The following is a 72,089-nucleotide window of genomic DNA, read 5'->3' as shown; positions in this document are numbered from 1 at the left end:
ATCCAAGTGTCTCACGTTGGCCATGACCCCTCATCTATTTTAGTCTAGAAACTACTGCTGTTAACATGTTCTTGCTCTTTGAACAGTTTGATCCCCTACTCTACTCTTATTTTGTTTTTGTTTGTTTGTCTTAGTATCTTTTAGTGCAGAAAGCTTCTGCCTGTGCTATATCACCACACAGCGATGACAGAACATTGATTATACTTCTAGTTCCTAGAGAATAGTTTTCACCTTAAATTTTTAATAAATTTTAATGAAATCGCTCTAAAAATGAGGAAGAATAACTGAGTGCTTATTTTAAAATTAAGCAATAATGATTTTGTTTTCTTTTGTTATTGTTTTTCATGTGGTGAGAAAGCAGGAAGAAATGGGGTTTTGTTTACCTATTACTCATACTTGTCTTTATTGATCTACCATGTTTCTATTTTAGGCACTATGTTTAAATAAGATATTTTATCTTTTTTTAAATATGGAATAATTTCTTGACTATCAATGTGATTAAAACATTAGAATTAAGAGAAAAGAAATAGTGTCTAAGTTATGGTCATTTTCAAGAAGGGATGATAAACTAGAAACACATTAGGAGATTAATTAAATATATTTTGGCCCAACCATATATTAGAATATAAGGTGTTATCAATGTGCTTTAAGAGTAAGACTCCAGAGGGATTATGAGAAAGCAACTTTTTATTTTTCGTCTGTGTAAAATGAAATCCAAGGGTGACCCATGAGTTTTATAGTCATGTTCTGATAATAAAAAGTCTTTAGTTACTTTTAGTTTGAATCTAATTTTAATAATTGGAATGACCATTTCCACAATCAAAATCTGAACTACATTTAAAGAGCCTTCCCTTCTCCTGCTAAGTTTAGAGACTTCTGGCAGGAAATAGGTGTGGCCAGCTCTCTCCTTCCCCGATTTTCTCTTCTCGTTCTTCCATCTCTTTAGCCCAGACTTCTCAACCCCTTCCAGGAGAGCAGAGAAGAGAGGAGTAAGGAGCAGGGAAGTTGTTACTTTACAAGTATTTTTATCACATAGCATTGACGTACTATGGGATTAGTGGATATTCAAAGCAGTCTCTTTTTTTGGAATTTGTTTGATGCTCTTTGGATGTTGAACATGGTAGATCTCTGGGTAGTGTAGTTGTCTGACATGGGCACAGTACCACCGCCCACATTCCTGCCACTGAGGGTATATCCGAAGCCTCCTATTGCTGAGAATCCTTCTTGAGATCTCCAGCCCAGCTCCCTTCTGCAGTGTCTGCCTGGGCCACAGAGGGCCCTGCGCATCCTGGCCATACTAAATAGAGGAGCAGAATTACTCTTTTCACCTCCTGCTGCAGACTTCTGCAGTTAGTCTTAGGTGGGGTCCAAACACGAGTCCCCATGCCCATTCATGTTCCAGGAAATACACATCAAAAGCTACAGGTCTTTTGAAGGCCCTCTCACTTCTTGAAATAGAAGGGAAGCACTTCTTTCCTTTACCAGGGAAGTAACCTAGAACTCAGTAGCTTTCTCCAGTGAAATATTCTGTTCTGGACTCTTTAACCTAATTCTTTTTATATTCTTATATAAAGTCCATATTAATCTCTGAGTGGAGTTGATGGATAATTTATAGTTGTCCTCTGGGGGAAAAATATTTTCTATGTTTCCCAAGATTTCTGCAATAAAATGCCTATCTTTAAATGTTTCAAGATAAAGATTAATTGCCATGGGTGCTGCATATTTTAAACATGCACCTGCAAAAGGACAGATAATAGCAGTTCCTCATTACAAGATAGGTGATAATTTTACCCATTCATCCAACAAAATTATTTTTAATTTTGTAGTGCTTTTTTTGGGGTAAAGTTTTTATCTGATCCCAACTTGGCATGTTATTTGATCAATGAAGTGTTATTATTAGTAATTGAAAAATAAATGTGATTTATCTATTTTATGGCAAAATGAAAGACATTCTGGTTGAAATTTTCCCTTTGCAAATGACTGATCTCACCAAAGTTTAAAGTATTTAAAACTTCCATTTCTACTTTCCTTTGGTTAATGGAGGGGTAACTCTAGCAATGACTTTATGAGTTCTGAGGATTGCATTTGGGTGGTGTGATATTATGAACGTTGGCATAAGAATTTTGCAAAACATTAAGAAGACATTGAATTGATAAGTAAAAGTGAGCACTGCCTTTTGAGAAATGCATGAGAGGAAAGTATCTGGAATGTATAATTTCAGAGTTGGATGGGGGTATGCAAGGAAGAGTAACTGATTGCCCAATTGCTTTCAGTCTCTTTCCCTTTTAGGGGCCTGTGTTATCTTAAGAATATTACAGTTGACAGCTAGGATAAAAACAGGTCATCATTCCAAATGATTTCACAATCACCCATGTAACCATAATTCTTTATATGGAAAAAAATAAAAAAAGCTTATGCTGGCAAATTCAGACAGAACAGAGGCATTTAAAAATAAAATGTTCATTATATAGAGAATATTCTAAAGAGCAATATGAAGAAATCGCTGATGATTTTCCTGTAATCTTGCACACAGAGTTCTAAGACTACCTCCAAAATTTATAATTTAGTTAACAATGAAATTTAAATCTAATATGTGGTTTATGTTTGTCAGTACAGTAAATCACTAAGTTATGCAAAATTTATCATGGTTGTTGTTGGAATTTGCACATACCAAATATAATACTACTAAATTCTTTCCTTTAACCCTTTTTTGCTTATATACTTGGCCAGTGGTTCTCAAACTGTGAACTTTGGACCAGCGTCACTATCACTTGCAAGCCTGTTAAAATTGTAAATTCTAGAGTCCTACTGGAGTCCCCAGTCCTGCTGAATTAGTAACTCTTGGAATAAAACCCAGAAATCTGTGTTTTAACAAGCTTCCTAGGTGAGTCTGATGAATACTAAATTTGAGACTCATTGAACTAGAAGAAACAGAGTTTAAAATACCTATTATAATTCGGTCTGTCTTGGTTAAAGTCTATGTCTGAAACTAAGTGAATTGTAGCTTCATTATATTTTGATGGATTAACCCAATGCATGGATTTTCGTGCCATGGAGTTGAAAGAAATTTATGGAAGATAAAAACAAATATGAATTAATTATGCATCAGAGCAGGTATTAGTAGATTCATATATTGTATAATTCAGAGTTCGAAGAAACTACCTCAACTTTAAGTCTGACCAATGTTCATCCATAGTAATAGATGCTGATATTCACTTCAAAGATAGACTCCTTTGAGAAATTTTTTGATGGAGCTAGGTATATTTTATACATTAAAGAACTTTTGGTTAGAAAACTATGAAGGGATGAGTTGGTGTATTGAGCTTATGATCGCAACATGAGAATGAGACATCATTACAGTTCAATGCTAAAAAGAGTAGAGAAAAAATGTCTAGAACTTGTCTTCTGCAGGGTCTCTTTCTATTTCTGGGGCAGGGCATTGATTCTGGCCAGTAACTGAATTCTGAGGAATGAAGGGACACATGGAGAATGTGACCATTCCATATTGCAATATGATTCATGTGTTGTAATGTGTCTCAGCATAAATTCCAAACATAGCATTAAACATCAGAGGAAGGAGAAAAAAGGGAACTGAAATAATATAAAATAGGAAATATGAAAGAATACAAAGTTCCTTATGTGAAGTGTGCAACACTCTGATTGTTCTGCGACAGTGTAAAAAAATCACAAATTCCTGGAGAAATCACACCATGAAAGGTCGTATTCCCCTGCCATCTTTCTTCTTTCTGCTTTATGACTTGTGGTGTTTGAATGTTTATATGAAATGCATAGTACCTGAGAGATATATAGTACGTTACCTATGGTTGATTGAGCTGCTTGGGAGAATGAAGGTGCTTCACGTCCCTGGGAAGGATCAAGGTCGTCTCTAGGCCCTTGGCGCCCATAGGCTAAAGCTAAAAGAGATGCATGTTTTCAGGATGGTTCTGTTGGGTCCTCTCCACATCCCATAGCCTTTAGTGGGGCTACTCGGCAAAGTAGAACACTGCAAAATGGTTACACTGGTCAAATCCAAGGGAATCTCATAATAGTCTCGCCCTTCCCCAATGTCACCAGTGGTGAAGACAAAGACAAGGAATACAGGACAAGGAATACTGAGAATTTTCTACGATTCCCAATGGTCAGGGAGGGGTGTTACTGTTGCGCTTGGGGAAATTCTAGGTTTTATCCACAGGACTGTACCACTATATGGCAGACCCTTTCCAATTTATTTGTTTAACTTTAAAAGATCTTGGACTGCAGGAGGAGATCATGTTTTAGCAGTGAACAGGAGAGAGTTAGGCAGCATAGAAACTCTGCGTACAAGATAGTTTGGAGAATGCAGGGAAGTATAAAGTTTATTTGCAAGGAGAAAGTTCAGAATGAGGTGAACAAACCAACCTTGGAGATTATATACCTAACAATTTATAGCAAAATGCAAAAAGCTGGATGAGGTAACAATGACATTTTTAATCCAGAGTTATCTAAATTCAGAAATTTAAAACTACACTCTGGTCTGCAGAAGCTGGTAAATATATTCAGTCCCCAGATAACTTGGTGAATTAGACCACCTGTAAAAATAGTGGATTTTGTTCAGTGTGTCCAAAAATTGCTGCTTGGCACAGTTATTCTGTGGAGCCAAGAGGAAAAAAAAACTCTTTTATTATTATTTTTTACTTTCCCACATAGAATCAATTTGTGAATTACATAAATCACAGGATATAATTCCACTGTTTCAGCCAGAAACTTTCCCATCTGACCAAGACAATTGCAAATATGCTAAACTTGCTTTAATGAAAAGTCATTCTTTACATAGCTTACATCGACATAAGATGACAAGTCACTCACCAGATAAAGGGTTCTTTGTCTGAATCAAACAATAAGCCAGCTCTTCCACAAAAAATGCCATTCTATTCTGAACTGAAAGCATTTTCAACTAATGCTGTGTTCAGGACCAAACCAAAGGAGGCCCATCTGCTGGGAAGTCCAAAAGCCCATTGTGTGGTGTGTCAGTCCAGTCGCTCATGAAAATGGTCACGCTAAACTGTTTGTAGTTTAAAAGTGCATGCTGAGAATTATGTTAACCTGTATTGACTGACTTCTGTTAAATGCACCATTAAGAATCCAATTTACCTTGGCTTCCTCTAAAATGTTCTCAGGGCATTCGGGTAGGTACATTATGATGGTCAATTGTCATAGGCTAAAAGTCAGTACCTCATTAGCTCAAACACACCGAGCATTTGTTTCCAATCTTAATAGGAGCACTCTTGCCCTGGGATTATGGGAGCATGGGTAAAATATAAGTTTATATGATGATTTGAGGGGTGTCAAGCTGAGCCCAGGAGTAAATGCTGATTGAACAAGGCTGAGAGAGTCCCTAGATGGTAAACTCTGACATCATTCTTTATAAGCCTGCTTAGAGTAAAAATTGACAGAGATTAGAACCTGAAAGTCAAGTCAAAGTGAGATGATGAATTAGGTCAATTACTACATAGTGCATACAGAAGTCACATTAATGCTTAATAAAGATAGCACACTTTTAATTATGATTACTAACACACGTTATTTTCTATGATTACTGACACTCATTTATTTTCTTTTGTCCTTTAAATCATTGCAGGATTGTTAATAAAGTTATCCATTCACTGGTTAACTAACTTAATTTTTTTGTTTTTAAATAAATGTTTCCTTAACATATTATTAAATAAAATATTCTAAAGGGATCTTTATTTAATAGTTTCAGTTCCTTTCCCTAACCTTTTCAAAGATTGCAGCAATGGGATAAAATTATACCTCCTAATATTATTCATTAAGCTAATTTTAGTTAATTTATTTTTTTAAAAAAGATACTTTTTTATTTTTTAAAAAGGACAAATAAATCTACATAAACCAAAGTAAGTTGTGGTAACTCATCATATTCTATGAATTCAAAATTTCAATTGAACTAATGAATTTAACCTGAAGTAAAATATATTGATCATATCTGTTTTCCTCACGAGTAACTTGAGCCACTGTTCAAACTCTCCTTCTTCAATTTTATTGCTTTATTCCCGAAACAATTGGAAAAGTGTTGCTCACACCTTAGATCAACCTTCACATCCCAAAGTACTTCTCTTTCTTAGGGGCAACCAAAATCTATTTGGAAATTTCTGATAGGCACCATTTTGCAAGTTTTTAGTCATTTTGGTTCCTTTGTTAGCTAGAAGGCAAACTAAAGTCTTAGGGAAAATATTACTTTTGAAATACACAACTTTAGTTTGGATTTTAATTCTGGCTCTGATTGGCTTTACTTTCAACAAGGCATGAAGGAAGCTATAGGGTCTCTAGCTGAGTTTTGGGAAAATAACAATCAATACCACTACCAATAATAATATCGTTCTAATGTGAAAATATCTGTGTCCAGTAAAGAGCAATTCAATTTAGTAGGGGTTACTGAACACTCATTATTTGTAAAACCTGTAGCTGGGTGGGCAAATACACCTAAGATGAATGGTCGCTTGCCATTCAGAGCTTACCATGCAAATATGGGGGCTGAACTCGGTCATGGGTTCTGTTCTTTGGAAACTGGTTGCATTCTGTGGCACCCTGGAATGCACATCAGGTATCTTGGTCTTCTGTGAGAACACTAACCAATCAAGAAGGAATAAGGAAATCTCTGGAAGAAAAAAGAATACACCACTTGTTATAGAATTATTTGTAATGAAATAATTCCTGGTTTGAGTACTGAAGCATACAAGGGAAACATCTGATAAGGTTATGAAAACAAATATGTCAGGTTTCAAATTTACTGTCTCTTAACCCCACATCTATACTTCTTTGCCGGCTCTGTGATCATGGAGGTAGACGTTGTAAATATTTCTCCTTTGTCAGCTGGCATGACATTAAACCTTGTCAGTTGTAGGGGTGGGTGGGGCCCTGGAGAAGGAAGGGATTTTTTTTCCCTTCCTGGTTCCAGTGTTCCTTACTCGTCAGTTTCCTGCAGCATACAACTTTCTCCAATGTTCTGGTCCTGCATAGTGCATTTTCATTAGTGCTCGTCTCCGGCCAGGTGTGGCTTTCTCCAGGATGCAGCCCATGCAGAGCACTCTTTCTCCAGTCCTGGCTCCTGCAGAGGACAGTGTCTCTAGATCTTGGTCCCTGCAGTATGGGGTGAGCAGCAGATCCCACTGGCCAGCAGCTTTCCCTTGCCCTCCTCCTGTGCCTTCTTAATGGGGTGCTCCTGGTGAGGCACCTCCCCTTGAATGATCTCTCATGGTGTCTCTTACATGACTTCACATCAAGTTCTGAAGGGTAGCATCTCCTTAAGGATGGCTTCTCCTATCACTCAGAGGGCTGATTTCCAACAATGCCCACCAGCAGAGTTCCTCAGCAAATTACCCACCACCCAGACATCTCTGGCTGTGCCCATTCCAATGTGGTCTCCATCTCAGCCCTGGTTAGGCAGGGTAGGGTGCATGACCCTTCTTTGGTCATTCTGTCTCATCGCTAGGGGTGGTGGCTATTTCTTAAATCTTCTATTTCCCTATTCTTCATATTTCTCTTTATCTCTTCGCCGCCAATTCTTTATTACTCTAGCCTCCTATTAATAACTCTTTATTTTAAATTTTCCTGTTCAAATTACTGTGTGATTTCTATTTCCTGATTGGACTCAGGCAGATACAATAAACCTCCTACTTTACCTTATCTCTGATAGAAACCACTACTGGGCATCAATAGGCCTCCTGAAATTTTAGAAGGATAGTAAAAAATTAATAAGAATAAAAAAAATTTAAGTATTTTTCCATTCACTGATACTTATTAAAAATGATTGAGAACTAATTTGAACTTGTTTCAGAAAGTTCATCAGAATTTTAAAAGTCAGCATAGCCATTGAAGTTATTATTTTCTAGAGCTATTATATTACTATACAGACTGACTTTGACTGTAGTTAGGGCAGTTTGATAAATGAATCTATTGTTATTTTATCAGTTGAAGGTTACCCACAACCATAAATCACCATTGAAAAAAATATATATGTGGACTTAAAACTTTGTGTTATGTCTTCTCTGAGTTCCAAAGTATGAGTTGTTCCATAAATAAAAGGAGTCATAAAATACCTCTAGTTAAAAATATGAAATACTATTTCCCCATCCTACTTTTCTAAATAAAACTAATCCATGCTCAGTCTATGCTGTTAACAAAATGATTTTAGTTCATCAGTGTGTAGCTCTGTAATATTGTGGTTAGTTCGAACTACTTTAGATTTGTCTTCTAATTCATCTTTGCTACTTCATTGTGTACTTTCTAAAGCCAATCTCTTTGACTTTGTTATACTTCAGTTTTTCTGTCTTTGAAATACAACTAATAATTTGTTAAATAACAAACATATGACAATCAGGGGATATCCAAGATGGCAGAGTAGATAAACACTGGCTGCTTCTTTTTGTGAACACATTAAAATTACAACTAAATTATACAACAATCAACCTGGTTCGCTGCATGGCCTCTGCCACGCACCTCTAGGTATTGCACAGGCGGCGAACAACTGTGCATTTCTTTTTAGCTCCTACCAGGTAGTCCCCAGCCAGTCAGAGACAGTGGGTGACTTGGGCCTGCACTGAAGCCGCTTCCAAGAGTCCCCAGAATCAACATACTTAGAGGTTGGATTCGGATCACAGCAGAACACTGCCCAATTAACCCTATAAATGGTGCACACAACGGGTGGTCTCAATAGGCAGCAGAGCCTGCTGGGGCGAATCCCACTCAGTGGGGTAAGGCCCCCCCCCCCCGCACAGCAGCCCATAAACTGTGGATGTGGCCAAACATAGATGAAAAATAAAAGATGGAGAAATATCTTTCATAAAAATGGAAATGAAAAAAAAAAAACAAACAAAAAGCTGGGGTAGCAATACTTAGATCAGACAGAATCAACTTTAAAACAACGGCTGTAACAAGAGACAAGGACCTAGTAATCCCACTTCTGGGCATTTATCCAAAGAAACCCAGAATGCTACTTTGAGAGGACATGTACATCTGTATGTTTACTGCAGCATTGCATACAATGGCCAAGATGTGGAGGCAGCCTGGGTGTCTGTCGATGGAAGAATGGATAAAGAGTAGGTGGTACATGTATACAGTGGAATATTGCTCGGCCATGGAAGGGAATGGGTTCTTGCCATCTGCAGCAGCATGGATGGACATGGAGGGCATTGTACTGAGTAGAATGTCAGACAGAGAAAGACAGATGCAATGTGATTTTGCTTATATGTGGAATCAAAAGAACAAAACAAACAAACAAAACAGAAACAAAGTCATAGATACAGAGAACATTTTGGTGGTTGCCAGATGGGAGGGGCGCTGGGGTGGAGGGATGAGTGAAAAAAGAGAAGGGATTAAGGAGTATAAATTGATTGTTACAAAGTAGTCATGGGGATGTAGGGTATAGCATAAGAAATATAGTCAGTAATATTGTAATAACTATGTATGGTGTCAGATGGGTACTAGATTTGTTGGGGTGATAGATAAGAGGGGGTTGGGGGTCGGGTGAAAAAGGTGAAGGCATTAAGAAGTACAAATTTGTAGTTACATAGTAGTCATGGGGGTACAAAGTAAATCATAGGTAATATAGTCAGTGATGTGGTAATAACTATTTATAGTGCTGGGTGGGTACTAGTCGGTGGGATTACTTCTTAAATTATATAAATGTCTAATGACTATGCTGTACACCTGAAATTATATTAAAATAATGCTGAATGTCAACTGTAATTAAATTTTTTTGTAATTTAAAGATATACAAATTTCCAGTTATAAAAACAGTCACAGGGATGTGAAGTATAGCATAAGGAATATAGTCAATAATATTGCAGTAATTATGTATGGTGTCAGTGTGCACTAGACTTATCAGAGTGATCACTTTATAAGTTATATAAATCTCTAGTCACTATGTTGTACACCTGAAACTAATATAATATTTTATGTCAACTGTAATTGAAAAAAATAAAGAAAATAAAAAGAGATATATTTAACTAAATGTAAAAAAATCCCAAAATATGATAATCTTATTAAGAACATTTGCGAGCGAGTGTTAGAGTGAAAAATCTTTAAATGACCGAAAAAAGAGTATTAGTCTATCTGAGATTCTATAAATAGTAATAAACAATCAGCGCTTCTATCGTTTCTAATTCAATAATTGATGAATACAATAAAGTTACTGTTGAAGAACAAAATTCAACTGAGTAAATTTGAAGAGCTAATTGGCATTATTCAGCATTTCATGAATAACGCAACATGCCATCTAACAACTAGAAGCGTGCTCTGATGAGTTGTCCAAAATGGAAGGTTTTTATAGGTAAAAAGAGGATGGGACTAAGAAGTTAAAAGCGTGGTTTATTTCAGGCAAGGACACCTTCCCTTAGAGGAAGGTAGGGGACTCTTGTCAAGCAAACTACCCTACCAGTGTTAACCAGAAAATTCCAGATTGATTGGTTCAAAAGCCCATGCCTGGGAGTGAATAAAACTGCAATTAGGTTAAGTATTAAATTTTGGTTTGGTGACTTAGCTTAGCAAATGTGACTCCATTTTGGATCTGTTATTTCTTTTTTTAACATTACTGAGCCAGTGGGAGTTTCACAATTTGACTATTTGCAACATAGTTTCAGTGTTTGCATTTATTTTAATTCTTTCATCATTTATATTATCAAAAGTAGTATACATAGTGTGTGCTAGAAATTTGTTGAAATATTAACTATTCTATTTCTGTTTTTTTTGTTTTTTTGCATAGCATTACATTCTACAACTAACAGCTTAATCTTTTTTTTTTATTGGACTTTTTTTTTTTTTTTTATTGGAGAAGGGGAACAGGACTTTATTGGGGAACAGTGTGTACTTCCAGGACTTTTTTCCAAGTAAAGTTGTTGTCTTTTCAATCTTAGTTGTGGAGGGCACAGCTCAGCTCCAGGTCCAGTTGCTGTTGCTAGTTGCAGGGGGCGCTGCCCACCATCCCTCACGGGCGTCGAACTGGCAACCTTGTGGTTGAGAGCCCACTGGCTCATGTGGGAATCGAACCGGCAGCCTTTGGAGTTAGGAGCACGGAGCTCCAACTGCCTGAGCCACCGGGCCGGCCCCTAACAGCTTAATCTTGTGCACTAAATAAGGTTTCAAAAAATAAATCTTTGATCTCTCAAAATATATTTTATGTTATTATCTTTTGAAGTAAAAAAAAAATGAAATGGAAATGGTGAAGCTATATGTCTGCTTAAACTACCAAATAGGATTTGCATTATTGCATAAATGAAAATGGCAGCTAAAGAAATATAAAACTTAGATCTCAGGGCATCTGAAGTCCACTGACCACCCTCCCAAGAATCATTTTTCATTAACATAAAGGTAAGGTAGATAAATGCGAATTCCTCCATGATTGTTGAATAGGGAAAACTGTGGGCCATTAAAATAGTGATGAGGGACAATGAGAATTTCCTCTTCACTGCTAATTTCATCCTGTCACTCACTGTACTATGAGAACTTTATCTACTTTTTGTAATATTGTTTTTGGGTAACATATCACACTGAATCACTTTGTCCAAGCTGTTGCTTTTTAACAGCTGACAAGTAAGATTAGCATTTGTTTCTTTGTTGGAGTCTAAATAATGGAAGTCACATTTATGTGGCAGTTGTGGCTGTTGCATTTCAGTAACATAATTGCTTATGTGTGAGAGATACATAGACCAGTGTTACAAGTGAATGCTTTAAATAGGAGCCCTTCTACAATCTCTTTTCTGAGTTTTTAATTATGGTGCTTATATAATTCTGCTTTCAATTACTGTATGTTCGTCGTTTAAGAAACAAGGCAATGTTTAATTCACTATAATCTGACTTCTTACTCCCACTGTGCCATGAAAATTTCACTCAATAAGGCCTCCCTTGAATTTCATGTTGCCAATTTGAAAGGGAGATTTTTTTAGCCCTTACCTCAATTACACTCTACTTGTTTTGAGAAGTTACAAGTTATTTTAATCATTGTTCCTCTGTATGTAATACGTCATCATTTCTCTATGGCTGACATATATATATATATAGTTGGTTTTCAGAAATTGGACTGTTATGTGCCTAGAGATACTTTCTTCAAGTTTATTTTGTTTGGCTTTAGAATTTGTAAGTTTTACTTTTTCACCAAGTTTGGGGCCTTTATTTATTCTAATACTTTTCTGTCATTTTTTTTCTCTCTTTCTTCATATATATATATATATATATATATATATATGAAGAGAGATATTGAATATATATTATATATATATATATATATATATATATATATATATATATATATATATGCAATTTTTTTTTTTTGAGGACTCCAATTTCCTATATGTTAGACTGTTTGTTTTTAGGCAACTAGGCAACTAGGCTCTGTTCATTAAATTTACATATAGTCTCTTCTTCAGATCAGAAATCTATTGATCTGCATTCAAGTTCATTGACTTGTTTTCTCCAATCTGTTATTAAGCCCATTAATTGTGTTTTTTATTTCAGTTGTTGTATTTTTTGGCTCTAAGTTTTCCATTTGGTTTTAAAAAAATATTTTCTATTACTTTGAAGTATTTCTTATCTTTTTACTCATTTCAAGCATATTTTCCTTTACTTCATTAACATAGTTGTGCCACTTTGAAGAATTTGTTGGATAATTTCAACACCTGGGTCATCTGAGGGTTCATTCAACTGTTCTCTTCTTTAGGAACACTTCCTCAAGTATTAATAGATTGAGTTAGATTCCTCTCTGTTCTCTAAATGTTCAGGATAATCTCTTTCTTATTATTCATTCTATCAAATTAAAATAATGTATTCATGTGCCTGCATTCTCAACTAGATTGTAAACTTTTCATGGAAAATGACCATGTCTTTCTTATTTATGTTCTTCTCATTTTCCAGTATAGTAATTGGAAAATAGTATATATTCAATATGTGTTTGCTTAATTAAATTAAATGGAGTTCAGGGAGACACTGGTTCATCATTCAAGTAGAACATACTGGAAAGCAAAACTTGGGTTTGGGCCTCAGTTCTATAGATCAGAAACTAAATTTGATTAATATACTTAAAGTTGGTCATGTTTTTGGAACTGATTCATGCTATCCAAAATCATAATAAATTGATGTATAAATTAGAGTTGCTATTGTTGAAATCTAGTAGTAAATATTTTTCTAATGACTAATCCATGACTTCCCTTCAGTATATAATATTTCTGGTGTTGTGGGTCTCAGAAATAAACTTAGTAATCAAAATATTGTTTACTATAGTAAAATAAATTTAGTTATACTAATGGATAATTCATTTAAGGTGAAAAGCCTTGTAAATCATCCATACCCCTTGACCTCGTGTGATCTGAGTACGAGTCTGCTCTCAATATGATCTTTCCTGGACAATTCTGGGTGAATACAAATATCTTTCCTTTTAAACTAACTCATTTTTTCCTTCTAAAGTTTTTGGAGACCATCTTTTATAAGATTCACACTTCCTCAGATAGGATACAGGTTTTAAAAATCTGCACTGTATTTGTAAACTTCTCTGAGTTTATATATTAGTCACCTCACTGGAATTTTAATAAAACTCAATTTTTATACAGGGTTCCCCTTTTTCTAAGTTAATTTCGAGAGAGTTAATTACCCTCATCCATTTCTATTTCATTAATTATAATTAATTTAGCCCTAAAGCTAATATTTTTTCATAGTTCTGCAGACATTTTCCTTTCATCGTTAAACAACTATATAAGTTCTTAACTAAGTGATAAACAACTTAAGGGTACACATTCATCCATCCTTTCATCCATAACTCACCCCATTATTTATTAAGATCCAGGAAATTTCTGGAGAGATACAGAAGCAAAGTGATACAGGCCCTGCTGTCACAGTGCTTCTTATAGTCTACTAGAAAAAAACTGTTGTTAAACAAATGGTGAGATAGAAGTATAGTGGCTAGTATAAGAAAAAAGTTTACGGAGTTTTGTAAAATTTATGTTCCGTAAACAACCTAAATTAGAAATCAGGAAAGGTGTCTGTGAAGAAGTGGTGTTAACTTGAAAACAAGAGGATGAGCTGCAGTTAGCTGAAGAAGGGACTGGCAGGAGGAAATAGAGACATGTTTTAGGAACTAAAAGGAGTCCCATTTTGTTGGAGCAGAATACAAGAAGGAGAGTATGGGAGATAAAATAAGAGAGAACACCAAGTCAAGGATCTCTTTGAAAAAGTCCAAAATATGTGTTTTAGAACTTTATATTAATTGTGTTTAAATAGTAGTTACTAATTTTTGATGCAGATGATTTAAAAAATAAAGGAAAAGGAGATATAACCCAACTATCCAAATAACTTTGGTTGATATTAAAACAAAGTAGCGAAGCTACATGTACAAATTGGGAACATTTCACATGATAAAGAAATCAATTGAATATAAATAAAAGTCTCCATCCATAAGCCTAATTAAATGCCCTAAATTTAATTACTACTTAAAGTTTTGTTGAGTTCCTTCTGGGATGAGGAATAAGAATATTTATCTACCTAATTAACTATCTACCTACATTTATTTTTATGTATTATGCTATTCTACTAAATACTATTTGGCATCTAAATTTAATGCCACAGTATATTTTAGATGTTATTTATATTAACACATACAGATCATCTAATTCTTGTTAACAGCTGTATATTATTCTGGTATATGGATGTGCCAGTAATTAAATTACTGTCTTCCAGTTTCAGACTTACCCTTCTATACTTCTTTATGAAGCTGGGGATGGAAATCTGTAAACCATGTTCTTCTTTTCTTATTCCCCATTAATCCCTGTAGTAGGAGAATGGAAGGCTAGAGGACAAAGAGTGTCCTCCCTAGTTTCTTTGTATTCCTGTTTTTTTTCTATTTCTGTTCCTATTTGCTTTGTGTCTCATCTCTCACTCCAGCATCACTTCTCTCTCCTGAAAGTGGCAGTTCATTTTAGTAGCAGCAGTTGATTCCAATTTTTGTTTCTCTAGAACCCACTCTGTTGTACCTACTCAGAGACCCATTACCACCTCAGGCAGACACTTAGAAATCTTGACTTTCATTGGCTCTGGGCACTTAGGCCTTCGTAGGCTCCTTCTTCCATAAGAAATTTTTAAAACTCTCTTTTATGACATTAGTGTAAAGATGAGTATATTCATGTTGTATGGGGAAACGTTTTTTTTGACCCCAAAGTTCATTTTTCTTCTGATTTGAAAACAAATCAAAACATTCTCATGGAGCTGTAACAGTGTTCTGGGCTTAGGCACTGTGTCTACATTGCTGAATGGATAATTTGGCCCCCATTCTGGGTCTCAGATCCATAGGACCCCTCCTTTAGCTCGGAAGCACCAGTATCATCCCAGAGGTGCTTCTGCCACAGAGCTCTAAGCCCCAGCTCTGTGGGTGCCTTTCCTCCAGTTTTGTTTGGTAAGTCTGTTCTCTGTTGACCGAGGTTGCTCTGTGTCTCTCCTTGCCTTATGGATGTGTGTCACTTATTGCTGTGTCCTCACGTGGTCCTTCTTCGTCTGTGTCTTAATCTTTTTTTACAAGAATACCAGTCGTACTGGATTAGAGCCCACTCTAAGGATCCTGTTTAACTGAATTACCTCGTTAAAGGTCCTATGGTCATATTCTGAGAGGTACTAGAAGTCAGGACTTCAATGTGAATTTTAGGGAAGGACACAATTTAGCATAGAACAAGTGGACTTGCCAATACTCATTTAACCAGAATTATATTCATAGGCACTTTTTGTTATTTTCCGTTTTTTTTTTAATTTATTTTTATTTATTTATTTATTTATTTATTTATTTATTTATTTATTTATTTATTTAATTTATTGGGGTGACAATTGTTAGTGAAATTACATAGATTTAAGGAGTAAAATTCTGTATTACATCATCTATAAATCCCATTGTGTCTTCACCACCCAGAGTCAGTTCTCCTTCCATCACCATATATTTGATCCCTCTTATGCTCATCTCCCACCCCCCACCCCGCTTACCCTCTGGTAACCATTAAGCTATTGTCTGTGACTATGAGTTTTTGTTTCTCATTTGTTTGTCTGGTTCTTTTGTTGTTTTTGGTTTATATACCACCTATCAGTGAAATCATATGATTCTCTGCTTTTTCTGTCTGACTTATTTCACTTAGCATTGTACTCTCATGATCCATCCACATTGTCACAAATGCTCCTATATCATCTTTTCTTACCGCCAAATACTATTCCATTGCGTATATATACCACCACTTCTTTATCCACTCATCTATCGAAGGACATTTTGGTTGTTTCCATGTCTTGGCCACCGTAAACAAAGCTGCAATGAACATTGGAGCACACGTATCTATGTATAAATGTTTTCAGATATTTTGGGTAGATACCCAGGAGAGGGATTGCTGGGTTATATGGTAATTCTATTCGTAATTTTTTCAAGAACCTCCAGACTGCCTTCCATAACGGCTGCACCAGTCTGCATTCCCACCAACAGTGTATGAGTATTCTTTTTTCTCCACAGCCCCTCCAACACTTGTTACTATTTGCCTTGTTAATGGTAGCCATTCTGACTGGGGTGAGGAGATATCTCATTGTGGGTTTTATTTGCATTTCTCTGATGATTAGTGATGTTGAGCATTTCTTCATATGTCTATTTGCCATTTGTATGTCCTCTTTGGAGAAATATCTCTTCAGGTCGTCTGCCCATTTTTCAGTTGGGTTGTTAGTTTTTTTGTTGTTGAGTTTCATAAGTTCCTTGTATATTTTGGATATTAGCCCCTTATTAGAGGCACTGTTTGCAAACATTTTCTCCCATACTGTTGGTTGCCTCTTTATTTTGTCGATGGTTTTTTTTGCTGTGCAGAAGATTTTAAGTTTCATATAGTCCCATTTGTTTATTTTAGCTTTTACTTCCATTGACTTTGGAGTCAAATTCATAAAATGCTCTTTGAACCCAAGGTCCATAAGTTTAGTACTTATGTTTTCTTCGATGCAGTTTATAGTGTCAGGTCTTATGCTTAAGTCTTTGATCCATTTTGAATTAATTTTGGTACATGGTGACAGATAACAGTCCAGTTTCATTCTTTCGCACGTGGCTATCCAATTCTCCCAGCACCATTTATTGAAGAGGCTGTCTTTCCTCCATTGTATGTTTTTAGCTTCTTTGTCAAAAATTATCTGTCCGTATTTATGTGGTTTTATTTCTGGGTTCTCAATTCTATTCCATTGGTCTATGTGTCTGTTTTTCTGCCACTACCATGCTGTTTTGATTATTGTAGCCCTGTAGTACAAGCAAAAATCAGGGACTGTGATACCTGCATTATTGTTCTTTTTTTCTTAAGATTGCTTTGGCTATTCGAGGTCGTTTGTGCTTCCAAACAAATGTGGTGATTTTTTTGTTCTATTTCTTTAAAAAATGCCATTGGGATTTTGATGGGGATTGCATTAAATTTGTATATTGCTTTGGGTAATATGGCCATTTTAACTATATTCATTCTTCCAATCCATGGGCACAGAATATCTTTCCATTTCTTGTATCTTCTTCAATTTCTTTCAAAAATGTCTTATAGTTTTCAGCATATAGGTCCTTCACATCCTTGGTTAAGTTTATTCCTAGGTATTTTATTCTTTTTGCTGCAATTGCAAAAGGACTTGTTTTTTGTATTTCTTTTTCTGAGATTTCATTGTTAGTATATAGGAATGCAATGGACTTTTGTATGTTGATTTTGTAGCCAGCAACTTTACTATATTCATTGATTGTTTCTAATAGCTTTTTGATAGAGTCTTTAGGGTTTTCTATATATTGCATCATGTCATCTGCAAAGAGTGACAATTTAACTTCTTCATTCCCAACTTGGATGCCTTTTATTTCTTTCTCTTGCCTGATTGCTCTGTCAAGGACTTCCAACACTATGTCGAAAAGCAGAGGTGATAGGGGACAGCCCTGTCGTGTTCCTGAACGTAGAGCAAAGGGCTTGAGTTTTTCACCATTAATTATGAGATGAGCTGAGAGCTTGTCATATATGGCCTTTATTATGTTAAGGTATTTTCCTTCTATACCTATTTTATTAAGTGTTTTAATCATAAATGGATGTTGTATCTTGTCAAATCCTTTTTCCTGCATCAATTGATATAATCATATAATTTTTGTCCTTTATTTTGTTTATGTGATGTGTCACATTAATGGATTTGCGATGTTGAACGATCCTTCTGCCCCAGGAATTAATACTACTTGGTCATGATGAATAATCTTTCTAATGCATTGTTGTATTTGATTTGCTAGAATTTTGTTTAGGATTTTTGCATCTGTATTCATCAGAGACAGTTTTCTTTTTTGTGTTGTCCTTGCCAGGTTTTGGTATCAGGGTAATGTTAGCCTCATAAAATGAGTTAGGGAGTACTGTCTCTTCTTCAATTTTTTGGAAGAGTTTGAGCAGGATTGGTATTAGATCCTGTTTGAAGGTTTGGTAGAATTCACTAGTGAAGCCATCTGGTCCAGGACTTGTGCTTTTGGGAAGGTTTTGGATGACTGATTCAATTTCGATACTGGTGATCAGTCTGTTTATATTTTCCAGTTCTTCATGGTTCAGCCGTGGAAGGCTGTATGTTTCTAAGAACTTGTCCATTTCTTCTAGATTGGTGGCATATAGTCCCTTCACCGTATTCTTGGATGATCCTTTGTATTTCTGTGGTGTCCCTGATAACTTCCCCTTTTTCATTTCTGATTTTGTTAATTAGTGTCTTCTCTCTTTTCATCTTAGTGAGTCTAGACAAGGTTTTGTCAATTTTGTTAATCTTTTCAAAGAACAAGCTCAATGCCACATTAATTTTTTTATTGTCTTTTTATTCTCTATTTCATTTAGTTCTGCTCTAATTTTTGTTATTTCCTTTCTTCTGCTGAACTTGGGTTTCACTTGTTCTTCTTTTTCTAGTTCTTTAAGGTGTAACATGAGGTTATTTATTTGGGATTTTTCTTGTTTCTTGAAATAGGCCTGTAATGATATAAATGTCCCTCTTAAAACTGCTTTCGCTGCATCCCCAAAATTTTGGTATGATGCATTTTCATTCTCATTTGTTTCCATGTATCTTTTGATCTCTTCTTTAATATTTTCTTTGACCTGGTCGTTCTTTAAAGGAATGTTGTTTAATCTCCGTGTATTTGTGTTTTTTCCTACTTTTTTTTACAGTTAATATCCAATTTCAAAGTCTTGTGATCAGAGAATATGCTTGGTATGATTTCAATCTTCCTAAATTTGCTGAGGCTGATTTTATGTCCCAATATATTGTCTATTCTTGAGAAGGTTCTATGTACACTAGGAAAAAATGTATAGTCTGATGTTTTAGGATGAAGTACTCTATATATATATATCAATTATTTCCATTTCATCTAATGTGTCATTTAGGGCTGCTATTTTGTTATTTATTTTCTGTTTGGATGATCTATCCACAGCTGTCAATAATGTATTTAAGTCCCCTAGTATAATTGTATTTTGGTCAATTTCTCCCTTTAGTTCTGTTAGTAGTTGCTTGGTATATTTTGGTGCTCCTTGATTGGGGGCATAAATATTGATGACTGTTATGTCTTCTTGTTATATAGTCCCCTTTACCATTATGAAATGTCCATCTTTATTTCTTGTTATCTTTTTCACCCTGAAGTCTGTTTCATCTGATATCATTATGGCTACACCTGATTTTCTATGGGTACCATTTGCTTGGAGTGTCAATTTCCACCCTTTCACTTTGAGTTTATGCTTGTCCTTGTAGCTGAGATGTGTCTCTTGGAGACACATGGTTGGGTTTAGTTTTTTGATCCAATCTGCTACTCTGTGCCTTTTTATTGGTGAGTTCAGTCCATTTACATTTATGGTGATTATTGATACGTGAGGATTTCCTGTCATTTTATCTTTAGTTTTCTGGTAAGGCTGTGTCTCCATTGTTTCTTTGTCTTTTTTTTGTTGTTGTTTATTATTTCTGTGTTTGTATTCTATGATGTTTCTCTATGTTTCTTCTTTTATTACAGTATATATTTCAGTTCTGGATTTTTTTTTTTTTTGAGTTTTGCCCTTATGTTTATGTAAAAGAAAGTTTGATATTTAGAGTGTTCCATTTTCTTCAGCACACTTACTTTCTCCATCCCCATATTCCGGTTCAGGCATTTACTCTCCCCCTTTTTATGTTTTGGTTTCCACAAATTGTCCCTGTTGATGGTGGTTGTATGGACTCCTTTAGTATTTCTTGTAGTGCAGGTCATGTATTAGAAAATTCCCTCAGCTTCTGTATGTCTGGAAAGGTCTTTATTCCTTCTTCATATCTAAAGGATATCTTTGCTGGATATATTATTCTTGGCTCATAATTTCTTTCTTTCAATAGTTTGAATATTTGGTTCCACTCCCTCCTGGCTTATAGAGTTTCTGCTGAAAATTCTGATGATAATGTAATGGGCTTTCCTTTGTAGGTTACCGTCTTCTTTTCTCTGGCTGCCTTGAGAATTCTTTCTTTGTTGTTTATTTTAGACAGCTTCAATATAATGTGACTTGGGGAAAGCCTGTTGGGATTGAGGTAATTAGGTGTTCTATTTGCTTCTTGGGTTCGAGGATCCAGTTCTGTCCACAGTTTGGGAAGTTCTCATCGACGATTTGTTTGAATATACTCTCTGTTCCCTTCTCTCTTTCTTCTCCTTCTGATATGCCCATTATTCTCATATTGCTGTTTCTGATGGAGTCAAAAAGTTCTTGTAGAGTTCTTTCATTTCTTTTAAGTCTCAAGTCTCTTTCTTCTTTTATCCTTGTCATTTCCAGGTTTCTATCTTTGATGTCACTGATTCTTTCCTCCATCTGGTCAACTCTACCACCTAAGCTGGTTATTTCATTCTTAATTTCTTCTATTGAGTTCTTAATCTCCAGAAATTCTGTTTGGTTCTTTTAAAAATGTCAGTCTCTTTGGTAAAATGTTCATGTTGTTCTTTGATTGTGTTGCTGAGTTCATTAAATTTCCTTTCTATGTTTTCTTGCATGTCGTTGAGTTTTTTCAGAACTGCAATCTTGAATTTTCCGTCATTTGAGTCACATATTTCCATATATTTAAGTTCCTTTTCTGGACACTTTTCACTTTCTTTCTGAGCTGTCTTGTTGCCTTGTTTATTCATGGCATTTAATGATTTATTATTCCTAGACATCTACAGGAGTGGGTTCTGCAACAGGTTGATAGGAAGAAGTCTTTTTTTTTTTTCTAGTTCATATTTATACAATGTTTTATTTTCTCTCCGGCAGCAGTCTTTTTTTCTCTCTCACATTGTAGTGTTATGTTTTCTCTGCACTATTCCAGTTTCTCACACAATGGGGGATTCCCTGGAAGGCGGGCTTTTTTTCTGTTAACAGTTCATCTTGGTCATAAGGCGCTGTGTCTCTTTAGGGATGCGGAGAGCTTTTGAAGTTCCAAAGCTCTTTCTGCACCAGATTCAGAGCCCGTATGTTTCAGCAGTTCTGTTTACTCCTGCAGGGATCCTCCCAGATAGGTGGGACCAGGGGCCGGATGAGTTGTGAGAGGTGGACCAGAGCAATGGCGGAGACCACCACCACAACCTGTCCTGCTTCCACACCTCCCTCTCCTTTGCCGGAACTAGTTGGGCTGTGAATCTGTGTCTGCGGTCCACAGTTCTCAGAACAGCAAATATTCTGTTCTTTTGATCTGACACTGCTCCTGTTCCGTTTCTAGCACCGGGCAGGTGGGGGCGGGGCGAACTCTGGGACGGTAGGGAGGGGGCGGCTAATCTCAGTGCCTAAGGCTTCCGTTCTCTGCTCGGCAGTGAGGGCTTAAACCACCGTTTTCACCCTTCTTCCCACAGTCTTTTCTCCGAGGTCTCTGCCATGACTGTTAGGTTTAGCCGTGTTATATGCTTCCCCCTCAGCCCTGTGGGCCATAAGCCGAGCTCTAGCAATCCGAGTTCTTGCTTCTCCTGCAGCTGTGGTAGACCTGGGATGCAGCGAGCTCCGAGCACTAAGCTAGGTCTGCGTCCTGCACCCCGTGGCTCCGTCTCTGCACTTCTCCCTTCCCTTCTCCGCTGCTCGTGAGATTCGCCCTCCTTTAGTTGAATTCAGTAGTGGCTCTCTTCGTCTTGTCTGTCTGCTGTGCAGGGAGGTCTTTGTAGAGCCATTGTTGTTCGATTAGTTGTAAATTCCAGGGTTGCTTTACAGAGGCTCACCTCATGCTGCCATTTTGATGATGTCCGATTTTTTTCAACCTTTACGGTTACAAACGTATTTCAATGAACATTTTTAAATATGTATCTGAACAAATTCTTGTGGATGTATCCATGGATTAATTTGTTAAGAGTGAGACTGCAGGGTACTTTCTTTTTTAATTTATGGTTTTCATAAATATTGCCTGTTGTACCCCTGAAATTTTTATGTTCTTGCTCAAAATATGTGAGCTTGTTAGCATTATCATCAAACTCTACATTTTGCTATCTGATGAGTGAAATATGGGTACAAACTTGTTTTGATTTGTGTTTCTTTAATTATGAGGAAGTTTAAGCATTTTATATGTTTATTTCCTATTTATATTTCTTTTTCTGTAGACTGCCTGCTCATATACTTAGCTGGTTTTCTGTTGAGTGTTTGCTTTTCCTAATTCATTTTCATGTGGCAACTATCATCTGTGATTTCTTTAGCTGTCCTTACATTTTCATATCAACTAGTTAACTTTTTATTATTTTTTAAGTCCGAGGTTAGAAGGAATCTCCAACATAAATTTTTCTATGATATTTCCCACCAAAAGCTTGGATCAAGAACCCCTCTAAATATCTGGCTTATGTATCCATATTTAGCATCTATCATGTTATTATATAAAACTGAAGTTTCTTTTTCCTTTCTTATATTCCCCAGTAGACTATAATCTTGAGTGCTGAATACTTGATTTGTTTTTTGAAGAAGACTGAGTAATCAACAATGTCTGACTTTAAAAGGTATTCAATATTTTTTTGGCTGACTGAATGAAGGAAGAAAGGAAACAGTGAAAGTTTATATTGAACCATATCTCTTAAGATTTTGAGTTTGAAACTGTTTACTCAAAAGTACCACATTTGCCATGTATAATGTGCACTTTTTTGCCCAAATGTGTGAAGGGAAAATAAGGGTATGATTATATATATGGGTAGTACTATTTTTGTATCTATATAAATGTTTTTTTAATTCTTTTATTTATGCTTATGAGTTAAAAGTGTAACTCTAGAAATCAATAACGATATCTATATGCAAAATAGTACCCTGGAATATGATAATTGGTTTTGCTGAACTTAGATGAACTTGAAGAATTCTTGGCCTTCTCTGATGCATAAATTTCGTAAATTTGTTACCAGTACTAAAATTTCTTGTACCTTGTACCTGTTCTTGTGTTTTGTAATTATTTGTTACATAAAATTTCTTATACCATAATATGTTAAAAAATGCTAATATTCCTTTATAATACAAACAAGAACCTAAATGTAATCAAATAAAAATTTGAATTAAGGAATTAAAACCAAAGAGATTTTCCCCCCGAAAGTTTGGGCCAAAAACGTGGGTGCATATATTACATGGAAGCACATTATACACAGCAAAATATGGTATTTAGAGATCTAGTTGGCTAGCATATTTCTTATACATAGCTCTAGTTCCTGAATTTCATCAACAAAGGAAATACATTGGTTGTGAACAAAATATAGTACTTTCCTTCACAGCAGAGGTAGTTTTGTTTATTTTTTTTTTCAGATTTTAAAAGAATTTTGAATATTTTTCAGTAGAGGCCCTCTTTGTTGCTCAAGGACAGTTCTTCATAGAGATTTGCTTGCCTTTTCTTCTCAACAGTCACAACTCTGCATACTAGTTAAGAACTTGGGCTTGGGAACTCATGAGGATCAATCTTAGTTCCAGCACATGTAGCTTTGTGACCTTGTTTTTGTTACTTGAATGGTCTAACATCTATAAATTAAGGATGATAATATTATCTGTCACATAGAGTTGCTGGGAGGGTTAAAATAAGTAACACGTATTAAACACTTAGCACAGTGCAATTGAGACAGCAACTATCATTATTATTAATGACGTCTTCCTTTCTTAGGGGGTTTGAGTTTCCTGAGAGTGTGGTGAATTGGGAACATTTTTCACTGGCCAATTGCTTTTTAAAGATGATGTGGAAATATAGACTTAGATTGCTATACAAAGTAAGTTAACAATAGGCAGTCACGGTGTAAAAAGAGACCAGTCTATCAGTTTGTGATAGAACAGAGATTAAGCTATTGTGTATAAGGGGATGGATACCGGCACTTATACATCTACATGCATTCTTACATATATATATGGACAATCAGCTCATGAACCTCATTAGGGAATCATGGTAGTTGGCCTTGTTCGCTCCTCTAAATATTCCTACATTTTAAAAATTTTGTTTATTCCCTTTCTAGGATGCCTCTGGTATTCATTTTAATTTTATTTATATAAAAAAATTTGTAAAATGTGACACCCGTGGTACTATGCATTGAGTCACTATAGGATTGATTTTGGTCAAATGTAAAAATGAAAGCAGGATTCTTAATTGGTTCTAGAGCGGCCTGATTATTCTGGAGTCTGTCAGAAATGGAATGCATTTTTTTTATTTGTACTTTTTGTGTGGTCAGTTTTGTAGTTGAAAGAAGAGGCAGCTCCTTGAATAGTGAGATTTCAGAAGGTCCCAGAAGTTTCTCAATATCTCTTCATCATACTTGACGTTAGAGGACCATTTTGGGTGGGTAAATCTTTGCATTTTTCACAGGTGATTTCAGGAAATTCAAACACTGAGAAAAGAATAAGCCATTCTTATTTATTACCTTTTGAGGTAGCTTCTGATTGTTTTCTAATATAAAGGCTAATGTGGATGTACCTCTCAAAAAGAAATAGGTAAAGACCTGAGGACTTCAGATGCTGACGTTCTTGTAGAAGGACTGAAGGAAGTGAGTGTGTGTGTGTGTGTGTGTGTGTGTGTGTGTGTGTGTGTAGGAATTATTGTCTACTCCTACCAACTATACAGAGGCTTCCAAAAAATGTATACACATTTTAAGAAAGGAAAAAAATCTGTGTTAAAATTGTAACAATATATACCAATAACAAAAGATGAATACAAGTCATGTTTGACTTCTGCAATTACAAGAGGTATTCACATTGGTTACTATCAGCATCCAGACATTTTTTTAAAATTAAACTTTATTGGGGTGACAATGATTAGTAAAGTTATATAGGTTTCAGGTGTACAATTCTGTAATACATCATCTATATATCTACTGCTTGAGCAACATTGATCAAAGTGTCCACTTGTATACATTTTGTTGGCACCTCCGGTATATATATCTGAATGTCAGTTATGAAAATAATTTATTTTGACCTAATGCCTTAATTTTTAACCCACTGACCACATTACTACTGCCTTAAGAGGAAAACATCTTTCACAGTGTGTGTCAATCTATACTTTTTTTAAGTGTATAATGTGTTTTATTCTACTTATGTCTGTTAATATGGTTATCTTTGGGTTCTGTGATTATACATTATTTGAACTTTTTTTTCAAAAAATTTTAACTAATGTTCATTTAATTAGAAGTAAGAAAAAATAAGCAAATGCCCATTAACTTTCTATGCATGCAAGGAATTGACTTGTAGCTACCTAATTTCCCTGATCAATCATGAAGCAACCTGTGCTTTAGAGAAATTTAACTGGAACAATATATAGTGATTCAAAGTCAATACAAGTGACTGGATTTCAACCACAGCATCAATACAATCAGAAAGAGAACTGATAAAATACAAAGTTGATGTTACTTCTGATGATTTTAGTACAGCAAAATAAACCCTAAGGGAAAAAATCAAATTATTTCCGACAGTTCAATTTTAAAGCGAGGAAAATCAAAACATTTTACCAAACTTCATACAGAAATGAGTTAGAAAGCTTCAATTCAGTTCAGTAAATATTTATTCTGTGTCTACTGTCTACCTACTAGATATCAGAACATGCTCAAGACACATACAAAATAATTTACGATTATTAAGAGATGGTGTTTTAAACACTATAAAACATTTTCCTATATTTAGTATATGGAAAACAGAAGGATTAAGTGACATGCATAAATTTCTAAGGAGCCAAGATGAAGAATACAGGGTTTCTGACTCTTGATATAATTTTATTTCCAGCATACAGGTTACACTTAGCTGACTTTTGTTCACGAAACTTTTATCAGTCTGACTAAACTGTTAACAAACTCTGTGAGCTCAGGGACTCTATAGCACTTAAGAGTATTGCTTACAACAGGTGCTCTATAAAATTGTTCATTGTTTAATATTTTGACAAAGCTCTGTGGCAAATAAACTTGTCAATCAAAGCAACTTTTCATAGCTCATCATTAACAGATAAACTCAATATTTAAATCTCTAAGTCTATTCTTCAAGATTTTATTTTAATATTCCATTTTAGGTAATTTTTTTTTAAATTAAGATATAAGCAGGATGCTTAGAAAGAAAAAAAAATCAGCATTTAGCAATAGAAGACACCACTTTCATTAATGTGGGGGAGAGAGTTTATAAAGGAATGACTCAGGAGAAAAAAAGCATAACTGACAACTCTCCCTGAAGTAGAAGAAGATAATAGGAAATCATAGGGGAAGAGAGAAGCATGATGGACTATTGTGACGTCAGGGTTCTTTCCGGATTTTGTATATTTCTGACAAAGATGGGGAGAGCAGGATCTTACAGAGACAAGGGAAGATTTGCAACAAGGTTTGACACATACTAATGAGCTGAGATTTCTGATCACTGGTGCTTTTCGAAGTGGATAACATCCTAGCTAGCCAATCTAAGAGAGGTAAAATTTTGTGGTGATCTTTGATACTTCTGAGTTGGTTGGAGTGAGGAACAATGTGAACGACCCATAACCTAAGGACAGGCAATATATACCCAGAGGAGAGTAAAAGTTTTAGCAAAGTCCTTTAGCTCAAAGGACTAAATCTACTTAGGCAAATACTGCGGACAATGAACTAGGATACTGATGATTAACAAAGCATATTGTACACATTTTTCAATCTTTGTATATCATATAATCTTACAATAATATTTATGTTATAGTGAGTATTTGAAAGAAATATAATATAGCTTACATTTTATACAAAAATAGTAGTAGGTAGAAGCACAGGCTCATCTCCCTCTTTTCTGGGGTCATTCTTTATGGAAGATACTTTCATCCATTCAACACTTATTTATCAAGAACCATATGTCCCAGGCCAAGAACCTGGAGTTGTTATAATTGTGAAATAAATAGAGCTCAGGTCTAAATAAACTGGACAATATATCATTAATTTTTCTTAAGGTGGCGACCTTCTCTGCCTTCTAATTATCCACCCTTGAAGGACACCTTTGGTAGCTGCCCATCTGTCTTGTCCCTAGGGATACTGCATTCTATTAACTCTCTCCATAGTTTTCTGCAGAGCAGGTACCCCCTCTCACTGCTCACATTTGATTTACTTTTGATCACCTGACTTTTGATGAGTAAGGACCACCACATTTCCTCTATTGTTATCTTTTCTCATTGCATCCGTTGCTATCATTATCCTGTGACAGCATCTCCTACTGTCAGGGCTGGCTGAGACCAGCCATCATTGTGCTTCCGAAAACATTGATCCCTTCCTACCAATCCATTCTGTTCTTCCTCAATAGGCGATTCCCACGGGCTCCTCCATGGAATAAAGAAGTCAGCTGGAAGTTGTCTGCTTTCTGTAGTAAGTTCATTCTAGCATCCACTTCTCTGAGCCTTTGGATCTCCATCTTCCATGGTGGTTTTGACATTTTATTTAATGTGGGTAATTACTTTTTATAATCTTCTAAGCTCCTGGTTTAGGTTTCTTGTGATGTCTTTTGTCCCTCCCTTTTTAAAATAGCTTTATTAAGATATTACTCATATACCATACAATTTACCCATTAAAAGGGTACAACTAAATAGTTTTTATTAGCATAATTGTGTGATCATCACTTGTGCAACAATCAATTTTAGACATTTTTATCACCTTAAAAGGAAAACCAATATCCTTTAGTTATTGCTACCCATTCTCCCCTCCTTCCCACCCAGCCCGAGGCAATCACTAATTTTCAAGTTTTATCTGTTGTAGCACACATCAGTACTTCCTTTTTATTGCTGAACAATATTCCATTGTATAGATACACCTCATCTTGTTTATAAATTCATCTGTTTGAATCAGGGTTGTTTGCTTTTTTTTTGACTATTATATAATAATGCTGCTATGAACATTCATGTAAAGACTTTTGTGTGGACATGTGTTTTCAATTCTCTTGTGTACATACGTAGGAGTGGAATTACTGGGTCATATGGTAACTCTACATTGAACTTTTTGAGGATCTGCCAGACTGTTCTCCAAAGTGGCTGTACCATTTTACACTTCCACCAGTTATGTATGGACATTTTAATTTCTCCACATCCTCTCCAACAGTTGTATTTCTTTCTCTTTCTTTCTTTCTTTCTTTCTTTCTTTCTTTCTTTCTTTCTTTCTTTCTTTCTTTCTTTCTTTCTTTCTTTCTTCCTTCCTTCCTTCCTTCCTTCCTTCCTTCCTTCCTTCCTTCCTTCCTTCCTTCCTTTCTCTTCTCTTCTCTTCTCTTCTCTTCTCTTCTCTTCTCTTCTCTTCTCTTCTCTTCTCTTCTCTTCTCTTCTCTTCTCTTCTCTTCTCTCTCTCTCTCTCTCTCTCTCTCTCTCTCTTCCCCTCCCTCCCTTCCTCCCTCCCACCCCAACCCCCCTCTCTTTTTCTTTCTTTCTTTGATTATCATCATCCTTTATTTATTTAGATTACAATTATCCCCCTGGGTGTGAAGTGTTTTTGCTCTGTGGTTTTGGTTTGCATTACTTTACTGACACATGAAGCAATATGGAGAAATGTCTGTTCAGGTCTTATACCTTTGATGTACAATAATTACTAATTTTAATGAAGTTGAATTTATCTATTTTCTTTCATTGCTTGTGCTTTTGGTGTCATATCTAAGCAAACATTGGTTATGACTTTTTTGATATGCCAACTTGGCTATGCCACAATCCTCAGTTATTCAATTAACACCAATCTAGATGTTGCTGTGAAGGAATTTTGCTTATGTAAAGTTCCTAATCAATTGACTTTAAGGAAGGGAGACTATTCATTTGGAAGGCCTTTAAAGCAGGGCTGAAGTTTCTCTAGAGAGAGAAGTAATTATGGATGACAGTTTCGGCCTGTGCTGGTAGAGTTTCATCTTGCTCCTGCTCTTCCCTTCGTGAATGCCTGGCCCATGAATCCGGACACACTTAACCAGTCCCACAATTGTGTAAGTCAATTTCTTGTAAAAAACAAAACAAAACTAAAAACAAAAAAACCTATATTCTATAACTACCCACATACATATACATATATATGTATCTGCTTCTGTGCTTGAACCCTGGCTAATATGAATATGGTGTTGAATCTTGTCATCATAGATTTAGTAAAATATGTTTGTTGTAAATAAATTCACCGTTTTCCATCCTTAGATTCTACCTGTCCCCATTCCTTATCCCAGCATTCTCAGAATCCAATCCCATGTATACTTTCTCCAGTTCTGTTGCAATACGTTGATTATATCCTGGAGCTCATTTAGCATATACTACCTTTCTTCTCTTAAGAGATCCAGCAGTTCCCCAGCTGGATTATGCAGTACTTCTATAACTATTGGTCTAATGGCCAGCTGGGAAGGAAGAGATAATTTCTGAGGGGACATGTTTTGTCTTGAAGGGATACACCTCTGTATGATTATTAAGCAAGAGGGGTGCATGTACCTTTAATAGGGCAAAGAGGCCACTTCAGGAAACATGGGGGTTTAAGATTATTTCATACATTAAGCTACATTAACCCAAATAGCCCCTTCCTACCTCTCAGGGTTCTACTCCTTCTCAATCAGAACCTTGACAACGGTGATCAGGGTTACTCTGGTTGGGAATTCCATCTTCTCTAGAGCTCTGCTAATCTTTTATCTTAGTTCTGGGTTTAATACTCACCTTTCCTATCCTTTAGCTTCAGTAGATGAATATCTCCTTACATTCTGCCAAAAATATCTCTAAGCATTTATTTTTTTTAAGTTACTTTTCACTCATCATCAGACATTCATTGATTTGTTCAGTTCATTGACAAATTCCAGAAAAAGCCATGCAAAACCTTAGTCCTGAACCTCTCAATTAGTTGAGCTAGGAAAGGTACCAATTAGTACCTTTCCTTCAACCAGTGTTCCACCCCAGTTCACCAACTGTGATAGTTTTAACAGTTGCACCACTAGAGCAGGCCACATTGGCTCTCACTGTCTATCAGTGCTGAGGTTCTCATCTCCAGCATGCCAGTATGTTGACAAGATCCAAAATCCCATCGCGTTTTAGATTTTTGCCTGTAAGGTCTACCCACTACTAACATGAATTGTCTTAGGTTGAAATAGACTCTGAAATAGACTCTGAAATAGACTCCTGAAAATAGACTCTGGAGCAGAGATTTGTAAAAAGTAGTTTACTGGGAGAACTTTCTGGAACAATATCAGTAAAGGATTAGGAAGTAAGATGGGGCAGAGAGAGAAGGTGAGTTGCATTACACAACAAAAGTTTAAAATGTGCCCATGGGGAGTTCTGTAACGGAGGCATCACTTTAGAATTGTTCTGAATTTTGCTCCATATTTTAACAGGCCAAGCCTTTTTAGCCCATTTCTGACCAGTGTTTGGATAGAGGCTGTCTCTGAGGAGAATGTTCAACTTTGAACAAGGTAGCAACTTTTCATCAGAGAACAATTTCTGGGGAGGGACTTGGTTATGAGCAAGCCTCAGCCAATAAACTTTTCCAGAGGCTGTGAGAAAGAGTGCCTTTCCTGAATTCAGGAGGAAAGGATTTAGATAGCACACCATGGCATCAGCTACATTACACCAGAGAGTCTGTGTGATTAGACCTCTGATATATAGCCTGAATTTTTTCACCTCTCACCATTTCCACTACAAAAATCCATATCCTTCACCTGGACAATAGTCTTCCAGTGGTTTTCCCTGCCTCTTATGTTTCTATATGACATTTTCTTCACAGATCACAACATAGTGATCTGAAAACTGAAAGTACGTATCATTTTAGAACCTTCCAATTGTTTCTCATTGCAGGCAGCATAAAATTGATGCTCTTTATCATGACCTACTCCAATAATAACAGTTGCCATTTTCTGAATCCAGAACACGCTAAGTATATGACCTTAATTATCTCATATAGTCATCACAATAGCCCTCACAGATGCTATTATTGTCACTATTTTACAGATAAAGAGACTATGTCTTAATGAGATTGAGTAACTAGCCTAAGGTCATACAACTGGGAAATAGTGAAGCCTGAATTTGAACCCAGTATGGTTTGATTCCAAAGCCTTACTCTATGTGTTGTTAAAAGGTCTACTTATATAAACATTCCAAACTCTTGCCCTCATTTAAACAACATCATTTTAGCTTCTCAGGCGACTCCCTCACCTATGAAATCATCATTATTAGCAACTCATATTTATCTCTAGGAACAAAAAGCATTCAATAAATTTAATTTTGTATTTTGTCTTTATAGAATATTTGGAAAATGATTGGGTGGGAAGGTAATTTCAGGCGGTGAAAGTAAGATCCAAGGTGATTAAGTGACCAGTTCAAAGTAACAAATTTAGCTAATTCTTGTACCGATAATAGAAGTATGTCACCAGCTTCTGACCAAGGACATTTCCTTCCATGGCCTCCTAAACCCAAGAGGGGATTTCTTGATGGAATATTGCCTCCATATCTTTAACCACTTACCGACAATAATTCAGAGATATGCTTCCAGAAAATAGAAGCATATCTCTGAATTATCTGTCAAATTTGAAGCACGACCAGCAGCTAGAGAGCTCTTAACCCAAGTGGCTGCAGTCTTTGCACAGTTGAGAACATTAAAACCTGATGGCTCATTGCAAAGTTTTGGTCTGGATGCAAGAATTAATCTGTACTCTTAACTGAAGTTTTAGGTCTAAACCTGGGTCATTGCAGTTGCTGGAAGAATTAAAGGATGAAGGAATTGACATCTTTCAGTGATTTTTTGTCTATTTGGCAAAATTATCCCAACTCTGTATGTAAATAATTATGAATAATACAAAAAGTCAGAACAGCTACTAGTTAATATTTAATGACCAGTTCTCTGGCAGCAGCACACATTCCAAAGATTTCCCAATCAGTCGTGTTTATAGTGCTATAAGCTTCAACAGGTCCAGCTTTTCTCTGAGCGCACTTTAAGAGCTAATATTTCCCCTACCTGAGAACTTTAAAAATGGTCTAAAAAGCCATCGCTAGAAATGTGCTTATTCCTTGTTGATGTTGTTCTTAACCAAGAGAAGTTCACAGCAAAAAAAATATCTTGGGTATTGCTGACTAGATTATGAGAATAACCATTTTTGCCGGTTACATCAGAGAAGGGATCATATGTCCAAAAAGGCCAAGTCATTTCAAAACTGGGTATGCAATGTATTGTTTCTGGAAAATTAGGGACAGAACCTGAGCTTAAAAGAAACAAAAAAAGCTCAACAGGAAATTTTGTAAATTGTTAACATTCTGACTGAACAATTTCTTTTAAACACAGATATTGAGATTCATTAAATAAATAAACCTAACATTTTTGTAGATTTTAGTGTAAAGAATACTTTTCATGTGCTATTGCATTTGACCCTGTAATGTTTTTGAGGATTCATGAAATATTATAGTAACCAAAAGTACCACTGTGAGTATCAGGAAGTGCACAATTTTGGTATTTGTATTAAGCAACAAACTCACAATCTCTTCCTAAGGAACTCCAAAGTATTACATTCTTATAACAGCTGAGGTGGTTAAAGGATTCTTTATTTTAGCTTTATTAAATAGTTAAGGGGGGCGGGGGGTGGTAGATGAGGGTAAAGGGGATCAAATATATGGGGATGGAAGGAGAAAAAAATAGTCATTGGCAGGGTTATCTATTTCTAAATGAATTTACCATATGTACACAAAACCAGGCAGTATATAGATCAAATCTTTAATTAGTAATTAGCATAAGAAAATCTATAAGGAAGTGATAGGGTTGATGGAAAAAAACTTCAGGTCACAAATCAAGACACGTGAGTTCTATTGAGAGTAACAATAATAGCAGCTGATATTTATTCAGTTTTCTGTTTGTGCCAAGAACTGTTTTAGGCTTTTTCTTTATTGCCTATTTAATCCTTATAACCAGTCTCTGGAGTTGATACTGCTGTTATGACTGTAATGCAGAAGAGGACACTGAGGAATAGAAGGGTTAAGCAACTTGCTCACGGGTGTTGAACTTCTAAGTGGAGTTGCTGGGATTCAAAACCTAGACCTCTAATTCTGAATCCCATGCTATGAACCATACTGCCTTTTGATTAGCACCTCTACTCTTGCTAAGTGAACCTGGCCAATGTTCTTTATTTTTTTCAATCAATTCTAATCTGATACTTGCTATTGCCACTCCCACAAAATTGTTTTCAGTATTAACTGAAATAATGTATTTAAAAGCACTTTAAAAGATAATGTGCTCTTCAAATGTGAGGTGACATTATTACATTGTGTACAATGGTTAGTTACCCAGAGCAATGGTCCATTAAATGGTCAGTTATGAGTGTAGTTGACATACTTAAAAAGTGAACTATCACAATAGACTTCTTCTAGATGTACATACATTAGTTCTTCCCAGAATTCATGAGCAAGTCAAGGCTCAAATTGCCTTTGCACACAGTTATTTGGAGATACATAGGCATATTTCTGGAAACAGGGAAGAACTGCTGTAATTGTCTGCACATGCAGACATTGTCTCAAATATGATTATGCTATTTCAGATATTCCCTTGTCATAACTACCAAAATGACACAAGCAGTACTTTCTTGTAATCTCCATATTTGACGCATGAAAGAAGACTTAATTCCTGTTTGAATAAACAACATAATAAGGTTATTGAGATTAGAGACCATTACTATATAAAATTATGTCTAAGTGGCATATATAATTAACATTGGATTGTAATTACACTAATTACAAGTCACATTAAGACACTCCAGTAATGACAAAGTGAGAACCCTATAATTGAATGGAATAAGTAGGGAAACATGCTGCTCACACTAATTACCTAAATGAGCTAATATGTCTTCAGAGTGACAGTCATGCTCAATGTTATTACGCAGACAAGGCAGTTGAGTGAGGTATTTTTAAATATATGTGTGTGTGTGTGTGTGTGTGTGTCTCTGTATACACACACACACACACATATATATATGTGCATATATATATATATATATATATATATATATATATATATATATATATAATTTTTTTTGTCTTTTCCCTAATTTTCTTCCTTTATTTTCTTCAGGACATATTTCAAGTCAACAGCAGCTTCAGAATTTCTTTCTTGAGCCAAAGTAAACAAAAACTGCAATTAGAGCTTTCTCTAACCTTGTTAAAGAATGGCATATACAGCAACCATCTGCAAATCCAGGTTAGATTCCACCTTAATGTGTATGGAATGCACTGAACTCTAGTTGTTTCTTTGGACTAGCTAATGGTCTCCAATGTCTCCTCTTTTCTGGCTTTCCCAGCTTACCAAATCGAGCAACTCTGGCTCACTCTGTAGTTTACAGCTTTGAGAATTGTCACGCGGTGGGTTCCAAAGAACCAAATATGGATTCCAGCAGCACAGCCCCAGGGAGGCTCGGGAGAGTGATAAAATCTGAATTATTCAAGGCAGTTAGTACCAGCATTGCACTGGAACTTACATTTCAGCCCAAACTGTTAAGTGAGAATATAAACTAATAGTGGAATATGAATTCATGGCACTGTGAAAGTTGTTTATATTTTGCTGGTTCTTTTCCCCCTTCACATTACCTTTCCTTTATGTAACTCTAACTGCCTGGGGGCAGTAAGAAAGGAAAATAAAGGGAACAGACTGCAGCTATTTAAAAACCTTCCCTCGAAAGGAGATTTTTTTTTTTTTTTTTTTTTTTTTAAGGCAGGGAAACCACAATATGTGGAAAACAGAATTGATGCACTTAAATTGATAAACAATGTTAGGCATAGCTTTTCTTTCTCTTGTATTGGTGAAAAAAAAGGAAATTGTATCAGCCATGTCTTTGTTAGCCAGGCTTTGGAACTGTTTCTGGACATTTCTCTTTTTCTTGTATTATGTTAACGCAAATGGGATTTCCTTCTCTTCACCCAGAACTTGCAGTTTTGCCTCTACAAAACCAGGCTTATGGGTTTCTAATACAAAGCAGTAACCCAAACATGCAAGGTTCATTAATAAGTGCATAGTACATTAGTCCATAGGTGACAATTTACCCCTCCTACTCTGTTAATATTGGGCATGTAACTCAAAAATAATGACCCAGTTCCTTTGAAGTATTCTACTTCTAGGGTTCTGAAATTTTTGCAATCAATCGTATTTTAGTTCAAAATGGGCTTAATGTTGAATTTGAATTATGGGTTATAATCAATTAATTCAGTAGTTGTACAAACTCATATAATAAAGCATTAAGAGTTTACAGAAGAGGATGTCAATTGAAATAAATAGTGTTGGAGGCCAGCCTTTTGCTAATGTTATGCAAATCAGAGGCTAATGGAGCTTGGCATGTTTAATCTAAGACAAGTGGGGCAATATAGAATTTATCCTTAGCACTATCCTGTTCTCACTGATGATTTTGAGAGTTATTCATTACCTCCGTTTTGGTAAAGATGGCAATTTCAATGGTTCCTTGCCACTTCTTAGAGTCCTGGAGGCTGAAAGCAGTTCAGAAACTTATTTTATTTTATGTCACTACCTCTAGATAAATGAGTTAGCCAAGTTGTTAGCAATCAAATATCCCAGACCAGGATCAGCAAACATTTTTTTTTGTAAAGAACCAGATAGTAGATACTGGAGCACCAAAATCTTAGCAACAATGAACAGACTTATAATACCCAGATTGTGGCTTCTAGAAGTCATTGTCCACTGAAAGATACCAAGGCTACTTGGAGAAATGATTGATTCTAGAACTGAAGTAGGGGATATGTCAATCTCGAGCATTATTCTTGTTCCAGAAACAAACACATACAAAGGTCTCAGAATGATGGGGTCATGTTAAAAAGATCCAGAAACCAGTCTGAAGGAATTCCCATGGGACAAATCAGGAATAATTTTAGCATCAAGATGAATGAGAGTAACAGAATATTACTTAGTCAACAGATTAGGAAATCATGAATAAATTAAAAGTTTCATGAAAAATAGGAAATTTACATGGTTTTAAAGTAACTTCCTACTTATTAATTACAAGGGGAGATGGAAAGATTTACTTTAGAGAGGAAAAGCCTGGCAGATACTACCTTAATCAATGATCAAAGTGAATATCATTGGTCATGGGATAAATCTAAATTGTATGCCACCTTATAGTGTGCAATTAGGAAAACATGGCATCGCTCTTGAGATACTCTCTTGAAAAACAAATGTAACCTGAATCTAATCATGAAGGAACATCAGACAAACCTGAACTAAATGACATTTTACAAAATAACTGGTTTCTAACTCTTCAAAAGCATCAAATTCATGAAAGTCAAGGAAGGACTGAGAAGCAATTTCAGTGTGAAGAACAAAACAGAGATACGATAGTTAAATGCAACCTGTAATTCTGAACTAATTCATGTTTCTATAAAAGACATTATAGAGACAATAAGTAAAACTTTACTGGGGTCTAAAGATTAAATGATAGCAATGTATCGATGTTAATAATTTGATTGTTTCATTGGTTATATAGGAGAATACCCTTGTTTGTAGGAAATATATATAAAGGATGGTGGGGCATCAGGTTGACAAATCACTGTTTAATGGCTCAAGAAAAAAAAAAGGTTTTTGTCCTGTACTTCCAAAGTTTGTGTAAGTTTCTAAATATATTTAAATAAAAATGATCTCAAAATGAGTTGCATTATAAATAAATTAAAATAAAAATGCAATTAAAAAGAACATTCTGGAATACTTTCCCATAGGGAGACAGCATGGTGGAGTGGATAGAGCATGGATTTTGAAATCTATTACGATCCGGATTGGAATCCATTCAAACATTTACTACTTTTGGCCAAATGACTAACCACCTTAAATGTGCATGATATTATCTATATTGTAGTGCTACTAATTAAATGAGAATGTATTTAATGGGCCAACTATAGTCCCTGGCACATAGAAGATGCTTACTAATAATACTAGAGGATAATAGTAGTCATAGTAGTAATAATAATAGTAGGAGGAGTAGTAGTGACAGCCGTAGTATTTTCAATGACATTTTCAGTAGTGACAGCAATAGTGGTTGGTATCAGTAGACTTTTTACTATCTTTGTATAGTAGCTGTTGTTGTCATAGATGATATCATTACCATGATCATCATAGACCCTCCACAGGAAGGCTCACCTGGATGGTATGCCATACCAAAGAGCTTCAACAACTATAATCCATCATAGGAAAAGGAGTAGCAGGCAAGAAGATCTGGGGGGACCAATTACATGGATGAAAAATATCCTAATTATCAGAGGTGAGTGAATACCTCAAAAGAATCCATGATATTGTCATCTAGTCATTCCATTCTCTTACCAAACACTGTAGAAAGACACTGGGTTCCATTTCTACTCCCTCGAACCCCCACCCCAGCACACACAGACGTGCAATTCTTATACCCTCTGTCAAGCACATCCACCTCCTTATCCTCTGTGGCTTGCTCTGTCTTCTGAATATGGTATATGTCACAAGACATACCAGTGCTGAAGCCAGTTGAGTAGCTCGGAATCGCCATAATAGGTCAGTGCAGGATTCACCATATTCCTGCTCTAACTTATTTTTTACACTAATTCTACTAATATATGACTTCTCAATACTCAAGACAAATGTATAAGCCTTATCTAGACTTTAAACTCTAACACAAACTGTGTAACATTCCTTTTTAACTTCTGGGTTCAATATGTTGTGGTGAAGGGAATGGAACCTCAGCCAATGTTACTTGTGTATAATAATCTTTTGCTAAAAGACGTTTCCAGAGATCATCTCTCTACTTAGTACTAGATGCTAAGTGTATAGTGCAGGTCCCTGTTCGGAAGTCCATTTGTAAGTATGTCCATCTATGCTGAGTAAAGTGAATGTTCAGACTAGGCCTCATTTTCCCTACTCTTATTTTCTGGAACACTTGTGTGGATGTGTGCAATCAAGTCTTCCAAATTCGGACTCAATCTCTTATCTGCACTCTTGACAAAATAAGGAAATGTACCAAATGCCTCAGTCTCTCCATCTGTTGGGGATTAGAATTAAGACTCTCAGATGAACAACTGATCTAGTCATGACGGGCTTTCCTGTTGCTCCCCCAATATCTTTGCTGTCAGGAAACCTATGACCAAAGCCCAGGAACATTCCTTCTGAGGCTGTGTATCCTCATACGTCTTCTCTTTCCTGCCTCCATGTTGGCTCACTCCAAAGATCTGATTTGCCATAGTTCCTGCTCTTACCTTCAGGCCGGAACTCAATTTCATGGTTGGGGCAAAAAAAGATTCCTGACCTGTGTACAGTTCAGATTGTTGGTTAACACACTACCTACCACCTCTGGACAAATATTTTGAAATGAAACTTCCCCCCCACACACCATAGAAAGTAAAATATTTCTGAAATATGCGCTGAATTAGGTTCCTCCATTGCTGTTTGGTGCATAAGGGTGCTTCTTTTTGGGAACCCCTATAGTAGAATCCTTTCACCAGCTCCTAATCTGCTAGGTCCCACTTTCCTTATCCTTCCAGCTCTCCCACCACTTCTTGAACTCACACTTGCCTGAGTTATGGTAGTTGCAGGCAATTCAGTGCTCCCCGCCCTCACTTTGGCATGGTTCTTCATTTTAAGGCACATCCTGGCACCAAATAACATTCCATCTGCCAAATGTTTCTTTAAATGGCCTTATACCTGAGACACTGCCTTTGAAATCTGCTAAGATGCTATTCTACATTGAATCCCTTCCAGGGCTCCAAACACAGCTAAGAGCAGAGGTTTGGAGTTAAATCCTCACCTTGATCCTAATTCTGGGCAAGCTATTTAACCTCTCTGTGCATGGAGGATAATGTATAGATAAAATGGGGATGTCAATTCATACATCACAAAGTTGTTAAGTACCAAGAACAATCAATTGCTATGTATCAAGTGTCACTGTGTGAGGGCACTGCTAAATGCTTTACTTATATTATTTCTAACTCTTAAAATTATACTGCAAGGTGTACTGTATTCTCATTTTATAGATGAGGAATTGAGGCTCGTATGGTTAAGTAATTCACCTCAGGTCATCACACTAAGCAAGAGGCAAAGCTGGAATTCAATTCCAAGGTTTGGCTGACTTAAACCCTGGCAAACTTCACTATTATGCTACCTCTGATGGGAAAGTTTTTCTCCAAAGAAACAAAGAGACACATTTCTCTGTGGCATTTCCTGTTTTCCTATTTCAAACATCTTTTTAGTTGCCAGGATCAAAAACAAAATTTATGTATCAAACTGCTGCAGGCTGGAAAGAAAAATGCATTTTGTCATGCTTAATTCTTTTTAACTCGTTCATTACGGGATTTTAAACACTTTGAGTGAGACTGCAATGCACATATAATGAGAAGGAATAAAGACTGGACATTGATGGGGCTGAGGGACCAATGGGCAGAAATAATGAAGTCCTAAGGATCCTAGACTGGATTGTATCAGGTGAGGCAGAAAACAGTAAGAGGAAGAATTTAATTCTTTGAGATTCTGAGGAAAGAACCCCAATGTGCTAGAAACATCCTCAGGATAATAGTGTTTTTTGTACTCTTTAAAATTGGTCCCCTAAGTATTCTTTATCTTAACCTATTTTTTTTGGGGGGGGCGGATTCCTTGATAGACTTTTTTATAGTTGTAATTATTATATTTTTCTATTTTATTTTTTCAAACTCCTTCACTGGAAAGTATGTTCCCTAAAGACCAGGATCATGTCAACCAGAGATTGGTACATAGTAAGTGCTCAATAAATGATGGTTGAATGGACAGTGCAGGGGAGCAGCGATTGGCCTGGGAGAGCTTTCCCTAACACCTTAGCCTCTGTGGGGGCCCTTCGCCCATCTTCTTAATCCGGTGTAACCCCTCCCTGTGCCTTGACCGGGGTTGGTGCAGAGATCCCTATTGCCCTGGAAACTGGGTGTGGCTGGAAAGAGTGCCACCTCCTTCATCTACCTGGCAGCCCACGTTCCTGGGGAACCTGATGCGAAACCATCCGTAGACAACCTGCAGCAGAAGACACCAAGCCGTGCGAGTTGGCTTGGCACTGCTAGGCCCTGGAGCCTAGGACCCGGACCCTGGTGGAGTCATAAAATTAGTATAGTAATAACAAAAGTAATTGTTGAGTGAATATGACATGACAAAAATCCGAAGAAGATCCTCTCCTGTTGTGAGAAGATCTACCTCAGGTACTGCCCGACTGAAATCTACATACCTGTATAGGGATCACCCGGCCAGTTAATACAATTCATGCTATTTGTTTTTATTAACACACCCTTGGAACCCTTCTCACCATAGGAACAGGCTCGGAAAGTGGCATCTCACCCGCAAGGACAAGCAGAGAGGAAAAAGGATCAGTGGGGCAGAAAAACTATGGCAGGGGTTGTTGACTCTGCCACAGGTGGCTAGTCAGTCCACGGTGCAGATCAAAGATCATGGACAGACAATTCAGCGGATGTTTCTTTTTCCAAATAAGTCTAATCTCAAACATAAGGGAGTTGTAGACTGTGTAATACTCAAAGGCAGATCGTGGTAGTGCCATCTTGGGGACCTGACCCAGGGGTGTGGCTTATATCAGCAGAGAGCCAGGACTCAGAATGTTCCAGTGTTCAAAGGAGAAGACTGGTAAGAACTAAGCCATGTCAGTTTGCCTGTGAGTTCCTATAGGTCCTCGGCCCCACAGGTGGTACACTATTCCCCATACCTGACCCTGTGGTTTTCAATCAGTTTACAGAATTTGGGTGACAAGGAAAACATTCACAACAAATAATTCAAATAAATGGAGTGATAAGAAGGGTTATACAACCATATGTAGCATATGAGGCAAAATATCTCTATTTTTTAATCTAACTCTAAATTCAGAGGAAAAGAACAGATTGGCAAGAAATACATGAAGATGTTATTAATGATTGTCTCCAGGTGGTAGAATCTCAGGTTTCTTCTCGGTTTCATCTGTATGTTTTCCAAGTCTTCTCTAGTTAAGATGAATTACTTACAAAAAAGAAAAAGTAAATATTGGAGAAGAAAAAAAAAAAGGCAGGAGAAAGACTCCAGTAGGCAGAATAAATCTAAGTAAGTCAGATTGTGTAGGTAACTTCTCATGATTCTGTTTCTTGTCCACTGGAGCAGACTTCCTGCATCTTCTCTGGGCTATAGACTGTGGTGCCCTTCCTGGCCGGGAGGCAGCAGTTACCCTTTGCTCACTCAAGACCCTGCCTTTCTGCTCACAGGTCAAACCTCTTGCTTCTCAGTATGTGATGATGAAAGTGTCCTTGTTTTTCACTTTACCCAGCATTCAGTGGTTGTGGACATAATAGGCCTGTGGTTTAAAGAATTCCACAGGGAAACTGAGTCTGATATCACACTTTGGCAATGTCCTTCTGATCCATTGTACACCATGTGTCAGAGAAGTTGAAGTGGAAACCGTTTAGCAGCCCCCCATGGCAACTCTATAGGTGTTCTATATGTGTGGTGGAGATGGTGCAGGGATTTGGTGAAAATTCGAGAAATCAAATATTGAATCTTTTGGTTTATTGCAAAGATTGCAATGGCCAGTTTAGAACCAAGGATTAGTTTAGACCTGCAGTATTTCATGAAGCTGGAAAAGGCAAAGACAGGGTCATCTATTCCTCCCATGTTTAGTCCCTTCCTGTCAACCTCTGGTTGCCCTCCACTCTTATTTTCCCAATTATACCTACACTTTCTGTCTCACAAGAGAGCCTGTTTGTACCATTTTTCTCTTAATTAAAATTTACAAGTCATATTTTATTCTCTTAGTTCCCTGCCAGGTAACTGATTACTTGATTCCACTTTAAGGTGTTGATAGCTGATAAAGACTAAATGTGTTAATGTGTATGCTGATAATACTGACACTTGTTCAGTGACTTGCAGAATCTCAGGTCGAGTAGGCATTTATGACACATGAGGTGCTGTAAGATAAAATATGTGAGGGCAACAGGACTTTCATAACCCTGGATAATATAGGCTACTATCTAATTGAGCTCAACATTTGACAGGTTCTTTTTTTTCAGAGCAATTTCCCTGGAATCAATAACATTGGCTTCGTATTTCTGATTAGATGCAATACCTGATTTTTAAAACTGAAATAAAAAAACAAAAACAATGTAACTAGTTACTTGAGAGGAGTTTTGATTTTCAGTTTCAAAGGAAGTTTGATCTGTTTCTTTTTTTGGGATATGATTCCATTAAGATGAGTGTTATATACTGTCTCCCTCAAAGGACTAGCATAAACGGAAGCTGTGATATGGTATATTTACTACTGTATATTGGTAGTAAAATACTGGTATATTTATTACCTTTTGCAAGCTAGTCAAGAATAGAGAATGATGTAAGTTGTCTAGGAAAAAAACCACATGAAATTCAGTGGTAAAACCTCTGATTATACCTAAAAGGTCAACTGAAAATAGGCTGATCATAGTTTGGAATTAAGTGATCCTTAACCTATATAGTGCTACTCTTAACTTCCTTGGTGTGGCCTTGTTTTGGTGATTTCTGATTAGGTCTTTCTTTTGAGGAGAACACATTTCTCCGCCCCCACCCACCCCCCCTTTTTTCCATGCTTTGACTTTAGTTGATCTAATTGCCTGTGTCATTTTATTTTAATGCATATATCAGTTTTTGTTTCTTTATCCTTTTAAGATAAATGACAAGTAGGGTTTATTTTTTTATTTGGCTATCTCATTTTAATTTAGTGGATGTGTGTGTGTACATGCATGGGTGTATCAGTTTGAAGTTAAGAAAAGTAAAAAAAAAAATCAACTATGATATCTGTTTTAAGACTTGTGAAAATCATTTCTATGTCTCCTTATCTAGCAATTAAGAATAATAGTATCTTTTTTTTGCATCTCTACGGGGACTTACCATAATGAGATAATAAATGTGAAAGTGATGTTAAAAGTATAAAATCCTGTTTAAATAAAGGAAATATATTACTTATATTGCTTTGATTTTTCATAGTCCTACTTTTTAAATGGTACACTTTAAATGTAGATATTTTACTTAAATTACACTTTTTATTTCTTTTCATTAAGATGATGTCTAAAGTATCTATGTATTTTAATATAATGATACAGTACACACATGAATACAAATATTTGTCCTATAATCTTTTATCATTTAGTGTAAGATTTTCATTTCAACTATCAGTAAATAATTTTTCCAGATGTACCAATCTGACTAACATAAATGCATTTTGTCTTTATAAAATTATGATGAAGACTTTTAGGTTATAGCTCATTAAAATGAAATTATACAGACTGATTAATATTGCAACTATTCTTCTGTTTTGCCATGTGGTTAGAAGAAAACAGTTTATACTTTGGGGAGCTAAGTAAGTAAAACAAATAGTTCTGCCACTAGACAAAAATCTCTAATAAAATATTACCATTCTGCAAAATACTGGTAAATTATTCAGCATGAATTTGTGGTCAACAATTTAAAGATTATGTTTTTCCTTTTATGCTATGCTTCACTGATCTATTAAGCAGGTCAGGTTAGCATCTGATCTTTTTAAGTAAGACATCCAGTACTAAATAATCACTGTAAAATTTTTAGGCCCTTTCAAATAAATGAATAAGTAAAGAATTTGTGATCTATGGAATTCTAGAAAAAGGTTGAGCAACTTTATGCTAACAATATTAGAAGAATGCCTATTGGTAAATACTGTATCAATATAAAAATGCATTTGAATTTTTCAAGAGACTTGAAATAATTAAATGAACTCTTTGGCGAATGCTTGCCCCTATAATAAATCTGTCATTTTCCCTTAGAACTCTGCAGCTACAAGGAATTTCTACAGTCCCTGTAAATGTGACCTCATTTAGACAGATATTTTTAAATGTTTGCCAGAAAATAAACAGGAAGCAAATTTGAAAGTAACTCAGAAAAGGCAGAAAGATACTCTCTTTCCAAGAGCCTAACTCAGTTATCACTGCTCTCCCTGTCTCTATTTAATACTTACCAGGCTTTTGTTTAAATAACCAGGTGACAAGTATGAATTATGGATTTCAGCACCTCTGGATACCTGAAAACAAAATTACCCAGATTCTTACTCCCTCCTGCCATACCGTCCTCTTCTGATTATTAGTGAGTTGTATATGCTGCAGGAGACTATTTGATCATTTAAGAGAGACAAAGTGTTCTGCTTTTCAGCACATTTTCATCCACAGCTGGTGCACAGATTGGCATAGAGTATATGTTAGTTTTAGCTGTGAATTTTTTCAAGTTGAGGTTGCCTATATTTAGATCTCTGGAGTTTTAAGATTGCTTAAAGTAAATGTTTGAATGAGAAAAATATTGACTGGAGAAAAATACTGTTTAATAGAGGTGTTGATTTTGACCAGCCTAAAATATGCTCATGTTGGATGAACACTTGTAGTGGGGGAGATGAAATTGTGAGTATTACTGGGAACGCACATTTATTCTATTACCATGCATTAAACTGTGCTGTTTGATGTCTAAAGGATACTTGACTACTTTGGAGAAAAAAAAAATGCTTCTGTAGGTTCATTTTAGAAAGCAAGGTATTATTACACTTTAGAGACAGAGAAACCAACACAAAACTTAATTTAGACTTTTAAGTTTATTTTCAAATTCATCAAAATCCTAAAGTAATTGCTTTGCTATTGATTCTTGGACTACCTTGCAAAACAGGCTCTTCATTCACTGGAGAGAATGTAATGTTGATCTATTTTATTTCCTCCTGAACTGGCTTTTAATTCATTCAACAAATATTTATTGAGCACCCATTAAATACCAGGCAGTGTGCTGAGCACTGAGAATATTTGAATTTAACTTTGGATATTATTGCTCTGTGAGGTATAAATAAACACAAAATATTTTAAAACCTGTATTATATTATATATTATTATATTATATTATATTATATTATATTAATTAATCAGGATGTTATTTGAGTAGCTTTAACTGTAGGTTGACCTAGTAACTCAGATAATTCAGAATGTATAGGTTTTGCTTAGAGCTCACCTTCTTCATTCAGCAAGATATGCATAGAAAAGGACTCAATTAAAGCAACGGAGATTATGGGATTAAATGATCATTTTCTTCCAACAGTTTATCCATATATATATTAAACCGAAAAAGTCTGGCTCTATTTTAACATATAAAAGAATAAATGTTTTAAATAGGAATTATTTTTTTCAAAATAAGTATATAGAAATAGGTTGGATTGTTTAGATGGAGACCTCCTGTTTAACTTAAAGATGAATAATTTGTATTTCATGAAGACATTTATATAGTTGGTCATACTTATGGCTCTTATTAACCAGAAAAATATAAACTTAGCCAAACCACCAAAATGATAAAAGTTAAAATAAAACTGTTTACAAATATTTTAGCTCAGTGCCTGCTGTATAATTATATGTAAATAAATACTGGATGAAGAAGTGATAAATCCACCTCAGAGCAAATGTTATTTTAAATAACAAAGTAGAACATTTTTTTCAGTATGTAATATTCACTGCCATCAGTTCACTGTCCACAGATACTTTGTAATGGACACATCAGAAAGATTTGATAAATTTATTTTTTAACCTGTCTTTTAGAACATTGTCCTTTTCATTAGAGAAACTCCAACAGATTTATTTTTGTGATTTAAACTCTGTGTGTGTTATTGGAAACATTATTAATTTTTAAAAGAAATATGCCTGTGTTTTGAACCTAATTAAGTAGTTACTACCAAAGAGGTGATGACTAATTTATAGATTATTGGGGTAGCTTTTTTCAGTTCTTATTATTATTTAAAAATCAAACCAAAGCACAAATCCTGAAGAGGATATGCGAGGGAGCTCTAAGCTAAGAATAGCATCTGAATTAATTTCTTTCCCCCAGGGTAAAAAGGATAGCTACAACAACATTATATCAAGCTCTATGGTTGCTGAGTTACAAGTGACTTTATGCTGCACTTTGGTGTCTTGAATCTCAAGCCAACTGTATCTAAATACTCTTTCTTAGTCAGGCTTTTTTCTACCTGGTAAATTTTTCTTTCTGCACGTTTCAGTTAACTTTCCTCAGTGAAGATTGTCCTAACCGAAGCGGAGTTCACAGACCCCTCTCGTGTATTACACAGGACTGTGCGCATGTTATTACATGCTTCCATTAAGGATCCTATTCCGGGGAATGATGGCATCTGTTAATATATCTGTTTTCTGTGTTGAATTATGAACTCTTTGAGGGAAGGCCACATCTGAGTCTCTCACAATAGCTAGCATAGTTTCTGGCATAAGAATAAATACTTTGTAAATGCTCTTTGAACAGTTTGTTTTGAGGAAATCAACGTGGAAGGATCCTAACATTTATTATCATGTAAATTTTAAATAAGTGAAATCCATTATTCTGCTTCACTCTTCACTCAATTGCTATATCATTCTTTTCATTCTGCCAGTGAGGATGCCAGGGAAGATTTGCTTTTCTTTCAAAAAATGTTTGACTAGAAGACATTAGAACTAAATATTTTCTAATCCTTGTTACATTGAGTGCAATGACCACTATTTCTTTAACCTATTCCTAAAAAAATACATATTTTTTCACCATTAAGTCATATTTTAGCAAATATTAATTTAGGTAATATAATTAAAATGCTTCAAAAATCATAGTATGCTATGCAGAGATGGAATGAAAATGGAAATATTCTGAATCCGAGTTTTGTTCTTTAATAATTTGAAGAAATGAAGTCTGTAAGATGAATGTTGTAAACATGGTGTCATTTTTGGCTTCTCAATGCCATTTTATAAATGTCTCCTGCTGCTGCTGCTGCTGCAAAGAGAAAAGTCGGCAGAATACTGAGCACTGACCAAAGGTTACAGGAAACAAAGTAGGAGGCATTATCAAACCTTGGTTCTCTGAATAAAGACCTCATAGAGTGGAAGATGAATTAAACACTGTGTCCGTAATGGATTTTAATACATCCTACGAGAGATAGGGATGGCTCAGGGGGAAGGTCAGAGGACTTAGAGTCAGGACAGTTTATCTTCTGGGTCCCATTTCAACCATGCATTGAGGCCAAATAAGGCACTAATAATCTGGAAACCCTGGGACCAAAGGAACAGTTATTTTTAAATCAAGTTTCTAAGATTTTATTAGACATTTCTTTTTTCTACAATTTCTCAGCTAAAATAGAGTTATTTTGCAACCACCTTATTCTGTATGAATCTTCAAGTACAGTTTTTCAAGTGTGTTGAAATATAATTATAGTGAATATGATCCATCCCATTCATTCTTGCATGTAATTTGGTCACATACTCTGACTATGAAATGATTGGGTGTATGGAATATAAACAAACTGTATTATGAGAGAAAAGACCTATGTTTGGATTCATTAAAACTTAATGTGGAAGGGCAGTATGGTTTATTTATTTATTCATATTCTCAGCTATGTATTTCATTTTTACCAGTAACTTTAAGAAAGTCATGTGTATGTTTATATGTCATAGTTGTCAACCACCTAGAACAATTGCCAATTTGTGGATCTTATTTATATTTTTATAAATAGTATATATAAATTGTGTTTTATAAATAGTATTCTTTTATAGACTGACTTTTCAACTTAAACCTTCACACAATTGTAGTGTGAAGGGTTTATTTCTGTTTTATAATGCCATAAGGTTGTTAGGAAGATCTGGAGAGGTGTGGTATGTGAATGTGCCTTGTAATTTTAAAGAAACTATCCAATTACAAGGTATTAATTTTATTTATTAGAGTACCTAGTGTGTTCCGGGCACTGATAAACCTTGTAATCAGCATGATTTAAATTGATACTAGGAAATCCCAAATGACATTATGGGTTATTATTTAACCATTCAACCACGATTGCCCACTTTAGAAATGGAAAAGCTGTTTTCATTCACTGATGGAGAGTTGTTAATTTAATGAAGGAAAAACAATTTCAATCCAATATATTTTATTATTTGATATTACCTAATGAAGGAATTAGTCTCTCTTTGGTGTTTAGCCACAGTGTATTGTCAATATTATTATTTGATCTAGCTTCATTGTGCTTGTGGAAATAAGTAATAACGGTTTTTTTATTGGTAAGGAGACTATAAGTCATTTTAATATCAGTTGTGAATGCTTACAGTTTATGTTTATGGCCCAGCTCCAAGCTATTGCACAGATATTCAGGCAAGAACATTTCTTTGTTAGTCCTTGCTTTGGCAAACCCACTTAATACCGTGGATAGTTGTGTGATAGTATGAATATGTTATGTGTTAGAGAGACTTAGTTGAGTACTTTGTGGCCAAAATATGGTATACTAGCCATGGTTCTATTTTCTTGATTTTCAGAATAGATTGTGCCTCAATTCCAATGCCAAAAACAATCTCCCACCGGGCAACACAGTTTTTATATCTCAAAACATTGCAATTGAAAGCCTTGAGAAACTTTGTTAATGTGTGTTCTCCCTCACTTTTATTCTAGCGTTTGCTCTCTTGTTTTTACTTTCTTTAGACAGAATACCAGTCAGTTAGGGATTTTTCAGGGTTTGTGTCCAAATAGTCTCTTTCCAGTGCAGTATGTGCCTATATAGAGAACAACTATGTAGACCAAGAGGAAGGAAATTATATAAGAACTTTTGTTCCTGGAATGTCTGAAATTAAAAAGGAATTTTATTCCCGGTGAATTTTGTAGGCATGGATTTGAGGGGCCGATCCTAACTGAAGCAAGTCCTACTTGGGTTTTGCCTCTTGTGTACTGCCATTTTGGCTCAGGCAGTGCTCCCCGGACCACTTCCTGGCTGAGCTGACCCACGTCAGCACGTCGGGATGCTGACTCGTGTCCAGTTGGCCAGTGCCGCCCCCTTCGGGTCCCTCCGGCTTGGGTGGCCATTGGACAGTCTTTGAGTCTTTGCTCCAAGTCTCCTTGCCCACTGTAGGGCAACCTCTTTGGTGAGATCTTGAAGCCAAGATCTGAGTTCTCTGTGTGAGGGCAGGCAGAAATGCTAAAGCTGAGGGGCGTCTTTGTGCTCCCCAGGTTTCCCAGCACAAAATGGTGTATCTGTGTCCAGGTTGTGACAGGATAGGCTGCCAGTAGGCCTCTGCCTAGAGCGGAAAGCCAGAGCAGAAGGGAGTAAGAGCCTCCATTGCCCTTGCTGACGGCACTAGCTCAGCTCCTCTCCACTAATCTAAAGCCCAGATAGTGGAATATTAATACACTAATAATCTAAAGCCCAGATTATTATTAACACAAGGAATATTGTGTTATTAATATTAATAAAAATTAATATTAATAACACAAGGGAATGTTAACACAAGAGCCCAATCATTTGGTGCTGCTTTGCAAGCTCTTGGTTTCCTTTTCAAGGATAGGAGAGTATATTGTTTTTATTTTCCTCATCCTACATTATGCCTTCCTATTTCCTGACTCCATCAGAGCCTTAATGACAGAGCTAACTTCTCTTATTTCAGGTGGACTCTGTGAACCAATTTCCTCAAACTAAGTTGGTAAATCGCTGAAGGGTTGGGAGCTTGCAGCAGGAATAAAAGAATAGAGACAACAAAATGACATTCACTCAAGACAACCTGTAGAACCTGAAGGTTGATTTTTTGGGGGGTGCAACTAGGGCAAGGGCCTTGTATTCAGAAAAGCAAAAGACAAAAATGAAAATAATTTAAACATATTTGTATGTGTATTGCCTTTCTCCCAGGCTTGAATGTTGTAAATACTACAATAGCAGACACCTTATAGTGGCTACTCATAAAAGATGCTCAGAAATGTTTATTTTGTAAATGAAAGTATAATCTATAATATATATTTACATGTTAACACACTTTTTAATTTTTAGGTTCATTTTATTGTGTTAAAAGAACATGAACTGTATTATTCTGTTTTTTAGAAAATATCTGTATCTTCTTTATACTTAGGAAAGTAATTGTGGTTATTCCGTGAAGCTAGAGAAAAACATATTCTCTTTTGGGTAAAGTCTTATCTATCCATTCAGCTTTAGTAACTACATTCATGATTCCTTTTTCTTATTTCCTATTATTTATCTCTTTCAGCTTGTTGGGTAAGGGTCTAAATATATTAGACTTGTGTTATTATTGTATTTTTTAACTACTTTTCATTCTCTGTCTACCTTTCTCTTTCCTCCCATCCTTCTCCTCCTCCATCCCCTTCTTTCCTTTTCTTTCCTTTTTCTACCTTGTTCTCCCATCTTTTTGTTTTCCTTCTCATTCTGCTTTTCCCTTTTATCATTATTTAGTACGTATGCTTTCACAGTCTGTTCCATGGTATCTGATGTATAACACTTGATGATTTCCTTCGATATTTAATATTTATATATTTATTTTCATTTTCTAATTGAATTATCATTTTATATAATACAACTTTATTTTCTTTCTTATTGCATGTGAATTCTATATACTTTGGCTTTAAATAATCTGAACTATTTTATTTTGGGTAATCAAATATAGGTAGAAGTTAGTTGCATTTTTTAAGTCGGTGTGAACCTTTGTCCTTTACTAATGGAAATGAACTCACTCTAATTACTCTCCATATCATATGTGCATATTTTATGATATCAATTCTGTTTTCTCTTTATAATATCATGGTTCTTTGCTTCCTTGCTACTTCCTTTTTTCTCACTTTCCGCTTATTAACCATGCATTCTTTCATTTTTGCTGTCTTCAAAAATTATATTTATTCTAATTTGCAGTTAAATTTACATTTCCAAAAAAACACATTTGAAACAGTATTTTTAAATACAGAATTTGAAAGTGAGACTGAGACTATGGTCACATATTTTGTAGAATGTTCCTCAATTGAGACTTTTTAATGTTTTCCCTCATAAATAGATGGTTGCTTGTGGGTTTTGGGGAGACAGGACATCAATTATCTTTAAGGATATTTAAACACTAAGATAAAAATCTGATATATTTACCCAGGAAAGTACTATTTTTGTTGCTCTTCATTCATTTGCATAGATCCGTATTTCCATTTGGTGTCATTTTCTTTATGCCTAAAGGACTTCTCTTAGCCTCTCTGATAGTGCAGGACTGCTGGTGACGAATTCTTTTAGCTTTTTGGGGGGAATATATTTTCTCTGGGTATAGAATTTACCCATATTTTTTTCCTCTCTCTCTGAACTTAAAGATGTTGCTCCATGTCTTCTTACTTCAATTGTTTCTGGCCCAAAACAAAAACAAACAAAACCAAACAACAACAATAAACCTTCTGTCTCCTTAATGTTCTTTCTCCATGTAATGTATTTTTTTTCTCTGCTTGCTTTTCACATGTTCTTTTTGTCATTGTTTTTGACCAATTTGATTATGATGTACGTAGGTATGGTTATCTACATATCTCTTTCCCATGGATTTTTTGAGCTTCTTGGATCTGTGTGTTTATATGTTTTTTTCTAAATTTGGAAATTTGGGGAATTATTTCTACAAACAGTTTTCCTGTCACTCTCTTGTCCCTTATCTTTGAAGACTCTGTACATCCATTAAGCCATTTGAAATTGCCCTGCAGTTCAATGATGTTCTGTTAATTAAAAAAAATAAATAAATAAAAAATCTTTTCTCTCTGTATTTCATTTTGGATAGTTTCTGTTTCTGTTTTTAAATTAACTTTTCTCTTCTTCTGCAATATGTAGTCTGCTGTTAATCCCATCCAGTATATTTTTTATCTCACATATTATAGTTTTCATCTCTAAAAGTTCAGTTTTGGTGTGTGTGTGTGTGTGTTTTCTAGGTCTCTACTTAACTATTTGAACAAATTGAACATAGTTAAAATAATTAAAATATTTTTCTTCTGCTCAATTTAAGATTTGTATCAGTTCTAGGTTGTTTTCAAATGATTTTTTTTTTTTATTCGTTATGTGTTGTATGTCTCTGCTTGTTTTCATGCCACTTGTTTTTGTTTGAGTGGTAGACATTGTTAATTTCACCTCGCTTGGTGCCGTATATTTTAGTATTTCTGTAAATATTCTTGAGTCGTCTTCTTAAATATAGTTAAGTAATATGAAAAATATTTTTTATTATTTGCAAAATTGCTTTTAACATTATTTAGGTGGAACCAGAGCACTGTAATTCTAGGGTTAATCCCGATTATTGAGGTATGACTCTTCTGTATACAAGGTCAAGTGTCCTGTGAATCATGAACTTTTCCAGGTTGACAGGTAATAAACTCCATTTCTGGCCAGGTACTATTCCGTCTACTTATTTCAAGTGGTTCTCTCCCTAGACCTTGGTAGTTTTTTCACATGCTTATGTTGATCAGTACTCTGTTGGGCACTTAGAGGGGACACATCACAGGCCGCTGGAATTTTCCCTTTGTGCAGCTTTCTCCTCTCCAGTACTCTGTCTTGTGAACTCGATCTGCCTTGGGTTCCTTGGACTTTCAGATCCATTTTCGCAACTCATGGAATCTGGGCTCTACTTAGGTTCTCCACCCTGCTTGTACTCCAGTATGAAAATTTTCTCAGGACAGTAAACTGAGGAATGGTCAGACTCTGAGACACCCCATCTCTCAGACATCACATCCCCTTCATTCCTAATTTAAAGGGGTTTGCAAACCATTGTGCCATATATTTTGTCTGTCTTTTTTATTGTTGTTGTTTTACGGGAAAGGGTGAATCTGTTCCTTTTTATTCCATCTTGGCCAGAAGTCTCTCTCATCGCTATGAATTGCTTTTGTTTTGTCTTTGTATTGTGTAAAAATTTTCAGTTTGACGTTATATGTTTCTGAGAAAATTTTTTGCATGCTTGTGTCTTGAGTTTACTGCTTGAAATACCATTTTTAAATACTAGTATTTCTTTTCCTTTACTGAGATTTTAATTTACTTTATACTTTGCTTTTTATATCTTCTGATGTTCAGTCATCTATTTATTTATGTATTTATTTATATTTTATATTATATTTATTTCCTGTGTCATATAATCTATATTTTTCCAATTTTTTTGAGAATACAATGTAGATACGTTATAAAATATTACTCTTTTTTGAAATTAGTCTGTTCAAGGCTTCTGACATTCCTAAAAGTGGTAACAGACATTTTTCTTGTGTGGGGCAGATGAAGTTTACTTTTTGTTTTGTTTACCTGTATTTTCCAAATTTATTTCATTGGACTTATACTTTGATAAAATAAAAGTTTATTTTATAAGAAAAATAGTTTTCTTTCTTTCTCCAGTTTGCTGATTTTTGTAGAGGCCCCTATCGATATGGTTGATGTTTTTCTGTTTATTCATCCTTGAGAGACAAGAGATTTATTCAAGCCAAATATTTCCCCAAATCTGGGTGGGTGCAATCTCCTTGGATCTTCCCACTCACCTCCTGGATGATATTTAGAAAAAAAATAATAAGTCTTCCTTTTAGTTGTTAAACGAGGGATTTTTGGTATAAATTCACATTGTTCTTAAAAAATCCAAAATTTCGGACCCAGAAGAGAAAAGAGAAAAACCCTACTGGGGGGACTTTATTCCTTCATAGGATAATCTTTGTGTTTGAAGACATCTGTTTTCTTAGGGGTTAGGATTCTAAGTCCAATCATCCTGCTCTTGCCACCAGTCAGCTCACAGAAACAGCTCCTTTGATGCTGTTGCCTACAGTAGCAGGACCACCCCGCCACACCGGGTGAAGGGGGATCCTTGGCATTGCCAGCTTTGTGCTTAGTGCAGATATATTTACATATTCTTCCATGAACACCTTTTACTTCTCCTTCATATTGCCTCCCAGAAGCTTTATTACTTGCTAACAAACATATAGGTATGTTTAAGGAATATTTTCAAATCACTTGCTCTCTAGAATCATTGAGCTCTTTTTGCTCCCCCCATTATTATAGGAAAGAACTCTCCCCATCACTATATTGTGCCTATGGATTCTGTGGGTCAGGAATATGGACAGGGAGCAATGGGGAACCCTTTTCTTCATTCTGCAATGTCAAGGTCTCAGTTGGACTCAAAGGCTGGGGGCTGGAATTATCTGAAGTCTTGCTCACACACAAGCTGCTGATTGATCTTGGCTGTGACTTGAGTCCTAAGCTGCAGCTGATGGTTGGAATATCTATCTGTCATCTCCCCATGTGGGTTGGGCTAATACTTACCTGGTAACAGGATTCTAATAAGTGTCCTGAAAGAAAAAAGCCAGGCAGAAACTGCAATGCCTTTCATGACCTAGCTTTGGGAGTCACGTTGATCATTTCTGCCATGTTCCATTTGTTAGAAATTAATCATTAAGTTTGGTTCATATTCAGAGAGGGAAGAAAGACTAGTGCCTCTCAATGGAGGAATGCCATGTCACCTTTTATGAAGAGCATGTGAGACGGGATATGTTGACGCCGTTATTGTTGGAGAGCAAATCTGCTAAACTCTCTTTGAGATTTAGCTACAGTGCCATCCTCAAGATTTCTAAATTCTAAGTTGTGTATATTCTTCCAACCAAATTTATTTCCAGTTTCTTTTCTTGCTAAACTTTTATTCTTACTTGCTTCTCATTTCTAGTAGCTGCTCTTTTCTCCACGCCAATTAAGGTATCAAATGTTGACTGTTTTCCCTGATCTTCCCCAAACTACATTTATATAAGGTATTTACATGTGTAGTAAATTTTACTGAAGGTTTGGTGGGTATGTACAGTGGAGGGCAGGGATGGTAGGGGTTGGAGGAAATAATATCATATCTACTATGGAGCAAATAATTTAAAATTTGAATAAAAACAAATTTGATACTAAAGACTCCTTTGGATGTCCCTGTCACCAAGAACTTCTAACTGATCCACAATTTTTTTTTTATTGGGCATTCACTTTTTGTCATGTGACATGATTTTCCTCTAGGCTATCTTATCCTCTTTTCTCTTTTTCCACTTTTTCATATGCCCATTTTATATTTGTGTTAAATGCAGAAATATTTATGTATATCTTCATTCCACCACCAGCTTCAGCCTATGCCTTGAAGTCCTCCCCTATCCTACCAAAGCTAGGAAAACCATATGTTGGCAACTGAGTTGAAGATCAATTATGGCAATCCTCTAAAGGCAGAAGCTGCACTTATTTGTAATTAAAAAAAAAAAAAAAGCTTCGTCCACAAAACAAATGAGTAAAGAAACAAGTAAGTACATAGTTTTCTATAAGCATATTGATAATTCTTTTTTATCATTGAGAATGCCCTTTATAGTAGAGAGGTTAAATTTGTGATAGTTTTGGGGGAGAGCTTGATCTTCTCTTTATTTTTCTCTTTTTCACTCCTGGTCTTGCTAATTTCCCTGTCAAAATGTATTAACTCAAGGTGAACCCTTAAGATTTGGCAAAGTTTCACATTTTCACATGAAGTGTGAGTTAATTGTTTTATATATAAGTAGGATTTATAATGGGGTTGAGACTGGATATTGAAACAGCTATTCTCAAAGTGATGTACTCTAAAGGAAATACTTCTTTAGCACCTAAAAGCACCATAATCCATTATAGCACAATATGGCAAAACATTGGTTCCTTTCCAAAGTTTTCATTTTCAATGACTTAAAGCCACAATAACATTTTGTATTTTTAGACTTAATAGAAATGAGAAGTTGAAGTGTAACTGAAATATATAAATTGGGAAGATGATATTTAAGTTAAAATATCCTATACTATTGATATATGGAAGATTTTCTTTTAGTTGAGAAATTCATCAACTAGTTTTTAAGACAATCTTCTTGGCTGTAAAACCACCCTTGTTACAATGAGACATAACAAGAGATTCACGCTTTCAGTTCTTCTCACTGAGATGAAAATGTTTGAAACAATGGTGGGCATCCTAGGACAGCTTGTAATGCTTGTAAATGATGCAGTGTGTGAGGTAGATTGTAAGTACTATGGGCTTTTAGAAAGGGGAACAATAAAAAATAATGGGTTAGGTTAAACTTCATGGAGCAGATAGGATAATCCTATAGGTAGATTTGAGTAGTCTTTCTGACTACCTCATACTTGTGATAAGGATTTCTGGTCATTTGGGAGCAGTGGCAGTTTTCCTGTTAAGTTAATGAGGCTGAAATTTCAGGGCCCCCAACTGGCTTTGGATCTTGGAGTGCAGGGATTTGTAGAGTATGAGTTGGGGATGGTGGTGAGAGAAGCAAGATTGCAAATCAAAGGCATATCTACATAAGCATTTCTGGTAATTTACCTAGAGATATCTCAAAATGTTATTTCTTTTTTTCATTCAAAATAAATATTCATTTTTATACCCGTTTTTCTATTTGTAATTTTGTCTTTTTCTGAAAAAAAGATGAAAATAAAACAACAACAACAAAAAAACCAGTTTATATAAATCAGACCTCATAAATCCTGTATTCACCTCTGTTTGGGTGATAATGATGGAATCTGCAAGTTAGGGATGAATTTAGTGTGGTTCCCTTTGATGGCAAAGAGACAACTGATTCATAGCTTGTTAGTATCAGAGCTTAGAACAAAACTCAAATTTCTTCTAGTTCTGTGCTCTTTCCTTTACACAGCAAGGAAAGGTGACTACAAATCACCTTCAAGGGCTCTTCATTTGGCTTATCAAAGTTATCCTGATATGATATAATATAGTGTGACAACAAATTATGTGATTGATAAAGTGAAACACTAAAATCTGCTGTATGAAATGGCCCTGGCAGCCTTCCCTCTGTAGATATTATAGTTTCTTAATTACCAGCACTGCCGAAATGCCTAGTGTTTAGAAATTGGAATGAGTTCATATGAGCACTTACATTATCAGGAAATATAAATAGCTCATTTATTCATGGTAGCATTACTGTGTTCCTAATATAGTTTTTATTGATGGACACTTGAACTGTATCAATCCACTTAAAATTCAGAATGGTTCTTTTGTGCATGGCTTTATGGCAAAAGCAGTATAATTCAATTTAATGTAATCTTTTAAAAACAATGATGTTTGTTTCATAAATGAATATTTTATATGTTGTGTTTAATTAAAATAAAACTATGCTACTGATCTAGAAAACACAAAACAGACTTGAGTTCATATTTATGAAGTGTGGCGATATTGGCAAGGCACAACTTATCTTGTTTATGAGACATGCTTGCTATTACTTGTACAGATTGCAGTCATTTTATTACTGAGCTTTACATGGTTTACAACCCAACAAATGCAATGAAACTGTCATGAGGAAAATAAGCCTATAAAATTAAAAAAAAAAAAAAAGTGGCACTCACAGATCAAAATGCAGTTTTTGCTGAAGCGTTGGTAGGTTTTGAAATGCTCCATCCTTTTAGGGAGCAGGTTTTCTAGATATATCTCTAAATGAAAGGGATAAGGCTAAGATAAGACACCAAGGTTATTTTTAGCACCTCTGCTTTGAGTACATTTCCTCTGAGACCTTCTTGCTTTCACTTTTACTTTATTGATGGGTTCCAGAATTCCAAGTAAAAGAAATGTTTTCAACAAAAGAACTGTTCGCAAACCAGCAAATGGTGTTAATATATGAAAAAGGGGTGGTGGTGGATGAAAAGATCGCTATCTTTTTATTTAGTTAAACTGAACATTGAATTCAATTCATATTTTTCTAAAGTGGTGTCTGTAAAACTGAACATTGAATTCAATTCATATTTTTCTAAAGTGGTGTCTGTAGTCCTGGAGCACGAAAGTGTCCTAAGGACGTCTGCAGGCTGTGGTGGGCAGGTGCATATGGCTGCCTGCGTGGTGTTGCATATAGTTGATCTTCTAGGACATTAAGGTATAGTTTTAATTGACTTTCTGGGTTTTCTGGTTTTTTCATCTAAAAAGGCATTTCATTTCTTGGCCATTCATAAAATACTGATGACTTTAAATCTTGTATTTCTTAGGTATATTCATGTATATCCTCTCAAGATCTGAGAAAAATTGACATAAAAGCAAGTAAATGAACTATAGAAATTTTAACAGAAAGAACTTGGGAGGGGATGCTTCTTTATATAGCGCATCTATTTGTCATATATGTATATATATATATATATATATATATATACATATATATATATATATATGAAATATATATATATATATTCCCTAACTATGCTAGTTTTTTATCATAGCTGTGACAATTATTTTGTTTCCTGCTGCGAGATTAATACATTTTGTTCTTACACAGCTAGGGTCTTGATGATATCCAAGAGGTAGGAAAACAAAAGTGTGCCAAAGAAATTCAAGGAATAGAAAGGAGAAATTTCAAAAATTAAATATACGAGCTCTTGACTACATAGAATGAACCTTTTTCAGAGCAGTTAGCAATGATAAACACATTATGTGTTGGATCTGGAAAATAACCTGCTTGTCTTCCCGTACCTGAATCCTAACCCTACTGCAAGGTGCAGCTCACATCTCATCTGTCCTCATCTGCAGACACATTTCATGGATTTTTCGACCCCTACAAGGATTTTGCTGGAATAATGGATGCAGCCCACCTCTGAACCCAGGCCCACTGCAGTTTGTTTTTGTTTGTCCTGTTCATTGCTCAACTAACCAATACTTATAATGTGCTTCTCTGTAAGCCAATCACAGCAGAAGGCAGCGGGGGTCTCACCGACATTAGAGGGCATGCCTGTTAGACCTTGGTGTCTACGAGGTACTATAATTCCTACCCACTTCAAAAAGGGCCCACACTCCAGTTCCCAACGAGGTTAATACCAGACCTGAATGCTGCTCTGTTCAACTCGGGGACTCTGCCGCTCTGCCTTCCTCAGGCCACTGTCTCCCACTGGGAAAACTGACCCTGTTCTCATCACTGCTTCACTCTCATCCTGTTCTATTTCTCTAACCCATGCAATGCCTTCTACCAGCTCATGTCCTGCCTTGAAGGAATGGTTTTTCCTGCACTGTGCTATAATCACCATCTTCCATACTTCAAATACTTCCTAGTTCAGTGTCACATCTATTAGACTTTTTTTGTTCCTCCTTTTATACCTCACCCCTGACTTCACACACTATCAATACATGGATACATGGAACTATACTTGAAATTATATAATGCACACACTAGAAAAAGGGCATTGTACCACCAAGCTGTGTTCAGAGGGGTCAGCCCCATCATAAGTAGTCACCTTCAACCCCTTATCTACACATTCATATTTTTGAAGTCCCAGCATGTTTCTCATTAAAACAGCATAAATTGAATTAAAGTTGATCAGTACCTTTACCTGATGGCTTTCTTCTTTCTCTGTGTTTATTAAAAGATGTCCATGTAAGTATTCTGTGAGCAAAATTCAATTTTAATTATTTTGTTAATAGATGACAGGTGTACACAGTACAAAGCACAAAGCTTCTAAAATAAAGTTTAGTAGTTTTTTGTTTGTTTGTTTTTCATCTGTGACACTTCCCATGCCTCTCCAGACATTTGGTTTCCTTCCTAGATATAACTGCGGTTAAGAGTCTCCAAGAGGACATACAGATGGTCAATAGACATATGAAAAGATGCTCAACATCACTAATCATCAGAGAAATGCAAATAAAAACCACAATGAGATATCACCTCACTCCAGTTAGAATGGCTATCACCAGGAAGACAAAGAATAACAAGTGTTGGAGAGGCTGCAGAGAAAAAGGAACCTTTAAGACTGTTGGTGGGAATGCAGATTGGTGCAACTGCTATGGACGGCCGTGCGGAGGTTCCTCAAAAAATTATGAATAGAATTACCATATGACCCAGCAATACCTCTCCTGGGTATCTACTCAAAAAATCTGAAAACATTTATCCGTAAAGATATATGTGCTCCGATGTTCATTACAGCTTTATTTACAGGACATGGAAATAACCAAAGTGTCCTTCAATAGATTATTGGATAAAGAAGATCTGGTATATATACACAATGGAATACTATTCTGCCATAAGAAAAGATGAAATAGTGCCATTTGTGACAACATAGATGGATCTTGAGATTATGATGCTAAGTGAAATAAATCAGATAGAAAAAGTCAAGAACCATATGATTTCACTGATAAATGGGATATAAAACTGAAAGCAACAAAGGAAAAAGACAAAAAAACAAAAACTGATAGGCATAGAAAATAGTTTAGTGGTTACCAGAGGGTAAAGGAGGAGGGGGTGGTAGATGAGTGTAAAAGTGATCAAATATATGGTGATGGAAGAACTGACTCTGGGTGGTGAACACACAATGTGATATATAGATGATGTATTAGAGAATTGTACACTTGAAACCTATGTAACTTTACTAATCATTGTCACCCCAATAAACTTTAATTTAAAAAAAAGTCACTTTATCAGCCTTTGTGAGATAATGTATGCATATGTAGTCTATACAAGCATATGTGTGTATGGTGATTGTGTGTGTGTGTGTGTGTGTGTGTGTGTGATATATATACATATATATATGTATATTGCATATAATACATGAATATTATATATAGTACATGATATATATGCATATTATATATAATACATATGTATATTATATATAATACATGCACACATATTTTACACAAATGGAAGCGTGCTAATACACTGTACTACACTTTTTTCTTTCTTTAGCAATATACATTGAAGATCATTTAATGTCATATGTAAAGAGTTGTTTATTCTTTTAGGGCTATACAATGTAGCATTTTAGGACTGTCTTCTATTGATGGGTATTTAGACAGTTTCCAACATTTTGTATGATAAACAAAGCTGCAGTGAATATTTGTCGTTTTGCAGCGTCATGGTTTGTGTGTAATGAGTATCTACATGTGAGAGTGCTGGGCCAATGGGCCTCTATATTTATAATTTTGATAGATAAGGCTTAGTTTCCCTCAACTGAAGTTATACTATTTAACTACAACTAGAAATTCTTGAGGAAGTCAGTGTATCCTTAGGAACCCAGTAGGAAAATAGATTCATCAGTCGGGTAATTTGAAGAGCATTAAACAAATGGACTGTTCATAAAATATGGGACAGATATAGAGCAACCCTAAAGCGTGATGTAATATTCTAGGGCTAGTAAGGGGGTGAGGTGACCATCACTGGACTAAAAAGGGCAGGGTGGCAGGGCACTGACTGATACCAAAGACGGAGAGGATGTGTGGAAAGGACTACCTTAAGAGGCTGTGACTTGGTCAAGGAGGTAGCCAACCAGAAGCAAACTCGCAGAGACGCAGCCTGGGGGATAGATATTCAGATCACACTCTCATCCCTTCCTCTTATGTCTTGCTCCTATTACCCACTGCCCAATTTGACAGATGGCAAGAGGGCAAATGGGACCCCTGGTTCTGTTTACACAGGTCAGCCAGCTGAGGTGTAGAGCAGGGTGGAGAAGAGGGGCCAGAGACATACACAGAAGATTTAGCTCTTTCTACATCCTCATGCCAATCAACAGTATTTTTTATGCTTATGTATCTGAGAGGTGAAGTATTATCTACGTTTTTCTTAATATAACTCAGGCTATGAATATTTTAAAATAAGTAAGATTATTTTATTTCTTTTTCTGTGTAGTATCTATTCTTAATCTTCCCCATTACATACATATATATTATATTTATATATTTAAATACATACATGTTTCTCTTTATTTTAAAATGATTTCAAGAGAAAACTTACAAAAACAGTATGGAAACTAGTCAGTTTCCGTATGTCTCTCATTCATATTTTCAAATTGTTAACATTTTAGTATACTTGCCTTTTCATTCCCATTCTCCTCTCTTTCCATAGGTGTATATAAATATTATTGATTGATCAGTCTATGTGTAAATATACACAAACCTATATCACTATATATCGTGAACTATTTAAGAATGAAATACAAACATGATACTTGTTAAGTGTGTATTTTTTGAAAATGAAGGCATCTACAAAATCAGGAAATTAACAAAGTTTTATTATGATCACTTAATCCTCAGACACTATTACATATTTTTTTGTTTTCTACAGTGTCATGAGTTTTACAGCATTTGATTGTCGTGTCTCTTTAGTCTTTTTTAAGTTGGGCAGTTCCTCAGTCTTATCTTTCATGATAGTAACGTTTTGGGAGTTACAGGCCAGTTACTTGTAAAATGTCCCTTAGCTTGGAGTTGTCTGGTATTTTCTCATTTTTAGCAGGATTATCTCAAAAATAATGTTGTATTTATTTCATAATATCGTATCAGGAGGTATGCAATGTCAATTTGTTCCATTACTGGTGATGTTAAATTTCATTACTCTAGTTAACATGGTTTCTGCCAGGACTTCTTCATTGTAAAACTATTGAACAAGGATTTGTGATCATTAATTAATAAACAATTAAGTATCTTGTCGGGAGATACTTTGAGATTTTTCACTAAGCCATAAAGCTCTCCTTTCCCCCCTCCCTCTTTCCCTCCCTCCCTTCTTTTCTTCTTTCATGTATTTGTATGAATCAGGGTTTGAACAGAGAAGCACAAAGGATTTATTATAGGGATATCAGCTAATACAATTGTGGGAACAGATTATACAGTCTTTCCAGTCTTTTGTGTCTTTTGTGTCTGGAGCTGGAGTCTGAATATCACTGGGCTGGCAGTCAGGAAGGGCCAATGCACATGAAGTGAAGGAGGCAAGGACAAGCTGGAACTAGTGAGGATGGAATGGAGTTCACTTTGGTTTCTCATCACTTCTAAGCTTCCACCTTCGATTATAGAGTGTCCTGCAGGCGAAACCAGATCCCTTCATCATGGAGCTAAACATGTATCTGGTGAGGCTGAGGCCAAAAATCTAGCAGTTGCTGGTAAACCTGCAGACTTGGTTGCTCCCTCCTGACAAGACAAGATAAGCAACAATGTGAGCGGGCTGAGTATAGGGAATACTGCTACTCATTTACTTCTGTCTTGCAAATCTTGTGCAAGAAATCCCTCCTGGGTCAGGCTAACTCAGAACAGTACAGGGAAGGGAATTCTGGGAAATGTAGTCACAGATTAGCCAAGTTGATATAATACTAATCCACCATGGTATTTATGGCAGTATGAATTAATGAATCCCTATTTTATTCAAAATATTACTATTACAAGTATTATTTATTTTGAGGCTCAACTTGTTCCAGACCTGGTCAGTGGAAGCCTTTTATGCTGACTCTTGTATGCTTTTGACAGTTTTCCATCATTCTTTGAGTATTTACTTACTTTCTGACAAAAAAAAAAAAAGATGTTGCAGGACCATCTTATATTTTCTCTGTCATACTGCCAGAATAAATACTTTCTCCAAAGTGCTTTGGTATCATTAGTACAGAATGGCATTGAGAAACCAATATCTGGAAGATCCCTGTTACTGCTTCTAGATTTCAATAGACAAAGCCAGGAAATACAAAAGAAAGGAGAGATCCTTCTTTTCCTGTTTTCCTTTTGGGGTCTTAGTCTTATTTTGTATTCCATTTGGGATCTCTTGTATATTAAGGAAACTAAACCTTTGTGATGTGAGTGTGAGTATCTTTCCTAGAATATTATTGGTATATATAGTGTTTTACGGTATCGGTATGTTTTGATTGTTTCTCATGGGCGCAGTTTTGGTAATATACATGCAATGAAACTTGGATATATATAAAGCAGGTTTTTCATTCTAGTGATCATGTAGAAGGCAGATGACATCTAAAAATGGTTGAAGGGAGGATATTCTTGAAAATGCATGTGGGGAAGTCTTTGTGACCGCTCTCTCTGCTCATCTGAAGGCAATATCTTGAAGCCAGAGCTCATGATGTGCAGGAAGAAATATTTTTAAGTCTGATTTTCATGGGGGATAAATTGAAGGTGTTGAGCATTATTTTTATTGGTCATTGCCAATTCTTCAGAAACAAGCTGTCCTGGGTTTCTTTTCCTGGATTTGGACCTGATTTTCTTTCCCTATACATTTATTCATTCATTTACTCTATTAACATTCATTTATTCATTAATTAGTTCCCTATGATGGACATAGAACTCAACTAACTTTTGGACAAGCTGGAAAAGTGACTGAAGTTATGATTCTGTATTCAAGGCTTATTGTTGTGTTTGGAGGGCCAAAATAATATCACATGAATAACAAAAAAGTAGTAATAGCCCCGCATCAAAAATAAGCATACAATATCTAAGACAGACTAGAGTCTAAGTTGATATGAAATATTACATTTGTTTATTGCAAAAGGCATCAAATTATTTTAGTGTGTCTAAAATACAAACACACACAGATACACACAGAGCTAAAAAAGTCAGTACATAAGAATAGATTGAGAATTCAAATCAGAAATCAAAGGAAGTTAGATGAGGGATAAGTGGAAGCCTTTTTGAACTCAGTTTCTAGTTCTGTTTTATATTTCCCTATCATTGCTCTCATGGCTTATTCTGTATTATCAAACAAAAGGCTGAACATACTTCACCTGTTAAGACTCAAAAGCTTAGCCTCCTGTAGGAAGTCTATGCAAATACTGTAATTAGCCAGTTAATAATCATTCTCTCTCGTGCTCAGCACTCCATCGTCTTTCTATAATATCATTTCTGTGAGACTATATTTTACTTATGTGTTTTCATGTTAATATCTCTTCGAGGGCAAACTTAATAGAGGATAGGGATTACATCTTATTCATTGTTATGTCTTCCTGCCAAGCTCAGTGCCTGGCAAATGATAGGTGCTCAGTAAATGTTGGTTGGATGGATGGATGAATGAATGAATACTGATAGGTTTCTGATTTTAAATCTGTTTGGCTTTCAGTAGTGAAAGGAGAAAATGGTTCCAGTTTAACCGTTTAACCTGATTGATTTTCTTATCCCAACCGTTAATGTAGGGGCAGTCCTGATCATTGTGGTCTTTTTAATCTAGTTTGTTTGTTGGAATGGGGAAGATGGAGAGATGAGCTTCGGATGCTGTTTTTATGCCATCCGTCAGACATCTCCTGTCCCATGACATGTACAGACACATTCTGTTCACCAGCTGCTGATTTCTGTTTGTTCGTATCATGTTTCTTGGGCCAATGGTGGTGCTGCTGCTACTGGCTTCTTTTCTGCTACAGTGTCCCCTAATCGCATTACAAGGATACAAAATGTGTTACCTACCCTCCCTTCTGCCTTCCCCCCTCCCTTTTTAAGAAATGATAGGGGACTAGTTGCCAACGTATGTTTTACCAATTTCCCTAGTCTCCGGATTTAACCCCTAGGCCCCCTTCTAAAGGGATTAGGTACTCATCAGAGATACCACTGGAATTTGGTTTGTAGGTGATGCTTGGAACAGATCAAAAAAGCACTCTGGGGATTCAAATTTCCATTAATTTGAATATTGGGGTTAAAAGGTTTTAGCTCTGAGCCTGTAAAGGTGAATGCAGTATAATTAATTCATTGTTGCAGCTACTAAATTCACATTCTAATTTGCTAATAAGGAAAGCAAAAAGATAGTGTGAAACTTAGAAATCTCATCCTGGTTGGTAAGGGATAGCCCTATGAGATTCTCTTTACATTACTTTTCTATAAGTAACCTAAAAGAAAATCAATTTACCTTAAATGGTTAGACTTGGAACAGTTTTCTCCTTTCACTACCCAAAGGCCAATAATATTTAAAATGAGAAACCAATCAATAGTCATTCATTTATTCATTCATTTGTTGATACTACCAACATTTACTGAGCACCTATTATTTGCTAGGCACTGGACTTGGCACTGGCACTGGCAACGATGAATAAGGTATGATCCCTGTCCTCTAGTGAGTTAGCCTTGGAGAAGATACTAACATGAAAACACGACTAAGTGAAATATAGTTGAATTACTAAGACTCTTGCCTCACAAAGTCTACCTGTGATTTCTACTATTAAGACCAGTATAGGGGCCAGCCCGGTGGCGCAGGCGGCTAGAGCTCCATGCTTCTAACTCCGAAGGCTGCCGGTTCGATTCCCACATGGGCCAGTGGGCTCTCAACAACCAAAAAAAAAAAAAAAGAAAAAAAAAAGAAAAAGACCAGCATAATCTTTGTGTAGATATGGCCTCTGCCAGCAAATATGGACTGTAAGTCCTTTATACCTTCTAGGCTGTGAAAAAAGGATACATTTGGGGTCTTCACATTTAAATACTAATAAAGGCCAGAGGGATAAGGAGAAAGATACCTGGGTTTCATACCTACTTCCTGTCTTTATTTTCAGGCTAAAATCTGCTCTCTGACCTTCATCCATTTTTAAAATGTATTACTTTGACTAAGAATTTAGCAGTCAGTAGGCACTGAGAGTATGCAGAGGGAGGGCAAGGTGCCTGTCCTAGGAGATCCAGACTCAAGGGAGAGGCATACATACAAACCCACTTTTGATTGTCCTCCATAGAGATTACATTTTGATATGCTATCTAAAGAGCAAGGTCCTGGGAGCAAGAGTGGGCAGCTTCTTTCACTGAGGAGACATCAAAAAGGTCTTCCTCAAGAAGGTGAATCCTAGGCTAAGGGTCAAAATGTGTTAGTAAAGCAGAGAACAGGTAAGTGCCTCGGTACGTTTGGTGTGAGTGTGTACATTGTTCAACAGTTGCAGATCTCGTATGGCTGTTGGCTAGAAGGCATAACAATAATTGACATCTATTAAATAGTATTGGGCCCTTTATTATGTTATCTTTTAATTCTCCTCCCGAAACATCGATGATAGGCATATTATTGTATTGGACCCATTTTTAAAGGTAAGGGGGTGCATCTCAGAGTGGGTTCAGTGAGTTGCTGAAAGTTAAGTACTATATGGAAGAACCAGGATCTAGAACTTTTTCTACTACAGATTCTTTAATATGACAAATATATGTTAGGAGAAAGAGTTTAAGAGAGGATTTGAGATGTCCTAGTGAGATGAGGTATAAGAGAGAGGCAGGTACCATTTCATGAAGGGCCAAATCAAGACTCTCAGCTTCAATCCCGAGAGTAATCAAGTGCCTTTAAAGGGTTTTAAGCCAGGAAGCAGCATGATCGGATGTGCATTTAGAAACATGTCTCAGGCTACAGGGTTCCTATGGACCAAGATCACAGGCAAGGAGAGCTGTTGTTGATCCAGTGGAGACATGGCACATGCGTTTACAAAGCTCAGTAGTAGCAGATGCGCCACACCAAAAAGTCATCTGCTTTTAGGATCATCTTGATCCTACTTCCTATTCAGGCCTTTGGTATCAGCTTGTTCTTCTGATTTTACCCCAAGGCTCTCCTTCCAATTTTTAATTAATTTCCTCCCAGCCTACTGCACAGCTCTTGCTTCTGGAGCCTTGCATTGATCTTCCTGTTAATTTGGCATTGCCAAACCAGTAGTTGTCATTTTCATAGTTTAATAGTCCCCTCACTTAAGTGACCTAACACTTATGATCTGGCTTGATTTATTTTAGTTTAAAATGAATATTGATAATAGATTTGGAGAGTGTGCTTGCATAACTCTTATTTTGTACAAATATGCAATGCTTATCTCCACATGCAGCTGCACCCAGAGCCTGTGCAAACAGAGAACTTTCAGATTCTATCAGATCAAGTTTTTCAAGAGAATGATAGTAAACTCATTTTGAACATGGGAAATAAAGGAGGCTATCACACAGCATAATTAGCGAAGGGTAAAATATAGAAATCTAAGCTAGTGGAAGAAGCCTGGCGGTAGGTGGGTGAGTCAGACTGCATCCAGAGAGTTAGGGGGCATTGTAAAGGAAATGGGGGCTATGGGTGTTTAGGCTGGAAATAAACCCAACCTTTGAATTCTGTGAAGGGTGAAAAGTTCAGGAAGACTTTGGAGCATCCAAAGAATCATTTACGGAAGCTGCCAGAAGCAGAAGACCTAGAAATCTGAACTGAGCAGGGGAGGTTTGCTTAATATGCCTCTCGGGTATGAATTACTCAAGAGTTCACTGCTGTGTGCCATGACCAGAGAACAAGTCACAGTCTTCTCAGTGTAGTTTGAACCTTGAATGAATTTTAGAGCTGATAAGGTGATTGAGCTTATTTCCAGTTGCAGGATCAAGATGGATGGTCTATTCTGAAAATTCATGCCACAACTGGGCAGCCAAATAAGGGAATTACAACCTCTAAAAAATTTTCTATAGAGCTTTATGGTTTGTACAACTTCTTTCATAGACATATGTCATTATGTCATATACCTGAAACTAATATAATACTACATGTCAATTATATCTCAATAAAAAATACCCAAAAGGATAAAAAGATAAGTGCAAAAAATTATTTACCAAAATAGAAATAAAGTTGAGATGAATTGATAAAAATGTTTACCTTTGTCTTTTTCATTCCCTTACTTGAGAAATTTGATACTTGCCTTTCGGAATTTTATATTCTTACATCATACTGGCACACGCAGACTCTTTCAGACATACAAAGATTTTATTTGAAATAAATTCTCATGACATTGAATAGTATTATAACTTTATTTAGGTTATCAAGGGTGTCAAGGAAATGGGTATAAAAAGGGAGAGTAAGAAAGAGGTTACTGACAGGTGGGAGAGAGGCCCTCATAAAGAATTTCTATCTAAGGGATCACAGGAGAGACTAACACTGAGAAGTAGGCCTGAACACTGCAGGAGAACAGCCAGGCCTAAAAAGCTTGGCAGGTCCTTTGGATATGATCTTCCCATCTGGAAACCCTGTGCCATATGTAGAAAATGATCAGATTGGTTAAGATTTAGTAGAAAACAGCAGACTGTCAGATTCAGTTGCAGGTCACTGAAGTCATCTGAATTGCTTCTCTGGGAAGCCAGATAGGAATTGTGGTCTTCTCTTTGGTGGATTTAATAGTACTTAGCAGTAAATCCCAAAGCGTGCTATCAGGACAAGCAGCTTGCACATCACCTGGGACTTGTTAGAAATACAGAGGGCGATAAAAAAAAATGTATACACATTTGAAGAAAGGAATACTGTATTAAAATGGTAATATTCAATATACACCGAAACCAGAACATGAATGCAAGTCATGTTTGACTTCTGCAATTACAAGAGGTTCTCAAAGTGGTTACCATCAGCATCCAGACACTTCTGATAGCAAACTACTGCTTGAGTAATGTCGACCAAAGTGTCCACTTGTACACATTTTTTTGGCACCCCCGGTATAAATTCTCCGGCTCACACCAGATCTACTGAATTAAAAGCTCTGGGGTTGGGCACAACAATCTGTGTTTACCAAGTGCTCAATGGTGATACTTATGCTCACCAGTTTAAAAACTATTGAACTAGTAGAAAGAGAGCTTACAAAAGTAGGTTGGAGGTAGGTTAGGGAAGGAGGGAAAGTATAGCTAGAGATTCATGGGGAAAGAGTTTAAAAGTAAGTAGGAGAATAAATTAATTCCCTGCAGAAGAAAGCTTAAAGCTCTTGGAAAATTTGATGATCAGAAGACCGGATTTAAATGCTTCCACATATTGCCTAACCCTACTTCTATAGCCTGAAATCTTGAGGTCTCATATTGAAACCAATATGGAAGATCTGGTTAATTTTATTACTGTTGCTTCTAGGTTTTTTTTTATAGTACAGCATTTTGTTTTGTATTCCCTCTAAGACCTGGACACAGATGTAATTAAAACCTCGATTTGGATGAGACAGCTTTACCATGAAGTAATAGTAAAGGTGTAAAATGCATCCTTCTTGGTATTGACTTCTAAAGATTGGATCTGTCCACACACTAGATGATACAGTCATGGTGGAGGAGTATACTGCCTTGGGTACTGGGGACAGTGTGACATGGAGAGAAAAGTTTTCTTTCTCCTCATTTGGGAATATAACAGCAAGAACAAAATGCTGGAAACATTTTTTTAAAATTTAGCTTGATGAAGTGTCAAGCAGAGCTCTATGGGTTCAAAAATACTTACGTTTGAGAACCAGAAAGTAATTGGAACAGAAATTCCTCTGCACCTCCCACCTTTTCTGTCAGTTGCTCAGTCATTTCCAAGTGGCCTGAAGTTTCTGTACAGACAGTCATCTTGCTATAATGACTGTAATTCATCACAGGAGGTATTCAGTTTTGAAAATGAAATATGACTATATATTTTGGAGATTAATAATGAGCGCTTGTTTATTGATTATATCCCTAGGGTAAAACAATTTTAGAAAAAGAAAATAAATATAACAGAAAAAAAATGCACTTTTTAAGGTCCTTCACAATAGCCTAGAGTAACTTGATATGTAAAACTTATTTAAACAATACTATGTGTACCTTTACGTAAAAGACAAAAAGTGCTGATTGTTGCTTTGCGTGTGTACTTTTCTCCAAAACACTTTTGAGAAGACTTAAAGACATATATGCCAAAGGTAAGTAACAATAATTAAATCAGTGTCAAGGACACAGTTCATTATTCCTACCATGACGTCTCATGTGTTTGCTATCATTGAGCATTCGTTTTGCCTTTAGTTTCCTAGTGACTGTGACAGAGAGAGAAATATGGGCAGATTCAAATTCCTCAATGCAGAACTGATTTTAAGGAAAGATTTATTATCTTGGATTTTATGTAGCAAGCACAGAGTACAGGCGTACCTCAGAAATATTGTGGGTTTAGTACCAGACCACCACAATATAGCAAGTACTGCAAAAAAGTGACTTGTCCTCTTTTTGCTGATGGAGGGTTTTTCTTTCTTTCTTTCTTTCTTTCTTTCTTTCTTTCTTTCTTTCTTTCTTTCTTTCTTTCTTTCTTTCTTTCTTTCTTTCTTTCTTTCTTTCTTTCTTTCTTTCTTTCCTTCCTTCCTTCCTTCCTTCCTTCCTTCCTTCCTTCCTTCCTTCCTTCCTTCCTTCCTTCCTTCCTTCCTTCCTTTCTCTCTCTCTCTCTCTCTCTCTCTCTCTCTCTCTCTCTCTCTCTCTCTCTCTCTTTCTTTCTTTCAATTTTATAGGGATGACAATGGTTAGTAAAGTTGCATAAGTTTCTGGTGTACAATTCTGTAATACATTGTCTATATATCACATTGTGTGTTCACCACCCAGTCAGTTCTCCTTCCATCACCATATATTTGATCCCGTTTACCCTCGTCTACCACTCCCACTCCTCTCACCCTCTGGTAACCACTAAACTATTGTCTGTGTCTATGAGTTTTTGTTTCTTTATTTGTTTGTCTTGCTCCTTTGTTGCTTTCAGCTTTATATCCCACATATTGATGTAGGTGATGTTGGATCTGCCGGCAGTTTCTGGGTGTGGGCTGGGATTGTGTCTCATGAAACCGAAGAATGGAAACATGGACCAGGAAGAGGCAAAAAGTTTTTTAAAAAGGATAGTTTATTAGAGGCAGGAGAAGAGGTTGCAGCTACCGAGAGGGAGGAGGTCCCGAATGGGGGGTTGCCCCATGACTGAGGCAAAAGCTCCTACCTTTATACCTTCCCTTTGTCTGTTTGGGAAGGGGAGTGGTTTGGAGAAGGGACCTTGTTTGAAAAAGGGAACTTGTTTGAAGAAGGGAACTGGTGCCTTCTAATGAAATTCCTCTACCAGGTTTGTTCTGCTTGCCCATCCTAAAGGAATTAGCAAAATAACCTACTCTTATCTATCAGATCTGCTGTTTGTCAGGCCAAAAGGAATTTTATGATTAATCTCAGGGCTTTGTTACATTATGTCCTGGAGCGAAGGAGTGATTTCAAAACCTGAAGTTTTAGGATATGGCTGTCTTTTGTTTATTCCACCAGGGACCGCCCTGTCTACCTAGGGACATGCTAACTCTCCTGTATCACAAATACATGACAGTGACTTAATATAGCCCCATATACTTTGAAGATCAGAAGAACATTAGGTAGAGTTTAGTGCCAATAAGATCTTAGTAAGATAAGAAGCTGATGCACTATTTTCCCACAGAAAGATATCATTCCACTCCTGAAAGAGACTACACTGTAGCTACAACACAAATTTTCCTCAGGAAAAGACCTTTAGATTTTCTACAGCACTTGAACAAGTGCTTTAACCATTG

This window comes from Rhinolophus hipposideros (assembly GCF_964194185.1).
Source record: "Rhinolophus hipposideros genome assembly, chromosome: 6".
NCBI lineage: Eukaryota > Metazoa > Chordata > Mammalia > Chiroptera > Rhinolophidae > Rhinolophus > Rhinolophus hipposideros.
Note: the sequence above shows the minus strand (reverse complement) of the source record.